The sequence below is a fragment of the Molothrus ater genome, chromosome 3 (assembly GCF_012460135.2).
Source record: "Molothrus ater isolate BHLD 08-10-18 breed brown headed cowbird chromosome 3, BPBGC_Mater_1.1, whole genome shotgun sequence".
Taxonomy (NCBI): Eukaryota; Metazoa; Chordata; class Aves; order Passeriformes; family Icteridae; genus Molothrus; species Molothrus ater.
In genome coordinates, this window is record NC_050480.2 from 57,728,255 (window position 1) to 57,800,343 (window position 72,089).

The window sequence follows — 72,089 nt, forward strand, 5'->3', positions numbered from 1 at the left end:
CAGCAACGCGCACTTGGATCCCAGAGAGCCAACTGTATCCTGGGCTGCATCCAAAGCAGTGTGGCCAGCAGGGTGAGGGAGGGGATTCTGTCCCTCTGCTCTGGTGAGAGCCCACCTGCAGTGCTGCATCCAGCTCTGGGCTCCCAGCACAGGAAGGACATGGACCTGCTGGAATGATTCCAGAGGAGGCCACCAAGATGATGAGAGGGACAGAATACAAGTCCTATGAGAAAAGGCTGAGAGAATTGGAATTGTTCATCTGGAAAAGAGAAGACCTAACTGCAACTTGCCACTACCCAAAGGTAACCTCTAAGAAAGATGGAGAGGGACTTTTTACAAGGCCATGTGGTGACAGGACAAAGAGGAGCAGCTTTAAACTAAAAGAGGGTAAATTTAGATTAGGTGTAAGGAAGAAATTCTTTACTGTGAGGATGGTGAGGCACTGGAACAGATTGCCTGGAGTTGTGGATGCCCCATCCTTGGATGTGTTCAAGGCCAGGTTGGATGGGGCTTTGGGCAACCTGGTCTAGTGGAAGGAGTCCCTGCCCCATGACAGGGGGGCTGGAACAAGATGATCTTGAAGGTCCCTTCTAACCCAAACTTTTCTCTGACACCTACACAGAGTTCCAAAAGGCCTTTATGAACATACTACTTACAACTTATGGCAAAGTTCTGTTTCTTTTTGTTCTGAGGGGATTTGGTGAAGCATCTCTCATACTACTCCTTCCTTTACATACTTTCTGCACAAAGTCATTATGGACAGCCCCAAGTTCTACATCACCCCATCAGGCAGATGAAATCCGTCATGCCAGGCATTTGCTTCCTGCAGCTGTTCTTCCACCTTTTCTTTGGAAGCTGTGATTTTTGGTACAGTAACAGCTCAGTATACTATTTTTAGCACCCCCTAGGACGGAACATTACCTGCAGCATGCAAGAGCAGTGTTACATTTCTCTTTGGTGAGATAGGGAAAAAAGACATACATACATTTATACATATTTATTGTATCTTTTTAAAAGTAGCATTTGCAGTTACTTTTAAGCATTCACCTCTCTTCTGCTTCAAATGTGCACTTACTGAGAGAAACATCTACTGGCTTCCAAGTCCAAGATTAATACTAATAATAATACATGCCAGAATCAAGCTTCACTGCTTGTTGGCAGCTCCTGTCATCAAAACAGTATACAGTAAGAAGAGTGTAGAAAAGGTCTGTGTTAATTTTTCAGCAATAGGCTGGGGCTGGATTAGAGTGGCCACAACATCTTCTCCAGTTGAAGCACAACAATTTTCCTGAAGTTCACATTTAAAATTTTTCTTTTGCATTGAGTAGGTGGACAAGGCAGTTGTTTTTTCTACAGTAGCTTCATAAGTTGATAACGTAATTAAGCTATCAGACAGCGTCCAAGGGTGGGCTGCAAGGATGGTGAAGGGTCTGGAGGGGAAGCCTTATGAGGGGCTGAGGTCACTTGGTTTGTTCAGCTTGGAGGAGAGGAGACTGAGGAGAGACCTCATTGTGGTCTTCAGCATCCTCACGAGGGGAAGCAGAAGGGCAGGTACCGATCTCTTCACTCTCGTGGCCAGTGAGAGGACTTGAGGAAACAGCGTGAAGCTGAGTCAGAGGAGCTTTAGGACAGGTATCAGGAAAAAGCTTTTCACCCAGAGGGTGGCTGGGCACTGGAGCTGGCTCCCCAGGGAAGTAGTGACAGCACCAGCCTGACAGAGTTGAAGAAGCATTTGGACACTGCTCTCAGGCACAGGGTGTGACTCTTGGGGGGTCATGCACAGGGCCAGGAGTTGGACTCGGTGATCCTGATGGCTCCCTTCCAACTCAGCATGTTCTACAATTCATCTACAGGAAAACACTTGCTGTAGACCTTTATATTTAGAAATGTCTTCTCTTCATGTAACAACAAGAAAATACTTGAAGTCTGGCATGTAGTTAAGAGAACTGGGAACAAACCAAATTTCATCCTCAGATAAACATACGTAACTACTATAGATTTCAATCTAGCCCAAGCACAAAGTTTTACACATACTACAAACAGAAACAGAAGGTATCAGCAAAAGACTATTCTTACATTGTTTCAAATTAATTTGCAACTATACAATTTTAATTGTAATATAAAAAGGGAAGGAATATAACAGAACAGGTATGAAGAGAAATATTTTCCAAACTTTTATTTGTGCACATTCATCAGGTGAAAAAGATAACTTTTACAGCTTCTTTGGTGCCCAATATTCAGCATACAAAAATGTAAAAGACTATTCACAAATAAAACACAAGCTCAAGCTAAAAAAAAAATGTCTTAAAGGTAGTGCACATCGTGACAGCTTTGCTTATGAATACACAGAAATTACTGCAAAAATAAATAGAATGTCTTTTTAAAAGCAGCAATTTCGTATCTTGTAAACTTCCGTTTTTACAATACAGCACTGTTAAGAGTAAAATCCAAAAGAACTGGAGTCTATACTGTGGCCATGAGCAAGTAAAAGAGTCTGTATTCCTCTGCTATGGTTGGTCCAGTTTTCCTTTTTGCTTTTAGTCCAATGTGCAGCAGTCTTTGAAGGTGCTCGGTTAGGGAACCTAACCATCAAGTGGTGAATTACAAAATTTATTTCCTGCTTTCAAACACGAATGGATAAATCTGTTCCACAGCACTGGCAACAGCCTTTACGTTTGGCCCTAAGACACAGTTAAAAAAAAAAAAAGGCAGTAGGAAGAGAAAATTCAGGGAATCAGAAATTAAAATAACAACAGTACCTTTAAAAAAACCTTAATATTATTACCAATCACAACTTCATACCACAGACAATAACAAGTTCTCCCCCATTTCTCCTAACTTAACAGATTTTCTCTGATTGCTTTTCATGTGAAAGTCTTTTCTTGTAAATCTGCAAGATGTTCTACATTTGTCAATGGATAGATTACAGTTAAATAATACTGTCATTTAATTTCATAACAACTTGGCTGATTTTCAATTTACTGGCTTAAACAGCCCAGAGAAGAGGCTGAGTGGCAGAGGTAAATTAGTTCTTTTACTTATGGTAATCTTCTAAGAATTTGTATTTCTTCAAGCCTAGCCACTTTTCACTCTTGCTTTAAAAACCTACCAACAAAAGCTACTGTTAAATAATGCTGGATTTAACTGAAGTACATTTCAAGCAAGATTATAGGTTTGAAAATTAGAGACTATTACTTTCTATCCCAGGTTTTGCAAATAGCTTCATCACTGATCTCACGACAAAACCTGCAAGCCAGGGAATGGTTTTATCATCTCAGGATGACGCATAAGAAGGTTATCTAACATAATCTGTGAGTATCCAGGCAAAGAAAATGAAAAATGACCTAGCAATGCTTGCTGGTAGTACCAGGCCACTTTAGCCAATGAAAAATTAAGACTGCAAATAAGTGAGCAGTAACATCCTGGAAGATATTAATTCTGAATAGAAGCTTGGTGATGCAGGTAAAGGAGAACAGCAATTTCTCATATGCTTTGATGAGTAGGAATGCAGGGTTTTTGTAACCCCACTTTAGACTTCAAAAGTTTCTTCCAAGTATAGAGAACTGTTCAAAATTACTCCCAAAAACAACTTAAGCATAAGTTACTTAAGTAATTATTGTTTTACGTGCTCAGTCAGAAAGCAATGGACAAGAATAGGATTCTTCCTTTCAAACTGGTTGAGTGAAACACCCAGATAAAACAAGCCTAGTGAAAGGTATCTGTCTTCTGGGTAGATACTGCACCCTCCTTAAACTTGGCTGCTATTAGAAAAGAGAGTTCTCAGGAAAGGAGAAGCCTTCAAATAGTGAGAATACGAGTAGGCAAATAGTTCCAGCAAAAAAAATACTACTCTCTCTAAGGCTGAAGAGATATAAAAACTGGATCATCATTCTAGGGCATATAAGAGAAGGAAAGAACATACCAAAACAACACAATCCCCCTAAACAACCCCCTCATTTTTCATTTTGGAGTCAAAGAAACAATACTTCTTTCTATTACATGCTAGTGATTTTTACTATCTTTCAAGAAAGTAACAAAATCTTTTTATACTTGTCTCAGGAAAAGAACTCACCTTCCTGGGTTTTTTGTAACGTTTCTAATTATGTATCTCAAAATTCTCTAAGGCAGAGGTATACAAGTACTAGTACTACAGAAACATGAATCTTTAAAGGAAACTTCATCTGAGCACACTTGAGAAGGAGTGCACTATGGCTGAAAAGTAATTTAAGTCATTTTTAGAATAAGAAGCATAAGACTCAGAACATTTTTTTCCTCTAGAAGAGGCAAAGCAGAAACCTAGAAAATCAACAGAGGTCTGAGTTAATTTTTCAAACTCACTGCAACAACTAAACTAGAAGTATGCAAAACTTCTATGTTTACCATATTTACCTTCCTATTTGAAAGGAAAATTTCTAAAAATATGGAAGTGATTCTGTAAGCAATGAAGTAATAAGAATATTACAGAGAAGCTGAATCTCATTAGGGGGCTGACAAGACATGCTGAGAGCTTTTTATTACTGCAGTGATACTGCTTCTTATTTATTTTAAATTTAGTTTCTAGTTTTGGCTAGACCAGTTGCACCGTTCCAAACATATACTGGAATCTTGAAGTACTTTTTAGTCCTTCATTTTTAGATTACTGAATCTGATCGAAGTTTGTCTTCTTTAGAAAACACTGCTTCCAATATCTTGTGGTTAATGTTCTGCATAGGCATAGGCATTTGAATTAAGATGTGAAAATAAAAGAAATCCTTACTCAGCTTCTGAACCAGCAGCTGAGCTCTAACAACTGCAAGACATAATTCCTGCAAACATGATACGAAATGGTTTTTTTTTTTGTTTTGGATCATTTTAATATGTATTGTCTGAAAAAATGACTTCTTGTACCTGGACACTGGTGGGGGACATCTCACAAACAAACAGAAAAGAGAATGAAAAATGAAAATGATGAAGAGAGAAGAAAAAATTGCTGGCCTCTCCAAGACACAGAACAACCATGTCTCAATTACATGGGAAAAATCACTGATGCCTGTGATTCAGTGGTTGTTCTCTTAGCTGAGCTTTAAAAGAAGAGAGCACAAGTCTGAAGAACTGTAAATTATTGGTCCACTTCATTTATGCTACACTATACAAAGTGCTATACTATCCTATGAGTTTCCATAAACCTGCAATTGGAAATATGTATTTATGGAAGGGATGTTAATGCTAAATGCAGTGTAGTTAACATCTCTACAAATGGAAGAAAAAAAGGAAGAAAATTCAAATATTTAAATAAACAATAATTACCTGCATTCTTAAGTGCTACCTTACTTTTGGTTTCATTAAAAAACAGACTGTGTACATTCAGTCTAACTAATTTTTTGAACCTACAATAATAACACTTTCTCTCCAACTCTTCTGGCACTTTCACTCAAAACCAAACAAGGTGCTAGCACAGGGAAACTAAATCCTTTCAACATATTTGTTTGACTGTTTTAAAAATCTTGTTTTCCCAAACCTACCGGCTCTAAAGTTAAATATTCCCAACAAGTTAAATATTTATTTTTTGACATTAAAATACCTGTAACTGTGATACTGCCTGTGGAAAAAATCTGTAAGGTAGCTCTGAGAGATTTTATTCTGTAACACACGGCAGGATGAAGTTCTGGTTCATAACTAGAAAACAAAATGAAAAGTAAAAAAGAGAGATCTAGAACTGAAAAATAAAACTTAAGAAGTAGTCCAGGACTAAAATTCTTTAAAATCCTACGTACCTCGCATGAGGTCTGTTATTCTTCGTAAATTCTGGCAATCTTATCTCAAAGGGCATGTTGCACACTGCTAAAACATTCACAACTTTAAAATCTGTGAAAATTACCTTTTCAAAAGAGACAGGAAAAAAAGACATTAGAATTTACACCAAGTTTTTTTGCATGGGTTGCAAAAAAAAAAAAAAGACAAGGCTACTACTTAGAATATTTTGATGGGTCAAAATTAGAATCTTGAGACTGATGCTTTTCTAATAGGCATCTAAGAGCACTTAATGGACTCAGAACATTTACATTATCCCTCTGTGGTGAAGTAACTGCTGAACTAGATACCTCACAGCTGTATCATGGTCACTACAGCAGTATGGTTATAGTACAGTTTAAGGATGAGACACAGAAACAACTCAAACTGATGTACTAAACACCTCCCCACTGAAAATAAACTAAATTTAACAGCTCATGGAACATCATAGTAAGCAGAGAAAATGCTTAAATATTGTTGCAAACTTCTTTAATGCCTTGTTGCTATATACCATTTGTATTAAAGCTAAGAATAAGAAAAAAGGTGACAACTTTTGCTTTAATGTCAGTGGCGAGTAGAGCAAACTGGTTTTCTACTCTGTAACTTTCTGAAACCCAACTCAAACTATTTGAATAACTTTCAGTTATTCTCTACCACGGACCCTTTAGATGACAACAAAATAGCCAACAGACAACTGCTATACGAAGAAACCGCACTGCTGACAGGTCAGTGTTGGCAATGTCACTGGGGACACTTTTGCTCATTTTCTGAGGTTGCCTAAACTTTAAATGGCCGCTCTTCTTCAATCTACACTTAGAAATATAGTTGGAAAGACAGAAAGAAGCAACTTAGCCTTAAATCAACTTAATCTTCAAAATACAAACTGCTCACTTTATGAGAAAACTTGGTGTATCCACCCTGGAAGTACCGTGCACCTCACTGACTTAACATTCCATTCCTACTTTAAAGGGCTGGGTTAGAAGTACACATTTGTGACAGTAGGAGTGTCACACTTTTGCTGGGGTCTGATGCAGCACTACCAGCATAGGCTGCCACCACTGCCTTGATGTACTATAATCAAAAGTAGTCTTTCCCTGGAAATGACAGCTGCTGTGTCTATTTAATTGTCTGTCCTTAAGTTGAATCTGTGTTTAAACAGCACAACAGACTATCAGGAAGTTTTAGAGCACCAAGTTGTGTAATTTTAAGTGGTTCATGTTGCTGTTTTTCAACCCTTACTATGAAATGCAAGTGGTGTTTCTGACTGGCAATGTTAACCCAAACCCAGATAAAAGAGGGTGTTTCCTGTCCTAAGCATTTTATTTGGCATATTTCCAGCTGTGCAACATGACAGTGCAGGAGCATTTTTCTCCCTTCCTCTTTAATTTAAGAAGCTCAGACTTGCCTTTATTCAGATGGCAATGTATCTTCTATTCCACTAGAAATGAGTGAAAATTATGTTCAAATTACAGTAAAGTTTCAGCATTTTCCAAATAAATCTTTTGAGACATAGTACATTCTATCTAAGACACATCTGTTCATATATTAAACAAATTTTGTAGTTCATTATCCAGTGAAGAAGCACCGCTCTGAGCTGCCAAACAAAATTCAAATCCACAAAACAAAACAGCTTCTCTTTAACCAGCATCTGGAAAATGTATTCCTACACAAAAGGGCCATTTGAGCGAAAACACGTTAACTGCTAAATCATTATGCTCCCTCTTTGTTTCTTTCTAAAAAAAACCAAACTAACAGCATTGCTTGAGTCATGCAAGTCCTTTTTCATCAGAATTACCTGAAAACCTAGTTTCTGTAGACTACGAGCTAGTCGTCTGGCACCAAATTTAGCTTCTTCTTCACTATAAAGGAGAAAGAAAAGGATCTAGCATTAGCAGAAATAGAGTATATAGTTGTGCACACACACACACCACTACTCAGACTACAAGATGAACCATTATATAATGTGGCACATCAACCATGATCTCATGGACAGCCTTCACTTCATCCTACATTTTAACTAGATAGACATTCCAATGGAGTCTTTCATGCCCTATTTGCAGAGTATCTTGGCACTTGGCTCAAGCTGAAGTGAGAGACATGTTTTAATCACACATGGTTTTAAGCACCCTTAACAGATAAATAAGATCATGGGTAGTCTGGAGTTAACAGCCGGAACAATCCTCTTTAATTTTGGAACAGAGATCATACACAGAAAGTATGCAAATTTACTCTTTTACCTTGACTTATCCTTACTTTGAAATGCAGACATATATTAAAGGAATTCAGTTCTTAAGAGTCTAGTGAGTGTCAGATGTCTCTGAACTGAGTTTGCTTTTGCTTCTTTTCAGTCCCTCAACACTGTAAAACTTGATTAAATTCAGGTGGGTTTTTTTTTAAAAATAAAGAGATATCCCCGGGAAAGGTCATCCCTTCCCAAGTCTCAACTTCTAGCTAAACACACAGAATTCTTAAAGGCTTCTCAAATCTCTTTAGGATTTTCTTAACAAGGCAGTTTTCCCTGCTGCTCTCCCAAGAAGGCTAAACTGATGCTGTTTAAGATTTCAACACTATCTGACACAAACACTTCAAATAGAAAACTTCCTCCCAAATCTAGGATCTACATGTGATCCAGTGTGAACCAATTTAAGTAGCAGCCAGTACTACCTCTTCTTCATTTATAATGCTGTATTTTAAAATACACTGGGATTTAGAGGTAGAGAAAGAATCTTCATGAACTCACCTTGTGGCTCCTGTGCAAATAACTTTTCCTGAGGACCAAATTGTGGCCGTAATCCTAGGTTTCCTAAGCTTCATTAAAACCTTCTAAAAAAGAAAAGTAGAAAAATTGGAAACTAGCAGCAATTAAATTTCATACCAGAAAAAATACCTGTTACCCAAATCAACTAAAGTTACACTAAAACTCCCTTGATAGGCTTGAACTGCTCCTTCATCTCTTTCAGTACTTAAAAAGCCTAGCTCCTGAGAAGAGCAAAATAAGCATGAAACAGCCAATGATTCAGTGTACACAGAATAGATAAAATGAAGGTATTTTTCACTGAATAAAAAGCTGAAAACTACAACCACCATGCTGATTTTTTCTTATTACAATGATTTTACATTGCTGACTCTGTATCAAGATATATTTTCTTGACATAGTGATCAAATTTTGGGAGGCAAAACAGACCCTGAGGTCTAAGAGGTCTCATCACATAGCTTGTACCCAATATTCACCTCACCAAGTGCTGTCTCCTGAGACAGCATTTCATCACTCCCATTTCTGTACAGTAATGTATTAGTAACTAAATACCTACAGCAAGCAAAATAGAGAAAGAAAATTCTGCTTTTCTTTATCCACCATACACAGGTGTTAGGCAGAAGAATGTTTAGCTGAAGGAACATTTCTAAAAACAGATAATTAAGGTTTAATGTTGAATCTCTTACCCCAACATCACGCTTGTATATCACATTTGCTCCCTCTAATGCAATCTTCCTCAAGTTTAAATGACATCTTGTTCTAAAAACACACACTACATTTGTGATTAAAATGTCCAGTGCAACATCACTGTCTGCATCCATTGGGGTGATTTACAACTCAATTTTCCCACCAGCTCACCACGAAGATCACATCCTGAGAAGGAAAAATGATAAAATTAAACATACCAATAGAAAATTGCCTGTTAATGCCATTGTATACATTTGCCCCTTAAAAAAGACAAGAAGCAGAAGACACGACATTCTGACTCATTTAACAATGTGAGGGGAGGGGGAGGTCTGCATCCTTTGTGCTCTAAAATAGGAGGCAACTTGTTCAAAGCCATGTTGCCAGACTTAACAGAAATGAAGTGCATAGACACACATATATAAGAGTATTTTAAATTGCCAGTTAAATATGTTACAATTCTTACTAAGCATATTAAGACACTGTAAAGATTACTGAAACTTCTTCCATAGCTCCAGTGGATAATCTTTCCTCAGCTCATTTGAGGATGTCATTAGACACCTCAGGAAAATACACTTCTCTGACTGCTGAAGTTGATAATTCTGAACAGTTTGACATTTGTGTTGGAATGGATAAGCCTATGAATAACTTTTAACTAACACCGGTTACACAAACTGCAGTCTGTAGACAGCCTGCTACCACAGCTTTCCCATCTTCATCCAGCACTCTTGGCCTATCTCTCCCAATAATAGCTCAAAGTAAATTACACAAAATGTCCTGGTGGCAGCAGCAGCCTGGGCTGACTGTCTGCACTGCCCACAGGAAGGCATTGTACAGGCAGAGTGAGATGGAATGCTCCTGAGGAAAAGCACAGGTAACTGTGAAGGCATGGGATAGCCACCCAGTGCATGCACTGCCAACCTAAGGCACCCAGGAAGCATCCATGCTCAAAGACAGCACTCCTCCCACACACCTCACTGGGAAAGAGAATCCTAACTCCAGCAGCTGGGCTACCACTCATCCCAGCCCAAGAACACCCAACATCTCTTCTGGAACCATACAAAGCCAAGACAGCAAGCATCTCAAATAGATCTCAGGTGAAGAAATGAGAGGGGACAAGAGCAAGATCACTGGTATACAGTGAAAAGGACTTACATAAATATTTTAGCAATATTTCATTCAAAATAAATAAAAAGGAAAGCAAAGAAAAAAAAACCTGTCACGTATGTGAAATGCTCCACATGGTCACTGCCATGGAAGAAGCAGGACACTGTGCATCAAGAACAATAACATACCTAACAGACTGTGATGTATTTATATCACTTTAAATGTTTTGGCCTTATGTTCTATATTAAAAATCTTCAAGATACAATATTAATGCTATTATCAGTATTTTCATCTGACTTTGCCTTCCTAAACATCATGACATAGTCTATAATGGAGAACTCAAGCTGCACCTTTGACTACCACTCACTGACAACAGAGAAGTAACAAACTACACGGCAGATGTGCACAACGTACTGCGTCAGCTGCTGTGGTGGCTCCTGCTTACACTCTGCAGCTTGTTCCCTGCTGAAAGAATTATTCTGTAATTGTTGGCTTGTCCAATATAAGAAAAGGCAAGATGGATGATAATACAGAAAAGAGATGAATAAACAGCAAGAAGAAAACATAAAAACCAAAGGTTATGTGTGGGGGTGGAGGGAATGCAGGCAAAGAAGAGAACAAACAGTAACTAATTAGTACTCCCAGATCCCTTTATTAATCTTTTTTATTGAACCAAAAATTACATGAATCCTCAAAGTCAGAAATTACTTATCCCATCTGGTTTTGATGGACTACTACAGATTGGGAAAGTAATTTACGGCACCAGATCCAAAGATAGCACATGTGCAGATTTTGAATGGCATGCAGGCAGGGCCAGCACGGAGCTGGAACCCGTGGCATCTTCAGAGAGGCATTTGTTTTCCACCCTGGCTCCGACTCCTGGCTCTTACTGGAACCCAGGAAAGACTGTCAACAAGATACCTCCAATTATCAGCATCTCCCAATTATCAGCAAGGATCTGCTGGCACACTCAGCTTCCATCTACATTCTGAAAGAACATCAGAGTTGTGCATAACACCACCAAAAGGTTGCTAACATCCAAGCAAACCATAGTATTGTATGATAAAGTCCCCATAAAACATGGCTTATCTTCAAAAGAACCAGGGAGAAAAGTCACATGCTCATTCAGAACAAAGGAAAAAGTGGTTGCAAAGAGAGGAAAATTACAATTTAAAAGGAAAAGATCTATTATTAAGGCAAAAAGGCAGCTGTGGAGCTGTCAGTAAGGATGTTTTCAGCAATTACAATGTATCTTGGTTAGAAGTACAATCTACTTGCATAGATATTAAGACGAGAAAAATTACACAGATTACAGTGGTGTGCCTCCATTTTAATTAGCCACGTTCTGAAAGCTCAAGACAACAGATACTAAGGGAAGGGCTGTTTAATTTCAACTTCTATATATGATGTCAATGATTTTGAACACACCCATTCCTACTAAGCATACAAATACACTGTTAAAACTCTTCCAAGGCATGGTTTGGAAAGATTGGGTAAATCAAAATGTTTCTAGGCTCGGATACTTGCAATCAAGCAGTAAGTAAGCATTAACATATCACAGTCTTTGATTTAAATATTCATTTTAATGTCTCATACCTTACTTACAAAAAAGGAAAAGAAATCTACAGAGAAGATGTCCTGTTACCTTTCTTTTGGAAGCCTTAAATAACTTTAAATTCAGAGGAACCATGAGAACAAAAGCAACTTAAACTTTCCTAAAAAATACAAATACATGGACTACATTAAAAAAAACCAACTGAAGAACGTATTTGCGAAAAAGGTCTAACAACGTCCAAGAAAGAAAGATCTTGCTCTTATTACACGTATCTCCAGCAACCATGACCAGCTGGAACATTCTGATCCTTCTCTTTCCCAGCTGTCTCTTGTATTCTCTGCTATTCATACACACCACCGTAGCACTGACTGTTATTTCCCAAAACCTGAATTTCTGCATTTCCATATCTTTTTGCAAAATGGGGAAAATAGTGTTCCTTACTTATAAGCCTATTTATATTCCATACTTATGCAGTTACACTAGCAGAACAGAGAGGTTGAGTAGAAACCAAACATCAGGTTCTTTCCAGTTCTGGATTTGCAAGTGCTTAAGTTGAGCTCAGCTTAGGTTTTGTTGATTAATTTTGCCCTTTGAAGGTCCTCTCATCTGAACTGTAGAATTTTGGCAGTCTAAATCTCATTTCTAAAATTATGCTTTGCCAGCTAACACTAATTTAATAATAGGCTAAATTTGAAAATAATTTGTCTAAATGTGCAGCATTTCTTTTAGATTATGTACTTCATTTGACTTTCCCCAACACAAGAAACTAGCTAACTTTGATTTCAAATTGTTTTGCACCAGCTTAACACAATCTATCCCGACAGAGGAAACAAGCTGAAATACCTCTCTGCAGAAGTTTGCATTATTTTGTTTTATCAGAGAAACTTTGGAGGATTGTTCTTTCTTTTCAACATAGATTTCAGGGATATATCTGAAAAATTACCATAGGAGAAAAAAAAAAAAGGAAACAAAAGTAGCTAGATTAATCATGATAACACAAAAATAAAAACAACAACAGAAGCTAATGCAAGGATATTTGACACTGTAATGTATCCTACTCTGAAACTAGAGAAACTCCACAGAATAAGAAATACTTTGGAGGGAGGAATGAACACTCAAGTTCTTAAAGCATTACCTCTACATCCACTGTTAGAATCATAGACATACTATTTTAGATACTCTATAAACACACGTGAAGACAAAACACCCTGCACGGAAATCTTACAATCTTAAAAAAGCCAGCAGTCTGTCTTCAGAAAGTTTCAAACCAACCACAGCACCATCATCAAAGAAAAAGGAAAGGCACTTGGGATAGGGTATATAAACAAAGTATTATTTTAAGCTCTTGACTAGCTTTGATCCAAGAAACTCAGAGCTATAAAGGTAGATGGGGGATATCTAACAATGGTTATGTTAATGTCAGAACAGTTTAATAAACACCTTTTTCACCATCGGCCTAAGTATAAGCAACTTTTACTGGTTATTTTTAACCTTTCTCCAAAGCAGTTCACAAACTGACCAACTCCACAAAGAATTCAACAGCCCAGCTGAAGGGATATTGGTCACTACTGCGTCAGTAGACATTTGTCAAACTAATGCCTGAAAGGCATCTTTGAAGAAGTTAACATGAACCTCTACAGGACGTTTCCATATGAGAATGGAGAATAAATAAAGCCTCCCAGGAATGGGGAGAAATGATTACACCCTTCCACTGAAGATATACTTTTAAAGATTTGTGTTCAGCCCCTAAGGAAACAGGTCCATATGGAATGCCAGAGGTGACACACCTCTGAAATCTTCTGGAATTCTTAGGCACACTAAGATCAGAGTGGCTGGTGAATGACTCCCTGAAAACAAGAGCAACATAGTTACTATTGTCTGTGCAGAACATCCTCTGCTCCAAACAACTTTCTTAGTTCCAGCCACTGAGCTAGTGGTGCATGCTTTTACTTTCTGTTACAATGGCAAGGTAAACTGTGCCTAAAGCAAAAGGCCATCTTGAAGCTACTGTTCTCACCTTTCAAGATTTGTAGAGTCGTGACTATTTATATTTTGGGGGAGAAAATTTTCAAATACATGCAAAGCCAGCATCTAAGCAAGGATTTGTTCCATTAGATCCATGCAGAGAGTGATAATACCAGCTATATCATAAGCAAGTAGGACATCAGTCCTGCTCTTGGATAAGCCCACTGCATCTCCGTAGGGTTGTCCAACACAAATCCATTTGCAAGAATAAAACCAAAGAGTATATAGAGCAAGACAAGAAAGCGTATTTTAAATAATTCATTACACACCATTTTCCTCAAATCTTTCTCTCACCAAAAGGTCCATTCATATTCAAAGCAAGATACATTTAAACTCAAGTTTGTGCCATCTTTCCCTTAAAACATCCAGGAGACTGCCAAGCATTAAGAAGAATCCTTTTGGTCTTTATAATATGTGGAAAATCATCGTAAGTACGACAAAAGTCCGAACCAACAAGTTCGGTGGCCATTCCAACATGATTAAACGACGTAAGAAAAGTAAAAATGTTTAGCTGTAACAAAATATTTTAAGGCAACGGGTAAGCCTCTCACCCCCTCCCAGTCAAACATTTTTATCATTTGCGCGTCCCAGCTGAAGAAGCACGAGTACCCTTCCTATTCCCGCTGCTGGGAATCCCACTCAAAGCCCTACATGCGCCAGCGTCAAAACGCTCTGGTCAACAACTATTCCTTCTCCCCTCTCAACCCCGGCCCGAAACTTCTGCGGCCAGCACGGCACAAACAAAGCGCAGGCAACAAGGCGGCCTGGCCACGCCGAGCTCCGCCGCTCGGCAGCGCCGGCTTGTGCGGGCATCGGCCGCCGCAGGGCACGGGGCCGCCACAAAGCCCTCGGGGCCGGGCGGGCCGGCCGGGAACGGGCCGTTCCCCCGCAGGATGCCCTGCCCCTTCCTCCCTCTCCCTGCCCCGGCGGCCCCGGCCACGCACGCCCCGCTGCCCCGGGCGCGATCGGCACCGCGGCGGGAGGCACCGGCAGGGCCGCGGCGAGGCGGGGGAGGCCCCGCGCCGCCTCCCTCACCTCGGCCGGGCAGGAGCGGCGGCGGAGAGGGACGGGACGCGGGGGCTCAACGGCGGCGGCGGCTGCGGCCGAGCCCGCGGACCCGAGACGGCGGCGAGGGGGAGGAGGAGGAGGAGGAGGAGCGCGGCCCGTCGGCGGGCGGCGGCCGTTACCGTGCGGGCGGGCGGCGGTCGGGGCGGGGCGGGGCAGGGCAGGGCGCAGCGCGGTGCCGGTCAGTGAGTGCCGGTCGCCCGGCGGCGTTCCGGGTGCTGGGCCGACTCCCCGCGACAATAAACATCCCCCAGCGCCGCGGGCATAGACGCGGCGCGGCTAGAGCGGCCGCCGGAAGTGGCGGCGGCGGGAGGGAGGGAGGGAGGAGGGGACGGAGGGGGCCGCGCTTGCAGCGCTTCCGCTGTCGTCCGCCGCCCCCGGAGTCACCGTACGCCCCGGACGGGCTCGCCGCTCCGCACGGAATCACAGAGCGGGGCATGTCTGACGGGACCACAGCGGGTCTTCCGGTCCGACCTCCCTGCTCAAGCAGGGTCGTTCAGAGCACATGGCACAGAACTGGGTCCGGACGGTTCTTGAGTATCTCCGGTGAGGGAGACTCCACAACGTCTCTGGACAAGCTATTCCAGAGCGCGATCAGCCGCACAGTAAAGAAGTTCTTCCTCATGTTCAGCTGGAACTTCCTGTGCATCAGTTTCTGCCATTGTCTCGTGTCCTAGAGCTTGTAGAACTGATAACAGGCTTCGGCTCGGCCACGTCCGAGGCAGCGCCTTTGCCAGCGGAGCCGCTGGAGAGCTGATGCACATTTCTGCTCGGGCGCTGTGAACACTCGTGGCACGCACCCGGCATTTCTGTGGGGCGCTGGCCTTGGCACCCTTCAGCTTGCTGCAGCCCCCTTGGTCTCTGGCCTGGCCGCTGCGCACACACACTCCGACTGAACCGAGCGGTCAGCCTTGCTCTGACAGGAGCCAGCAGGCAGCGGGGCTCGCTGCAATAGCACGCTGCCAGTGCTGCTGCTCCACACGTGCATGTTGCACTGCAGCAGCACTCTGGGCCCTGCATGGTGCACGCTTGGAGGGCAGACAGAATGGGACATGCGGACACAGTGTGGGTGCCTGCATGGTACTGGTTCTCTAAATCTGTCACTGTGCTGTCTGTAGGGAGTAGAGCGTGTGATGAACTACCTTTCAGCTACATTTACATTTTCTCTTGGAAAAGCTGTTGTGCTTCACATGGGAGCCCAGGAATGTGCCTGCCATGTGGCCCATTAAGAACTCACCACCCAGACTGAATGAAACAGATGTCAAGTTGACTTCAAATTTAGAAAGAATATTGGTCTTTATATGAAAATTATATTATTGTATATTCATATGGGTGTACTGCAGAGTATTCACTGAACTGAAAATTTTCTGAAACTGAGGTTCTGTAATTATGTACTTTGCTTATGTGATGTGGTAGCAAAATAGCTTTAATTAGGATAGAAGGACATTTATGTATGAAATTTAAATTTTGAATTCTTTAGAGTTGGCGTGTTTTCTTCTGCTAGATTCAGTTTAATCCTTGAAATGCATGACTAGGTTCGCTTGTCAAAAATAAGTCTTTCAAATTCTCTCTTCAAATCAGCTGCGAGGACCTGGTTTGGCTCTCGTGTTCCCAGGCTGGTTGCACTCCGGCGTGGGGCAGCGCTGCCACCCTGTGGCTTCCTACAGACACGGATCCCCCGCCTGCGGGTGAACACAGGCAAGCAAGGCATGGTTTTGGAAACCAGGGTTCTGAATTTACCATAGTTCAGTAACTCTGCGCGGTATCTCCAGCATTTTTACAGAGTGCCTTAAGGCTGGTTTTGTTCTTTATGGGCTTCAGGCTCTGAGTCATTGCAATTACACAGCCAAAGTGGGGTAGAGTGCTGTGATGTCTTCGCTCTGACAGTTCTTGCACGTTCTGGATGGCTGTATCACAACAGATGCTGATTTATTTTTTTCTGAATAGCTGATCACATCGGCAAGTCATGAAGAAAATCTTTATAAACCCTGATTTTGCTTGAATTTTGATTAAGCTTATGTTTTTTCAGCATAACCTTAAAGGTCTACAGAAATTCAATACAAAATGTCTGCAAGCACACACTACCACTGTCTGTCTCCACATGCTTGCTCTCTTCAGGGTATAACTTTTCTAGCACATATTCCTCAGAATAGTGCAGTCGTTCCTGGATGTTAGGAATATTATTTTTGCTGATGAAGAGATGAACCCTCATCATTTCATAGTTTTGACTGCTTTGTCAGCCTGAGCTTTTCCTGTTTAGACTAGGACATGTTTTGAAGATTGCATCTTTAGATATATATTTGGAAAATGTGCAAATATAAGCAAGTAGCTATGATCACATAAATGTGGAATGCAAATAAGGTGATTTGGCACCTACCTAATTTGACTTACAAGTTTTCAGTTGTGCTGCAATTTTATTCTATACCTATATAGTTTACAAAACTTGTTGTCCTCTCCTTGCCTTCTCTTCATGGTCTCCATTCCTCCACACAACTCTAACTTGGCTGCATGGCTTCTTCCACTAGTATGACTGAGATGCCAAGGATCTGGATCTTCATGAGACTCTAACTTACCAGAAGCTGTATGACATCAGACAGAGAAGGCACAGAGGCCATTTCTGATACTGTCACTTCCTTACTACATGATTTCATTCCCCTATGGCTTTATTTTGCAATCCCTTGTTTGGGAAATAAAGAGGAGATGGAGATGTGGGGAGAGTGTTTTCCTGTGCTTGGACATTCTGCAGCATGGAATTGTGGGCTGCTTGGGACTATCAGTAAGAGTGCAGTAAAAACAAGGTAACTGAACTTCAGGACACTGCACATGTTTTTTGTTCAGTAATTACAGCAGTGAGACTGAATGAAGATGCAATTTCATTATGTTGTTGTTCAGCTGTAGCTTCAGGTTTCTGTAAAAGGAAATCACTCTTCAGACTGAAGCAAATGCTTTGTTATCTGAATTTTTCTATTTTTACGGATTAACTTTCAATCAGATAAGATCCTGTGCAAAGTAGATTATGGGAAAGTGTAGGGGGGAGAGAAGAAAGCTGGATGGCTCCCTGAGGCAGCCCACAGTGAAGGTTAGCTAGAGAGTTTTATGCAGCTGTGTTGTAAATACTGTGGTGTGTGAGTGGAAGACTGCATTAAAGTATCTGTGTTTGAAGAGGAAGTAACCAGGAGCAACCAGTGTCGTGGATGTTCCATGGAAATGACTGTGTGAAATGGTCCTCAGCTACCAACATGACACTACAGGTTAATTATGAGACATCTCCCAGGCTGGCAGCCATCAGGGAATGAACAAGAAGTCAGTCAGGGAGGGAATCCTTTGCTCCAGGGCTTAGTTTATCAGGTGAAACAGTAAACTCAGCTGTAACTTCTCATACTTCTCTGATGATGTACAGTATGATAACTCATGCCAGTTCTGTTGAACAGTTACCTCCCTGCTGTAAGTGGCACTTATACCAGCTCCACAATATTCAAACATTGTTTAATTTTACAATATGTATTATTTTATATGTTTGCTTATAGAAGAGATAAATATAGTTACTATATAGTATGTAAATATTTATATCACATTTTTATATATTGCATAGTGTGTATATCTGAATATTGCATAATTGCATATTGCTAGGTATACTTTTAAATATAAAATAAGCATATTAAGAAAATGGCAGTGAAGTACCTCAACATAAAAGTCAAACTTTCAGAATGAGACTTCTCTTTAGTAAACTTTGCAATAATTTAATGCATATCTATAGTTTCAGCCTCTATGACTGAGTGGCATTTACAGATTATGCATGCTGACTTCTGTTGGCAGTAAGAGAGAAGTGTGGCCAAAGTAGAATCAGAAGACTGAGTGTGAGGGAAATGAGGAAGAAAAATTTGTGGGAAGATAGTAACATTGGTTCCTCAGCAGCTTCCCTGCAGTGCTGTGTCTTTCTGTAGCCAAACTGAGGGTGCTGGCCTCTGCTCCCCCTGTCCAGCTTGCTTCCTACCCCAGCAGAATGATGTTAAGCATGTGCAGACAGCACAGCACCTACTACTGTCTGAATTCTTCCCATGGATTTAAGTAAAAGAATATCTCGATTCCAGATCTTGGAATGAGGTTAACTTGATGCTAATTGGGAATGGTGAGAAAGAGGTACTATGAGGGCATATATTCAAATGTTGATGTCAGGCAACTCACAACTCAGGTAGAAAAGGTACTGCAGAGTTAGGTAACAAATGAACAGAGGTTTTCAATGTCATAATTTAGGGTATAATATTGTTTAAATCTCATGCTATGTTTGTTCTTGAACTTGGCCTCTTGGTCCTAGTGACCTTTAGTCTTCATATATATATTAGTTATGAGATACAAATAGCAAAGAGGGTCCCCACAAAGAATTTTTGGCCCATAAAAGAAGAAAGCAGTTTGATCTAGAAAACAAGGGAGAAGAGCATGAGACTGAGGTGAGACAAAGGCATCAAGTATCTCAATTACTGTAGTCTCTAAGGCTGCAGTGACACTGATAAATAAAACAAGGCTGAGGCTTATCTTTCTTTGTGCTTGGGTTTTAGCAAGGTCCTTGCTATACCTTTGGTCTGTTTGACTTTTTCCCAGAAAGTATCCAAGCATAGTATTAGGGTAGCATATGCCAGGGACTGTTCTTAACCTTTGGTGAGTAGAATAAAACTCAGGTCTGCGTGAATGTGTCCCCAGCCACAGCACTGACTGTTGGAGGCAGAGCATGGTCCATTGCCTGGTTTATCTATTCTAGTAAGTGATACAGATATAGATATCCAGCCTGAGAAGATCACTCCCCACACCTTACTGATTCCTGTCTTTGTACTGAGTTCAAAGAGCAAACATTCCTGCTGATTCCAGTGTGCCTAGGAGAACAGCCCACAGGTTTGTGCACCAGAAAAGCTGGTGCAAGCCTATTCCAAACTTTGGTGTGAGCCTTCAGCCAGTCATTTGTCATCTCTTTTTCTTCCCATCTCTATTAACAATAGCAGCATCCTCCTGTAGAAAAACATTTGGTCATGAGGGGACAGCCAAATGCTGCAAGATGACTCCTGTCTTCTGTGTACTTTGTGTATGGACTCTGAGATGCCAGGAGTGTAAAAGCCCCTGTGTAAGAAAAAAACCAACATGTTATCAGTGAGGAAGAACTGTTCCCATTCTGGTCACCTCGGCCATCAAAAAGCATCACAGGAAACAGGATGCTGCAGCAAGAGGCTGTGCTGACACTTCGATTGCTTGTCCCACACCATGGTCTTTGCCTCTTCCCTGACAGGGGAGGGAAGTGCTGCTGCAGCAGCCTGGGAAACCATCCAGGGACAGTTATCTGTGTGAGCACATCCCTGGGAACGCTCTCTGCCTGTGCCCACTCCTCCTCCCCTGCTGCTGCCGTGCAGCCTTTCACAGATGTTCCTCCCAGGAAAAGGCAGCTGCAGCTCTCAGCCTCCTGGTTTCCATCTCCCCGGTGGTCTGGCTCCACCCGTCTGTGATGGAGCTAGTGATAGTTCCTCCCTTCCTGAACCCATCCTGCTGCAAGGACTGAGCTGTAGAGATCAGAGGAAGAGGAATTATTCTGTGCCTTTTTCTAACTTTCTTTGTGTCTCCTGGCTGTGTAGCTATACCCTTGCTTTCTTTCCTAGTGTTTCTGATCCTTTTTTCTTAAACAATTTGTAAACAACTAAGAGAAAACTCAAGACTGTAGATAATCTATATTTACAGTTGGTTATGGTCTAATAGTTTACACAACAGTCTGAGGTCTAAATAAGGATTGGGGTTTTTTCTTTGCTCAAAGAGAAGGACCTCTTAAAATTTAAAGTGAAGGAAGGATTTGCACTGGTTTTTATTTTCTTGCTTTTGTTATGATCTTTTTTTTTCCTTGCAAGGAGGCTTTGAGGATGGTGTAACTGAGTGCACGCATGCGCGTTGGCTTAAAAACACATTTCATCTGTTTACAAGTTTCAGTTTAAGGGCAAAACCCTAAGGCAAGAAAATGCGTCATCCCTGGACTGTTGTGACCCTAGGGTATGTCCGTGCCGCACTTGGGAAATGGGATGACTTTCTTGCCTGGACCTACTCAAAGTCGGTTTTATACTCAAAGACACCAGTGTCTGAAGTGAAACCAGTCACTTGCAGAACTTTGCTGGTTTCGCAGTCTGCTGGCAACAGTCCTCCCAAAGGTAACACATGGATTTACCCCATCCTTCTTGGAGCATAACTTTTAGGTCAGACCTAAAAGTGCTCTTGGCATCTCAGAATTGTAGAAATTCCCAAGCCATAACACATCAGTAGCTCTGCAGCACTGGTGATAGAAAAGTGCCATTATTACTGGTTGTGCCACTTCCCATCCATGAGCTATGCTGGACTGAAGAGCATGAAACAATCTGTGGCTGAATAGTGAGCACAAGATGGTAGTTACCCTATGGGCCTGCATTTGGTAGCACAGCCTTAATATGGCAATAGTCAGCGCTACGTGGGCCAGCAATGAACACAAATAATTTGAATCTGACTGTTGGGAGAAATTCTATGTATGGAGGATTTTCCAGGTGTGTATATACATGGCAATTACAGAATGCTTGGTTGTTTGCTGCTACAAATTTCAATTTCATTGCAATTAAAATTTGTGTCAGTGTAATTGAAGTTTCTTTTGTAATCCTGTCCCTTTTGGGAGACTGAGTGCTAATCTGCATTCAGATATCCAGACAAAAAATATCCAGCAATTTTATCAGATGATACCCTCCACTTGTACACCAGATATGTGTAAGTTTTGTTCTCTTTTAGAAAGTTTATAACCTGCAATTAGCAAATATATTTTGAATATTTTAATTTTTTTTACTACAAGTTATAGTGAAAGTAAACAACAAGAGGGTTTTGGCAAAAATTGCCTCTGGAAAAATATATGTGATTTTTTAAAAGGAGGCAAGTTTTTTTCGGGCAAATGCAACTGAGGGGTTACAAATAATGTCAAGCAAAACTGTGCTTGTGATCTTATCATTAATGTCCAGGATTCAAATCAGCTTCCCTACAGAAGAAACGACATAGATTTTCTGTGCCTTTTATTTTCTGAGGGGGGCTGGGAATTTTGACCTCGGGGTCCCTTTAAAGAATAGGCTATCTTGCACATGTTCTCCTTATGCACCTTGACGTTTGAGGGCACGACCAGCACTGTGGCCTCGCTGCCCCGTCAGAGCCCAGAGCTGCACGGCCTTTTGCAGGTGTCTGCAAAGTGGGTTTCTTGCTATGCCGATGCTTCAGGCTGGCAGATTTCCATCCCAGTGAGAGAATAAGATAAGCCTAAAAGGTATTTTCTGTAAGACTTTACAGACTGTGAAAGCTTCCGCAAAGGAGCACAATGTCAGTACCGAACCCAGGAGCCTGAACACTGAGCCAGCACTGCAAATAAAAGATTTGCTAGTCTCTAGCTGAATTGAAAAATGGTCATGAAGTAGCTGGGTTGAAACTGGTTTCTTTACAAAGAAAGAAACAAACAAACAAATACTAGTATTAAAATCAAATGGAACTAAGCAGCTTTTATAGAGTTCTTGTCTTAAAACATGTAGGTCCATAAGCAAGTTTTCTATGAACTTGTATCCTGTGACTGAAGCAGCATTTGGAGCTTCTTCTACAGCTGATGTTCTGCTCTATATCGTCTTGTATCTAATAAAGGCTGAGCTCATGTTGAAACCCTTCCTGCAGTTGCAAAATTTATAGACTTTTTTTTACTCAGCTGCCTGCTTTCACACACATAGAGAAATATTAAAAATTATAGTAACCTAGTTATCTTTGAGACCTCTGTCAAATCTAGCTGAAATCAGGCAATGAGTTCAAACATTACTAGGAGGGAATGTATACAGACACTCACACAGCTGCATCTACATCCCTGTAGATACAAAAAGATAAACCAAGTCAACTTTTTTTCCATATGAAAAAGGGGTATATTTCGGTAAATAATAAAATGCATCACTTTGTACAGAAAAGCAAGAAAGCAAACAAAATATTTTCTTTTAAGTCATTGACATCAATATTTAAACCAGTTCCCTCTTTTCCTTAGCACATTTGTGAGTTCCTTTCAAAAGTATAAATTCGGTCAGACTAAACATACATTTTCTGTTTGCAAATATTTTGCAGTAAAATTGCACTCAGCAGCCGGGTAGAATAATTTCATTCATTGTTCTCTTGAAGTGCATAGTAGAACTCTTAATTCATCTAAGAAACTTGGGCTGTTGAAGCCAGCTGCCAGCACTGTGCCATTACCGTCGTGTCTGTGCCCTTAACACAAGAGGTCAGCAGACCAGGAGTTCCCAGCCACATAAATGCCTCTGGAAAATACGTTCATTGTCTTCAAAATAAAGATAAAGAGATAGAGATAAGGCCACTAATTATTTTACAGTCAGAGTAAAGTCATTATTTACCTTTCTGTGTACTGCTGGTTGTTTTTGTTCATTTCTTGTTGCTTTTTGTTTCCTTGTTGCTGAACTGTTGCTCAGAGGCAAGGGCTGAGGAAGGTGCATGACGCTCGAGGAATAGTTTAGTCCCCAAGACACTTGCAGTGTAGACTGCTAGATAAAGTGAACAGCAGTACGAGAAGCAGCGGTGTCTGCTGCTGGTACAGTGTACACAGTAAACATCTTCAACACTTACTGTTCCTGCGGCTTTTGGCACATGGTTGCAGCTGTCTTCCTCACTTTTCACGGGGTGCCATTATATTCCTCCCTTCCCTTTCTTCAGTGTTGTATTTCAGGTGGAGAATGAACACTGCTCATGGTTAATTAGCTGGGAAGGTGCTGAGTGCAGTTAGCAAGAATTGCAAGACAGGATGGTAAAGAAGCGTGTGTTAGAATATTCAGAATTTAACTCAATTTTATGCATATCTCAGATGCGTATCAATTTCTGCTTTTTAGAAGGAAATCAGCACCTTGCTATGAGTCTTGACGAGGCATTAGTTAGCATGGATTTAAGTTGAAATTTTTAGTGGTTAAATCCAATGGTTAGTGTCAATTCAGTAAGTAAATTTAGAGGTTAAAATGTATGTTTGCTGTATCAGTCACCTGCACTCAGTGTGAGGCCAGGGGCTCTATTCTGTCTCCCTTTAATAAACCAGCAATTCCCACTGAATTTCCCAGTGCCTGTGGCAAAGAAATCAGCAAATCAGCCTGTTCAGCTGTGGTTAGCAGAGCCACTTGTCTCTTGAGCAGAAGCTGCGGCTGTTCAGGGTCTGTGTGTGGCCACAAATTCAGTCAAGGCCCTATGTGTAAGTGCATGTATCACCTGGCTCAGTCCTGTCCACAACAGTGAGGTTGTGCACGGTTAGGCCTGGCACTAAGAGAGGTCTGCTTTTAATTGTGTAGCAAGGGGATAAAGCTGCACAAAAGTGAAATTAAACAGCTCTCCCTTCCACAACCATTAGGATGATACAGCATGTCCTGGCCCTTTTCATAATGAGGGCTGAGATGTTTGCACAGCCCTCGGTTCACAGCGAGTTGCTTTAATTAAAGCTAACCTAGCCCACGCATGAACCCGACTGGTGAATTTGGGTCGCCTGGAGGACGTGCCACCTCGTCCAGTTATCTCGGGGGAAAGTGGGGGATGAGAATTAACACAATCCAGGCTGCACGGACGCCTGAGGCAGCTCAACACTGGCCTGCGGGGGATACCCAGGGGAGGGAGCCCCCGGGAGGGTCTGTGGCCCCCTCGCTGCCTGTGACCGCGCCCGGGCCCTGTCGCCTCCGCAACTAGCGGGGACGGAGGGCTTGGTCCGGGGGACGGCCCTGCAGCCCCTGCCGCCCCTCTCCTGCTTTCGGCAAGAAAGTACCCAGGTATCAAACGGAACCGAGGGTTGGTATTGAAAGAGCAAGTGAGGCGGAAATTTAAAGCCCCTGTGCTAATAATAACAGTATAAATAACCGAAGACATCTTGTAAACAGTGCGGTCATAACCCTGAAACATTAAACAGCGCGGTGGGATCTGGCGCATCAGCTGCCGGCGGCCGCTGCCGGTGCAGGGGGAGCGCCCCGCACTCCTGTTTATCTCAGCCTCATCTCCCACGGGTGCGCTGATCGATAGAGAGGAGATGTTTAAGTTAAAAATTCCCGGCGCTGAGGACCGACTGTACTTCATCAATAGCTCCCTGTTCCTGTCCCCGCGGAGCGGAGCGGCCGGAGCGGCGGGGGCGGCTCCCGCAGCGCCCGGGCGCCGGGCTGCGGAGCCGGGCCGGGCTCCCGCGGCGAGCTGCGGACCCAGTCTCCCCCTCCCCCAGGGCTGTGCTCCAGGTCTTTAGCTCCGGGGAAGCAGACCTCCTGCGGCCCGGGGCGGAGAGGCGGGATCCCCGCAGCGCGGCCGCTTCGTGGAACGGCGGAGCCGGCGGAGGCTCAGTCCTTCCCCCGCCGAGCCCGAGTCTCAAACGAACACTTAACACGGCTCCGTGTTCAATAGAAAGGAAGGTTTATTCACAGAAATAGAGCAGAATCTGCTTGAAGAAAATATATCTATATATCTTTAGGGTGAATTACTTCATAGAGATGACTGTCAAAGTCAGTTTTTCTAGGCATCTACATATTTCACAGGTCTCAGACAAAAGATACACGCGGGGTAGGTTTTGTTTTATCTCTGTCTTTTCTCTAGTAGCTCTTGAACCAGCAAGGCTGTGGTTGCAGGACACTCGACTGTACACGAATTTAATAAAGTTAAATAGAGTCAGGATCTCTCGGGGTGGATGGAGTCTTTGCTAGGGCATATTTGGTCTCCTCTGCGCCGGGAGAGCGGCTCTCCCCGTGGCTCTGCCCGGGGCCCGGGACAGCGGCGAGGCCGCGGCGGGTCCCTGCCCGCCCCGCCGCCCGCTGCACGGCCGCGCCGGGACGGACGCTGCTGGCCCGGCCGCGGGGCTCAGGATGCCGTCGGGCCGCACAAGCGGTTTGTGTTCACCACTTCTTTCAGGTCACTCTCGGGTTTGCCGGCTACCATAAAAGGCCAAGTCTGTAGCCAGGAAAAGACACGAGTGGGAAGGGGGTTACACATGGAGAAATGCACATTGCAACGCTCATATGGCCAGCGGGTCCGGCTCGGGAGCGTCCGGGGGGACCGAGCCCGGCATTCCCCGCCTGAGTCCACTTCGGGCAGCGCTCAGCGGGGCTCAGGCCGGGGCAGTTGCCGCTGGCTTCGGCAAGGACCCTTTTGCCTCTCCCCGGCGGCTGATGCCGCTGTGCCTCACAGCCACGGCGGTCCCCACCGGGCGTCCTCGGGGCGGCGAAGCCCGTCTGATACACGGCAGAAGGGAGGGAGAAAGGACCCGCCCGGCTCCGGCACATTCGCGTGACCCGGCAAAATCGCCCTGGGCACCCTCGCGTTTGGTCGAGACCGGCGTGGGTGCTCCGGCCCGCGGGAGCCTCCTCACGCCTCGCCACGCTACCCCGGGCGCAGAAGCTGCTTGGGGCCCCGACTGCTCTCCCTGGCCTCCCACGTCTTGGGGAGAATGTTTTGGTGAGCCTCTGAGGGGGTGCGGAAGAGGAGGGAGGTTATATCTATAGTGGGTGCTGGTTTTGTTTTATTTTTTTTTTCCTATGTTGTTGCATTGAGGATTTTGTTTTTAATCAAAAATTATCTCCCAGGCCCTTAGCAGCTGACACAGTGGGTAACATACTTTCCCCCAGAGTCCAGAGCTCAAAAGGCAGAGCCTGACCTCAGTGAAACGTCCCCCTCTGTGATCCATTTATGAGTCAGGGTCTGCACGTGTGGGCAGTGTAAAGGCTGTATGTCTAAAAAGAGCCCAGGCAGATCTTGCTTACCCCTGGTTTACATAATTTGTATATATTTTTAGAGCTGGAAACTGGATATTTCTGGCGGCCGGGTATGGTCGGGAGATCCAGGGCTGCTCAGGAAAACTTTATGTGGTGGGAGCAGCAGGATGGACACCACACAGCCCAGGGAGAGGCATTGTGGAGTGTGCCTGGGGCAGACACCTCCTCTGTGGAGTCTGCCTTGGTATTTATTTCTCCTGTGCCAGTTTACAGGTATAGGAGAAATTTCCTGGACTCAACAAACCTGAGCGGTTGAGCACAGAACCCCAAGAATCCTGTCTTTAAAAAGTTAGGGCTTGGGGACAGTATTGTGTCAGGAAACACTGGGGTAGAGACACAGGATAAGAATGAGTCCTGGGTCCTTCCTCAAGCACACCCTTTTCTACCCAAATTCCTATACCTGCCCACTTGCAGGTAGAAAGCCTCTGTGGTTTCTCAATTGTTTCTGGGGCAGTAAAGTGTAAAGCCTGCCCCTGCTTAGTTGTGGCCAGCATGGCTGCCTGTCTCCGGGAAGGGATTGCTAGGAGCAGCAGAGGGGGCCTAGGAGGCTTGGTGCTCAGGGCACAGGGCAGCAGGGCCGCTGGGAGCCTGTCCCCTTGTACAGTACTGCTTTCCACCCCAGTGGCACTAGGCTCTCTGTGAGAAGCACAGCAAAGTTTTGTCCCTGCACACGCCCCATGCCAGCTGCTTGCCCACCTCTCCCCATGCACACGCACGGAGTGCCTGTCCTCGGCGGACTCTGACTTACCAAGTTGACTGGGTGGATGTAGCCGTTCTCATACTTGTCATTGGCCAGGATCTGCCTCAGGTGAGCAATGTAGCTGGAGGCCAGCCTCAAGGTGTCCAGTTTGGAAAGTTTGGTGTCTGGAGGCACCCAGGGTAGGGTGGTCTTAAGCCTGGAGAAGGCTTTGCTAAGGACCCTCATCCTCGCCCTCTCCCTGGCGTTGGCGGCATTTCTCTGTACCTGCTTTCCTCCTGGCTCACTCCATTTAAAGGGCTCTTCTTGGGGGGAGCTTTTTTCCTCTTGCCCGAGGCCCCTCTCCCCTTCTGAGGGGAGCCATTCTCGCCATTGGATCCCTCCTCGTTGCTCTCGGTGGACGCCCCAAACTCTTTGTTAGTATCCATTTTCAGGCCATCGCACTCCAGCATCTCCACCTCCTGCAGATCTTCCACATCACTGAGGGACCCAGTGGACATGGTCTGGAAGATGCCAAACGACCAGCAGGAAAGGGGGGAGGGGGGGAAGAAGGGCAGCTCCTCAAACCTATTTCAAGGCGGCGTAGGAGAGAAGGGGCTCCAGTATTTTCCTCCCCTTCCCTCCCCGCCCAGGACTAAGGCACAATACCAGTCCAGGGAGGATCCCCGCCCTCCCGCCCCCCAGCCCTGCTTTGCCTGTGTTTGAGGGAGGGAGTGAGTTTGTGTGAGAGAGGAGAGAGAGAGGGAGAGAGAAAGCCGAGGAATTTAGTGAGGACACTAGTAATTTATCTGGGGGATAAGAGAGGCGGATCCAGCCCAGGGGAGGGGCCCTGCCCACTGAGCACACCACATCCCCAATCACAGACCTTTGCACAGGACAGGGAATGAAGTATCCCAGCAAGCCTTTGCCGAGAGCTCAGAACTGGGATTCAAATCTTCACAACTGGACTAAAACAACTTACTCTCTCTCCCTGTGCTCTGTCTTTCTATCCTCCCCCTTCCTCCTCCTCCTTCTTCTTCTCCTCCTTCTCTTTTCCTTCCCCACTTCCCTTTACAGCCCAGGGTTGCTCTCCCCCTCTCTGCCTCCTAGATGACCCAGGCAGCTGGTGTCATGATTCTTGATGAAAGCCAAAATGGGTCATGAGCAGAGAGAGCAGCAGATCTACCAGCCAAGCCTTCCAGGGAGCTTTGTAATGCGTGCCGTCGAAACGCTGTCCTGTAACCTAATCTGGGGGAGATTTGTGGATGATTATATTTGCGAACGCATCCTGTCCAGCTAGTTGCATATTCCAGGAAGGGAGTGCTCCGCTGCCTGGCCAGCAGCGTGGACCTTGCCGTCACAGCTCAGGGGCTGGAGGCAGGAGGATCTGACTTCTTCCAGCCTTCCGGGGTGACGTCCGACAAGTCCCGGTCCCTGTCGGTCTTTGAGTCCTCCCAGCTGTGAATGTTGCAGAGGCTTCCTGGTCCACAGGTGTGCCAAGTGGCCAAGATCCCAGCACTGTGTGAGCCCCACTGAGCTGAGGGAGAGTGTTATTCTGCTGGGGAGGGTCTTTGTGGCTGTGGATAGGGTGCAAGGGTGTGCATGAAATGAAGGAAACGGGGCAAGGCGGGGGGGGGGGTTATTGGATGGTAGAGTTCCCACAAAACAGAAACCTTTACTTGGCGTGCAGAGCAATGTCAGCGGTTCATTCCTCCATACCCGTGGACTGTTTTGTCTGCTGATTCATGCATGCTCAAAAGTCAGGGGTGTGTCCTGAATGAAGAAGCAAGATAAGGGATAAGGCCCCTCCTGTGGGACTGAGGGCATTAGGCCAGGCTCTGCAACCCCTGAAGCCAAACATTCCCAGTGATTTTGCCACACGTGTGAGTGAGTGGGTTGCTGTGTAGTTTGAATGAACAGACTTATGCTGCTGTTAGAAACTTAGGGATTGTGTATTCAGCCTCAGCAGAGCAGGCTTTCGAAAGCAGTTAACTTTGTGCTATCACTTCTTCCCCTCCATGTAAAATAGTCTCCTAAATCCACATTTGGAGCCCAAAGAGGCCAGTGAATCAGGAACTTGCTCCCATAGCTTCTTCCCTGCTCACATTCTTCCTGAAACCCCACAGGTTGCCCTGCAGTCTAGGCTTTGAACACAAGGGGCTAAAGAACTGCACACAGGGACTGCTCTTATTGCAGGAGCAATTCCACATATTCAGCTGCTTATCTGAGGATTCACATAGCTCAAGAAAAAAATGTGCAGCCTCAGATGTCACCAGTGGCTTCATAGTTAATGCAAAGTCACTGGAGCCACAGGAAAAGTTTCTTGCTGATCTGTGTAACCATCACACAGAGTTTTCTGAATGCCCTAAAAAGCCCAACAAAAACTGTGGAGGGCTGAGCTGGTATGTCTGCCGAGTGCTGTGTACTGTCTGCAGATTACATTTTCAGTAGGAGGCAGAGTGTCATTTTTGATAGCCAGCAAGGAAGTCTTGCCTATCTCTTGATCCATCTTTCTTCCTTGGCTCATGTAAGCCAGAAGAAAAAACACCTTTTTATCATTTGTCTGGAAGATAACACCTTCCCCCTCAAAATAGGATAAGTACATTAAGATATCATATCTCCAAGCCCCGGGCTCTTGGGAATTCAGTAATTTCTAAATTCATGTTGTGTTAACTGTGCCTTGTTTGTGTTTTCTCTGTATATAAACTAAACTAAATAGATTGTCAGCATATCAGTCCTAATTAATGGATTATTTTTTTTTTTAAATAACATTGCTGTTGCAAATCCAAAATATCAATAATCACCAGTGTGGAGATTTATGAGTCTCCTTATTTTCTAGGCCTGATTGTTGTTTGTGCAGGTGGAGATTTAAATGGCCATATCCATTGCAGAGATTTATAGTCCAAGTGATTGATGTCACAATTGAGCTAAGACTCTTACTGGAGCAAGGATGACAGAAAACCAAGTTGAAGTTGCTTGTGTCTTTAAGCATGAGTGACCAGAGAGGGAAAATTTCCAGCATCAGAAATTCCTAGAAGACAAAACAACTAAAACAATATATACTTATAGCCTTTCCATTTTTATTTTAGTACTTTCTAAACTTTTTTTGTAAAAAGCAGAAGGAATGAACTGGCTCTTTAAAAATGCCTTTAGTATGCTGCTACATATGCATTCTGAATATCAAGATATGCACACATGTGTGCCATGAGCCTTTAGAATTTCCACATATCTGTAGTTTTTTACTTCTTTACATTTTTAAATACTCAGGGCCATTAAAATTGACCTAATAAAGACCACACACATTTGAAGAGACACAGGGTACATTTTTTTTGTATTAATTTTGTGGAGATTGCTGTATGTATGTGATGTATACTCACTTACATGTTATACATATATGTGTATGTTATACATATAGTATAATATACTTTGAGTTCTTTATGCATACAAACTATTATAGACTCTTAACACATTTATCCATTATTCCCTCTCCAAGGGGGCAGCATGGGCAGACTTAAAAAAACAACATATCTTCTAATCTGCTTCCTTATTTGTTTGTTACATGACTTGAACCTCTGCTTTTCCAGCCTTCCTGCTTCTTATGTCTCACCTGGCAAGCCTGGAGCTTGTACCCCTAATCTGACTCCTTTTCAATCATTTTCCCTCACCTTTAGCCCAGTCCTCCTGACTTTCTGAATAGCACCTGATTTGGAATAGGGACTGGCAGGGTGGAAACCAGCCCAGCCCTGTGGGAAGGGTAAAACTGGAGTGGCTGCAGTCACCCAGATAATGGTGGAAGCCTTTGCTTCTCCAGTTAGATGACTGGGACTACAGACTGGCCATTGGGTTAATAACTAGCTGGGAAAGACAGATGGAGCTAAAGTCCTTTTGGCCTTTCCAGTGCATTCGTGTCTTCATTCATGTTTTAAAAAGGAAGTTGAAAGGCTGGCATGAGGAACATCAGTGCAAATCTGTGGATTTACCCTGTAAATTACTTTCTCCTCTGCAGTGCTCTGGTTATGCAGGACCATGCATCTCTCTTACTCCTAAGTAGTAGACCCACTCAGACAGGCCATTTAGGACATACTGGGGGTGCTGGGTACAGAGATACAGGATGCCTGGTCTGATGGGTGTCAGATGAGGGACACATCTCACATACACTTATGCTGGTCTATGGCAGGTTACAAATTTCCCTCTAGAAAGGAAGTCCCACTTTTTATGCCTCCAGTCTTCCCTTTCTTGTGCAGGAGTAACATGGTAATTTAAGAACAGCTTTGGGACTTGAGGCCAAGCTTTCTGCAAGTATTTAATGGTTTTGCATGACACAGCTTGGTTTATTTTCTGATTCTCTGTGTCATTTATCAAGGTGCCATCTTTTCACTACATATTAAGCAGTCACCAGTCACCCAAACTCGGTTCACCCAGAGCTGAGGAAAACATAATCAGTTGCTGGTTTTGAAATTATTTGCCCAAGTACAATACAGATGTATTCTTTGTAGAATAACCAAGGAAGTCACCCACAGGCAGCCAGCTGATCGTGAATTGTGTTCAGTCAGGTTTGAGAATAATCAGTAAGAAAAGTAGAACTTAATTAGTGTTTTCAAGTTGCCACTTTAAAAAGAAAACCTGGTTGCACTGAGATTTCTCCTGGTTACTCTTGGTCTCACCCAGAAACCAAGTGAAATAGTAAAAGGACTTCAGAAGCATACTTTAACATACCTTAAGTGAAATAATGCCATAATATAATATATGCAAATAACTGACACTAATAGTATTAATAATATAAGATATTGTAGAGTATGGAGTGTGGGAAATTGGTCAAAATTGTTTGTAACAGTGGAATAGCTTGTGGGAAGGGTTTGAAATCCTTGCACATCTCATTTCTAGTGCTATGTATATGTTTCTGGTCACAGTTTTAGTTTGAAAGGTAAAAGACATTGTGAAAAATAACATAAAGCAATAAACAAGGAAAAAAAAGTAATGTTGTTGCCAAGAGAATGGGTATGTCCGGAAGAACTGGCCCTAGGTGATGTCACATATTTGTATGGGACATCAGCATCACTGTCCCTCCCAAATAAATCCAAGTATCTTCCTTCAGAGCCCTGAAAAACAAGAGCTTCTTGAGAAAATCTTTTCTGGAATAGTTTATTGTGAGGAAAAAAAAAATCAACCCAACAATATTTCCTTCTATGTTCATTTTAAACTGAAGGTTTTATGGATACCTAGAATGGAAATATTTCAATCTTATTGATTAGAAAATTTAAAAGGGAATAAGTAGTTCCAAGAAAATTTATGTAGAAAATGATGCTGGAGCCATAGTTCCATTTCATGTGATTTTTTTAAACCTTGAAATATCACAAACCCATTAAAACTCTGGGAAGTGGAGTTAAAGAAAAATTTCTTCAGTGGATACTGAAAAAACACTTAGCGAAACTCAAAATACCTAATTCCAGATGTAATATTTTAATTTTTTTTGTCACATTGATGACAAAATCTGTGACAAATGTAAGCAGTACTTTTGTTTACTACAGGGAGTACCTGTATATGTAATAACTGCATGACTTTTATCTCCCAGCCTTATGCCACCCAGTACCTTTCCCTTGAGTGGCTCCACAAAAATCAGCAGGACTGCTCACAGGGTAAACCAGTGTGTATGAACAAGAATAGCAAAAACTGCCTCTAAGAGGCAAAGCCAGCCATGATTAAATATCCTAATGCCTAAGAGACTTACCTACAACAAGGTCAGCGTCTTAATCAGGAGTTAAGACAAGTCTTGATCATCAATTCATCAAATCCTGGTGTGACTCACATGCCCCTCCTATTCCAGATCTGTGGTGAGAGCTTTGGGTCTGCTGCTGTGTGAAGCAATATGTCTTGCTGTGATTTAGAACCTGTGTACACCACAAATATATAAGATATAGAAGATAAAGAATTACTGAAGCAGAAACAAGACAGCTAATCCTTGACATGAGAGCTCAGCCCAGGCTTTCAATGAACTATTCACAGATGTGCTAGTGAATCTCCTTTGGCAGGATGCTTGTTTGAAGTAAACCTAGGAGAAATTAGCTCAGCTGGTCAGAGGATGGGACTAATAATGCCAAGGTCATGGGTTTGATCCCTGTATGGGCCATTCACTGAAGAGTTGGACTTGATGCCCCTTGGAGGTTCCTTCCAACTCAGAATATTCTGTGAAACCTAAGTGGCTGTGTTGTGTTTGTTTTATTATTTATTCCTCTACAAATTTATTCCTATATTATTTGTTCTTCACAGACAGTGAGGAGAGGTATCCTCTTCCATCTCTACTGCAGAGACCATTACTAGATATTACTTCCAGAATGAATCTCTGAAATAGTTTTACATTGTAAACTGCAAACTCTTTTATGAAGTGGTCAAAAGAGAAATATGCAAAAAAGCCAATATATCTTATGTAAAATAGTCATGGAAGGATTAAAATGCAGGCATAACTGTTTTGTTTTGAGTATCTCTGTCTGTGATGTTTCTTTATTGCCTAATCCTTTGCATTTTTGTGACTTTAGAACATGAAATTTGTTGATAAGAAGTAAGTTCTCTTTGCCTTCCAGTTATTAGCACATTGGATCAAGTTTTGGAAAACAAAAGACCTTTTTCAGAGGGAAGTTTGGAAAAGAAGAACACTTTGTAGGGGAGTGGCAGGAAGAATGTCAGCTATTCTGGTAAGATTTTATTACTCGCATGGTTTATGGCATGATGTGTGTGTGCGCAGACACAGATTTTCTGAAATTCCTATTCACTTAAAGTTCTCGCAATTTCTGAAAGTCAGATTCCCACAGCATCCATCATTAAACACAGTAGGCTGGGCTATGTTCTCTGTTCCCATCCAAGTGAAACATCACATTCTGGAACCCACTCTTTGTGGGCTGCTTTACTCTATTAGAGATTGAGTTGGCCACAATTTGTGCTGCTGGACTCCCTTGAGCTCCATTTGTCACAGGGGCTTTGCATTTTACCATAGGTGGCTGCATTAAGCCTTTAAAAACACATGCTGGACTGCAGTGACATAGCTGCAAAACTATTTTGGCTAAAAATACCGATATAACAAACCAGCAGACTAGGAGATACTCAGCTATCCACGTGTGGGATCATACACAGGGGTTCAACCAACTCAGCAGTCAGCTGAAGAGTGTATGCATTGTGGATGAGTCTGAAACGGGAGTGTTTGCTGGAAAGACAAAGGAGAAAGCAGATTACACATCCTACTCAAGTGACACAGAAAGACCACAGTCACTGTGCATTTCTTTTGACTCTGACAGGCCTTATACATGCCTCACAAACTGTGACTCTCAGAGCTCCTGGAACATCCCCAAAGTGGGGTCATGGCACTTTGCCACAGTGCAGTCCTCTGATTTTATGGTGCGTATCGTAGTTCATAATACATATAGAAAATAGTGTTGTTTTAGAAAGCGGTATTGCAAAAACACATCATAAAAGTCTATTTAAGTAACTTGGAGGGAAAAAAATAGTTTTGACAATGAACCAGGGATAGCATACGAAGAAGACCATAAACACGTGTTGTAGTGGAGTCCCAGAAGACTGAGAAAGGACCAAAGAACTGAAAGTATAGAAGTGAGGGAGGAAAAAGCCTCAAGTACAGACTGTGAAGGTAGGCTGGCTCTCTTCCTCCTCCCTGCTTTTCTTTTTTTCTTTTGTGTGTACAAGATCTAGGGTGATGCTTAGACTCCCTAGTACGAAGTTCTTAACTGGGGTGTGACAAACCCAGAAGGAAAGCTGGTTGAAGGAGGAAAACAGAGAGATGAGTCATCAGACCTTCTGTTAGCCAGGTCCAGTACACTTGCAGTTCAGTAAGGGGAAATACAAAACAACGTCTGTGAGCTTCTCTGAGTCTATCCAAAGCAGAAAATGCAAATTTTTTAAAACTGCCAGGAAGTTATGGCATCTGCTCCAAGGGATTAAAGTGGCCCTGTTTTTTTTTTTGTTTTTAGAAAGAACAGAACAGGACTCAGATATGTATTTGCTAATTTTTAAAAATCAGATGGGATGATCGCTGAGGCTAGTGTGGAGAGGTATGTCAGCCAGAATCTCCTGATTTTAATCAGTAAGGAAGGATTTTGATACCTTATTTCAATGTCTGTATCATTTCAGTTAGGTCTATTTCAACAATAGCCCTCTGCCAAATTTTGCACCAAAATAATAAAGGCAGGTCTCTCATTCTCATTCAGGCTTTTTGGATTACATAGCAAATTTACCAGATATCACATATAATCCCATTTAACATACCAAAATTTGTGGGCAAGTATCTTGATATATATTCTGTAAGGCCTGAACAAAGATATACATCACTAGGAGCTGGATTGACAGAAATTTCCACAGTAACATTGCACCCACAAGTTTTCTCTTAATACTGTGAATGAATTCCTCTGAAGGGTTTTCCATGTATGCAAAACCCTCACTGGGGAGCTGCTCAGCCAGTCTGAGCACAGGGCCTTTAAGGTGAGTCAGTGCAGACTTCCATGGGGTGCCAGTGCACACTGGATGTCTGGGGCCAGCTTGGGCTCTCCAGGGTGAGAGCTGTGTTTTGTCCTGAAGAACTGGCAGTTCCAGGGAAAGCTCCTGTGAAGTGCTTGGTGCTGCACCCACAGCAATACAACACATCATATTTCTCTTTCTCTTCCTCCCATGCCGTAACTCACTGCAGTCTTTCATCTCTCTTTGGCAGCGTGTAGCCAGAGCCCTTAAGGTGCAAGCCCTGGATTGTTTCCTGCATTTCTAGGTGTTGGTGGAATTTGTCTTATAGCTAATGGCTCAGGGACATGTCTAACACAACCTTGCTTCTACAATTTATGGTGCAAATTAGCCAAGTGCAAACTCAGGCTAATTTAAAAGAGACAAACTCTTCTTTGATTAAAACTCTGGCCAGAGAGCTGGCATATGTGCATTGATTTTCTCCTATGTTACAGACTTTCTAAGTGTCCACAAAAGTGGGATCCTTTCTGCTCCAATCTCTCAGTGGTAAAACAGGAATGAGAACACTTCCCTGCCCTACAGAAACATTACAAGGGGCTTAGGCACTATGGTAATGGATACAGAGGGTAGCTAAGATAAATAACCTGATAGATGCAAGAAAATGATTGATGTTAGAATACTACAAATATGTTGAAAGCCTAAAATATCTTTGTGATGTCTTCTCATTTCTTGAAATGCCAATTAACATTTTTCACTCAGATACCTGGTGTTTACATTGGCACGTTTTTATGCTCACATGTCTTACAAAATGGATACTTGCCTGACTTTGATTTTAGATGAAAGCACTCATCTCTCAACCTCATAGTAATTCTGAAAGATAGAAAAGTTGCTTTCATAGGAAGAAAAACAATGAGTTTTGATCCTGCTAGTGATGAGTGACAAGCCAGAAGTTTAATAAACAGACCAGGAGTACCATCATTGGTAACACTATAGCACAAGTAGCAAATCACCATTGACTAAATTACTCCACAGTCCCCAAGCTCTCTGTGAAGAAAAATAAAGTGTTACTTTGGTTTCCTGTAATCCTTCCCCAGTAAAAACACAGGATTCCCTTAGGAGAGTTAAAATCCATTACTAGGCTTCTTTATGCCTTTTTGTAACTAATTGTCTCTTCCATGAAGGGTCTTACTTCCTTGAACCATGAGGGAATGCAGACTCTTGGGGTGCAGCGAGGCTGTAGAGAACTCAGCTTTTATGCCCATCTTCCTCCTGAGTGATTTTTTTAGTTTCCCCACTCCACCTCACAGCTTGCTAAGACTTTCCTGGTACTTACCTGTGCAGCGGCCATGTCGTGTGCAGGATGATGTGCTCTGAAGCATCTCTTTGCAGGGCTGTGGGAAGCAGTCAGGCAGGCATGGCACCCAAAGCAGAGCACGTTGTGCCACAAGCAGAATGAAGCTGGCTTTGTTACAAGGAGGAGTAGAGTTTCCTTTTCTTCCCTGACAGCTGAGCATACACTCAGCTCATCAGAGCAAGCCTAGATGTTTCTTCTGACCCAAGGTACTGCTTTTTCCTACAATAATATATCATGACTACTTTTGTTTCTCATCATTGTATGCCACCCTTCCCCTTTTCAGACTGCTTGTGTCAGAGCAATTTTATAAATTTTGCAGCTTGTTCTGTCCAGGTTTGTTTCTCAGCAACTTAAATCACTCATCTAACTAAGGCTGCTAAAGAAACTTCTCAAATAATATTCTCCAATTTCCCCATTTGGATGATCAAAGCACACATTTGTAACCCCATAAGCTACATCTGAGCTAAGTTTGAGCTCCTCAAGTATACAAAAATAAATGCAAATTTTTATGAATAGGTAAATGTGTTTATGAGCACAGTTGTAGAGGCTAGGCCCTGTAATATATCATGAGGCCCTTTGATACTAAACTTACTTGTACATATGGCATGCAGTGATACAAGTGACAGGATGTGCAAGCAATTCTAATATCAAGTAATTTCTTCAATTGATCTGTCCCTTTCAATTCTGAACTATTGTTATTATAGGAAAGTTGTAAAATACATATCTTTCTACTTTAATTTTTTGTTTTGTTTTGAAGAAATGGATGAGGAAAGCTAAACAGCTCCAGAATATACAACTTTATACAAGGTGTTGGAGAGGGGGGAGGGTGACTCAGTGATGAATGACCAGTCGTTCAATTGTTTTCTTTCTTGCAGAAATCAGAGACAGAGTACAGTTTATCTTACCCTGACTTTTAGCAAGACAGATTGCCAGGCAAAACCTCTGGGTTGAAGTCACCCAACCACCAAGTAGAGTAAAGAGACCATTGCTGTTACCTTTACAAGACTGACCCCCACCCTCAGTGCCTTTTAAAAATGGTGTTTCTTTCTGAGGTTCTAATATGAACTTTAGCTACTTTGACACCATTTTTTATGCTGAACAGAATGGTTATGGAATGGTTTCTTTGGGGCCCAGATACTCCACTGTTTTATACAGGCTAAGACTAACTCATCTGCGTATATTCCTTGCAAATGACAGTCCCTGGTGCAGAATATCCCATCACACTGTGTTTAATTCCCCCCCATACTTTATTTCAGCTGCCACTGAACTTGTTTAGCTCAAGTTTGGATGTTTCAGGCCTGTGCTACTGCACTGATATCAGTCAAACCTCTCTTTCAACTCATGGGTGTGAATGGGGAGGAGACCTGTTTCCTGGGAGGTGAAAATCCCTAAGTAATGGCAAGCTAGCTCCAAGACAGGCTGTCATTGTCACAGATTTTTCCTATATTTCCCTTTAGTCATGCTTTTCTTACCAACTACATTCTAGTAATTTGGAACAATAATTCTGGATGTGGCATCCTGAATTTATTTTGCCCACATCTAAGAGGGAACACAGATCTTAAGTGGCCCTAGTCAGGTGCATAATTCCCTGTGACAACTATAAATGAATCAGTAGCTTAAGTGAGCCAAAAAGAAACTGGGCCAATAGGCACTTTATCAAACAGTTTAATGAAATTCAGAGGAGCACAAAAGGCAGGACAGACAGAAAGAGTTAAAAGGGAAAGATGGTTGCACTTGCAGTATCTGTTTCTTGCAAGAGACCATAATGTGTTTATACAGCTCTCAGCCAGGCTAGCAGATAATTAAAGGAAAGGACTGACACTAGACACTACTCCACCTTATACACTATGGTGTGGGGAAAGTCACACAAGTGGGACCATAAGAAAACAGCAGCAAATTCCCTTCTTTTTGACAAGCTCAATCTCTTCTTTTTGCCATTAGAAGGATACCTGGCTTAGTCCACCCTGGTGGGAGGGTTTTAAAATATAGTGGCAAAGTTAGGGTCCAAGTTGATCTTTCAGCATTACAATCAAGTATTTTATAAATTCTGACCGCAGCAGGACAAACACCCTTCCTATGGTCCAGTTCAGCAGGATGTACCCTCAACAGCATAAATCCATCCCATTATTTGCCTATTCCTACAGCTACAGACCATACTTTCATCTCAGACATGTCTTTCAGTGAGTTCAAGTATAGAGCTGAGTCCTTGTCTAAGCTCAGATCACCAGATTCTGGGTGGGGAGAGAAGTCTTGGTAACGACGTGATTTTGGTGCATGCTTGTGATTGGGGGAGTAATTACCTGTTCTCTGGCCATGTGAGGGGTCAAAGAGGACCAGTCTCCTTCTGGACTGCCCAGACCACTTGGCCAATTTGTCAAGAATCCCACAGGATAAATATCTGTCTCCAGAGACCTTTATAGTGACAAATCCAAATAAATCAGAGTCACTTTTACTGAGCACTTCAGCAGACAGCTCAGATTTAATGAATCAGCCTTCAGACCCCCAAGGAAGATTTTCTTTCCCAAGCACAAGCAGAACAAATATTTGACAAAATTTTCCTGCAGGATAAAATTCTATCAGTCCATTTAGTAACATTTTGTGATTGCAGTTAGCCAATACCACTAACAGTGTTTTGAAAAGCATTGGGAATGCAGGAAAGAGCTCTCTGAATCAGTTTTATGATCAGTGTGTCCTCTGCAGAGAAAAGGAGGCTGTGATGGATCAGATGATTTTCCTTATCACTGATTGAGGGTGGACTTTGCATTCTTTTACTGGTTCCCTTCTGCAGTCTTAGATGGAGTTCCTCACCAACAAGAAAAAAAATTAGGGGAAAAAAAAAAGGAAAAAAGAAATCAACCATAACCCCCCATATCACCAAAAGTCAAAATGCTGATAAAACCTTGCAGGTTAGTTGTTGTGGGTCATTCAAACAGTTTGAAGGCTTAACATCTTGATCCCCTCTAAAAACTTCCATCTTCATTTCCTTCCCCCCTTTGGGATCCATCCAGATGCCTGCTCAAATACCTGCTGGCGCCAGAGGAAATTCTCCTGTAACGGATACCCTGCGATGTAAAACCAATATTTTGTTTCCAGGGTCATCCCTTTCACACTCTCACAGATCCTCTTGCTTCACCAACCTACCTCTTGGTCAAGCCAAAACATGAGAAATTGTGAATCCAAAGGGTGGGATTTCGAAGCAGTTTAATAGGCTTGGTGATTGCTAACCCACACATTTCCTTGGTTTCCTCCTCCTGTTGTGGTAGCCTTGTCTGATAATTTATGTCAGGTTAACAGTCTGCTGGGCAGATACCTCTGCTCACAGTTCAGCAAAGAGAGACAAAGAGAGCAATTTAACCTTACCCAAAGTGCTCATGATGATCAGAATGGTAACACCTATTCAGATAGGCTTGTTAATTATAAAGAGGCCTAATAAGAGTCATCCTTCAGTGTTTGGATTTGAGTGGGTGCATCAGGATCCAGTGTCAGGTAAAACAGTTAAACAAAAAAACATTTTCCAGTGTCATTTGTATGCAAACAAAAAAGCAGAAATGTTTCATTTGTAATGGTTCCCCATCTCCTGTTTAAGGAATCAGGCCAGCAATAAGAAGTGGATCAGTGAAATTTGGAATTTGGTTAGGAACTTCTTGGTTTGACACTATCCCATTCTACTTGTGGTTTTTATTTGTGCTCTCTGGATTTTTACAGATTTACATGATAATCATTAAATTGCTTTATACTAATGTATATCAATATAATGAGCTTTGTTAATAGTCATATGGGATATGTGAGAAGGAGTTCTTCAGAAAGGACCAGAAACAAGCACTTTTAAAGTGACATTTCTGGTGCTCATTTCCTCATTTAGTCTTATAATAAATAATATGGATTTATTACCTCCGGGATTATAATTGAAGAAAACATTTAAAGTTACTTAGTTATAAAAAATAGATAATCCTACTTTTTATGTAGCTTTAATGAAGCAAAAGTACAAGGACACAATAACAAAGATTCATTTCAGGCCGTATAATTGGATTGCAAATGAATTTTATTTAAAAAACTTTGTTTTTTAATTTTTTCTCATGAAGGAAACAAGCATAATACATTACTTTTTTTCTAATTTCCAACTTTTAAATGAAAAATAAAATAGAGAGAATGTCAGGAAACATTCTTAAATATTCTTTTGCCCATGCATGAAAAACCAGAATCCATAAAATAAACTTTTGCAAAATGGCTGCGTGTAAGAATTTGCCATGGAGTGGGCAATTTATTACACTAGAAATTTGTCATCCAGAATCGTGTGGAATATACCAGAATGCTTGTTCATTCCTTAAAAGAAGTCTCTTCCATTCTGATATAATATATTGCATAAAGTGCAGAAGAACAAGAGTAAAAGTGTGTTTTTTTAATGATTAAGGACTGATCCTGTTCCAATTTGAGTCAGTGGCAAAACTCCATGGAATTGAGCTGGATATATGGGTGTAGATAAGATGTTGTTTACTGCGCTTTTGCTTTTTCTGAGAGCAAAATGTAAATGAAATATATTCCTTGCACAAATTAGATTATCCTTAGTCATCTGCTGACTCTTACTTAAAACAGAGTGCAGGGATCTCTCCGCGTTCTCCAGGAGCTGCAAACCCGACTATCTGTGCAGCCTTAAAGACACTCCTGCCACTGTGTGAATTGGCTGCTGCATCAAAAATGGAGTGAACACAGTCATGGAACAAGAGTTCATGAGATTTTGCTCATATATATAAAAGAATGTAACGTTAATAAATTCTCCCAGCCCTCTTTCAGCTGCAGTTACAATTTTTTTAAAAGCATCACACATCTTTGTGCAGAGTCTTGCCTGGTTTTCGTACAGCCATGAACAGGGAGAGAATAAGCTGTTTCTCCATGTGTCACATTTGAACAGAGTAGAGGGAGCACAAACTGCATGACTGGTGCTGCAGCAACTGCATGGGCAGTGGCCAAAAAAAAAGAGGGAGAAGTAAAAACAACCTTAAGTTGTATTCTGCCAACATCGGCCAGGTGACATATGGTAGAAATGAAGGGAGATTATGCCAGTGGTGGAAATTATTCCTTACAAGAAAAGAAACAGGAACAGAGAAATCACTCTGCTAGTCTCAATTTTCCTGAAACACTTATTTGGGATGTAAAACTGCCAGTTTGCATGTCTCTAAGTTGAGACTCAACCAGTCCCATGTAAGATGAAAAATAACTAGTTGCCAAGAAAAATAACTATTTGCCATTTTTGTTAACAAAATCTTTGGAAGACAAACAGTCTGACAAACTCTACCTAATTTCTTCAGTGGCGCAAATCACTGGTCAGCTTGTGTAATGCCTTATCAGCAGAGATGGAGCTGCATGAAAAAACCAATTCCCTCTGAAACAGGAGGTAGAGAAGAGTGCTGGAAATGTTACAGAGTAATGTTATTAGGAAGTGTGAAGGAGGAGTAGGGAGTTGTTTACAATAAACTGACCTAATGATTCCTAAGTCATTGGCTGTAAAATTCATCTGTCCTCAGGTAAATGCTACACGGCAAAATGGATCAATACGGTTACCCCCTTCCTTCTCTGGCCCATCCTGGTGGGTGATAGAGCATAACAGTGTTAGTTTTGACATTATTAGGTTATCCTGGAAATAAATCACTTTTGAAAAGGTGAATAATTGGACAGACCTTAGTGCTGACAAGCTAAAGGTTGGAGGCTGGGAGGAACGCAGTGGTGAGGGGGAGAGGGAAGGGGGGATGTGGTGTCGCATATGCAAACCCAGTACAGAGACCACCAGCATGTGAGGAGCTGCAAACCTCATCCCGGTTTGCACTTTGGCAAATAAGTGCTGTTTTTCATCTGATAAATATCATATTGTATTTACAGCTTCTGAAACTATTTTTGATCCAGCAGAGAAATGAGACATACCTTTTCATGTAACAGAAACTCTGAGAGGTATGCCCCTGCCCAGTAAAATTAAAAAGTAGGAAATTTTGTCCCTATAAAAAAAAAATCCCAATTTTCCCAACATTTAGCTAATCTGTGGAGCTCCCACTGCCATAAGTGGTCATCAAGATAATATATTGTGGCTGGACTTTAAAAGAACTAGATAAATTTATCGCCATCAGCAACATCTGTAACTATGCAAGTGAAGATCATGATAATGGCAGTCCTAACTCGTATTTTTCACAATAAAATAAACCCCCTTGGGGACACAGGAAAGACTGGATAATTGACTGTTTATCCAATAGGCTGTTTTAATCCTTATTCTGACACCTAAGAGACAGAGCACCATTAGGCACAGGGTACCAGATTATTTGCTTGTGTCTACTCCTACCAAAGATTGTGGCAATATTTCAAGCGTTTGCTGTGAACTCAAACTTCATGTAGAGGTGTCTGAAAGTTTGGTGCCAATAGTGGGCTGTAGTTCTTCATTGAGATGAAAATTTAATTAGGTCATTCTACCATTCCTGGAAAGTTTTCTGAGTGTAAGTGCTGTGGTTCTGGAACAATGTTGGCATTTAAGGAATATAGGTTTACATCCTAATGCCCAAACATTTGCAATATGATTACGAGTATATCAGGTATAGCTGCACTACACATTAGCTTTCCCACTCCAAATGAGTGATTTTCTTTCACTCAGTGTCTTTCTGTCTCATCTGTTCTATCTTAGGTTGTCTAGATGAGGACTCTTACATCAATTTTATGCAGTATCTGACACAAAGATACAGTTTGCATCCTGAATGGGGTTTACTGAGGCAAAACCGTCTGTTGCAAACAATGGATTTAATTTTGATCTTTACAAAACTTTCAGAGGTACACTCAGGCTGTTTGTGGCACCAATCTATTAAACGTTGCCATTGCTTGAGGAATAGACTCTCTTTTGGGATTGAAATGATGAAAAGGATCCTGAAAATGGAGTTCCAAGTAGTATAAAATTGCATCTCTTTCTGCCTTCTTCTTACTTCCTAGTAGGTACTTCAGGACTTTGAGAAATCTGACTTCCAAGAACTTCCCTTCCCAAACATCCCTGTAAATGTTACAGATCCTTGCTGGTGATATGGAGATATGAACACAGGGAGCAGAATAACAGGAGTTGTCAGGGAGCTGGGTGAAATTTTGCATGTCTTCCCCCAGACTTTTTATTATTTTTGAGAAACTCCTTTTCATTCAGAAAAGGCATATTGAGAAATTTATGATAGGAAAACAACAACACATGAAGTAGGCCACAGGTAATCAGCTTTTAGGGGTCCATGAAAGTCCAAAATGAGCCCTACTCTGAGGGAACCCTTATAAAGCAGTGCATTTTGCAGTCCTAGACATGGTTTTTCTACAGGCCAAACCCTGTGGTCGCAGACCCACTTGAAGAGATTCTCACCACCCTCCTTGCCCTTGGTGCTGCTTCCTGTCCTCTTCCCGGTGGTGCTGGAGTTCTGATCTGTTCTGCTGTGATGAGTCAACTGTTTGGCTGGCTATGCTCCCAAGCAGATTTGTCATAGTGCCTGCTTTTGAAACAGATATCTATTTTCTTCCTTTTTCTTTTAAAACCAGACCATTCCCCAGGTCTGGTTTGGAGTTCAGCCACTGAATTGTCACATCCAAGAGGAGGTAACTCCTATCAAGCAAGGAAGGAATCTCTTAACACTTCTCTGCTTTTAAAGAATTTGTGCTCTGGAAAAACACCCTGGTGTTAGATAAGAGGCAACGCAGAAAAGTCCCCATCCATGAAAAGGGGAGGGATATTTCAGGCCACACTGGTCTTCTAATAGAGCTATTCAAATTCATTATCACTACATGATACGATCAGCCCTATATAGTTATCAGGTTCTGGGGCTGTTTTCTTTTTCTGCCACTGACAAATAGGCCAAAGTAAAGCAGGTCACTGATAAGACAGACCCCTGGGAAGATGCTCTGCCATGCTTGATGCATGGATAGGGATTTTTGTTCATCACTCACATGACTTTGTCTTGCAGCATCTGTTTATTTTCCTTCTCCTTTCATTGCCCAAATTTGAAAGCAGCCTGAAATAGAATAGGATTTATGCTACAATCTGCAAACCCTGAACTTTTTATTTAGGAGATTCAAAGACTATAAAGCCGAGAGAGGCCTTTGGTATCCTCTTGTCTGACCTCTGCTACAACTGAGGCCATTAGCTTTCTTTGACTGAATTCTTGTTTGGTCTATCTACTGAAAAAACATCCAGTCCTGATTTAGGAATTGCAAGTGGTGGAGAGAATTCATCACAACTCTCCACAAACTGTTCTTATGGTCAATTACCCCATCTGTTAAAAAATTTCCATCTTACTGCAGTTCAGATTTGCTGAGCTTCAATTCCCAGACAGTGGCTCTTGTCCTTGCTGTGCCTCTGTAACCCTAGTTTTCCATCCAGAGTCAGCTCAGAGAAAGGGATGGTAATTAGGCACATATATATATATATATGTCACTTAGAGATATGTTCAGTCATTATTGCCTCCTGAGCAGAAATGGAGTCTGAACTCAGTCAGGAGGTTTTCTGAGAAACAGATTAAAATTTGTTATCATTCTAAATATTTATATTTGTGGCATATGATTTTCCAGTACCTGTGGAAATGTAACTCCAGTACCTGTGGATGTTTCCACTAGATGCTTTATATAGAGAAATGGCCTCTTACCCAGAATTGCAGAGGATCCACTTTTGTCATTGTTGTCAGCTGAATCAAATCAATGCATTCTATTTGCAAAGCAAATTCAGCACATATAAGAGGTCAAAGTGAATTCAGATATAGTTTTGATGCTACACACTTATGAATTAGAACTGATAAATGGACTTGAGATCTGTTTCTGAAAGGTGCTGTCATATTAGATGTTTCTAAGATGTTGCAAGATGTTTCTATTATGTGATGACCCCTTCCCTTCCCTGAGGATGCTCTGACAAATGCTGTCCAGACCAAGGTGGCAGAACTAGACTGGAATGATAAGACACAGCCAAGGCCTTACAATTTGCCTTTTTATTTGTTCTTTCTGACAGTATTATGTTACTCCACCCTTTTTAGGGCAACAGCCACTGACCCACATTTATTTCAGATGATGCCTCCTGATCTGGTTACATGTAGCATTTTCATGAGAGCTGTCAGGGATCAGTTGCCTCGCCCCGGGAGCGGGACTCTGGCGGACTTGGGGCGCAGGGCAGAGTGGATGTTTCCTAATAAGTGCAGGAGTAGGCATTTGGACCTCTTTAATTCTGTGCATCATTGTCCTCAGGCAGGAACAGCTGCCTTTGCTGCGTCTTTGCTCTCTCGTTAGTTCTACAAGCTCATAAGGCCAGGACAGATTGTGAATTGGATCAGGGATGTTTTCCCCAGTGAATTATGCCACCAGCCAGTGAGGAACTGGCAAAGGCATGAGGAAATGCCCTGTGCCATGTGTCAACACCCACACAGAGGAAGGAGAGTAGCTGGTCTAGGAGAAAGCTGTGGTGAGTTGATGCCAGCTGGGAGTTTTCCTTTGCAGATGAGGATTCTTGGTAACTGTTTAAGATTAGCCCACACAGGGGGCAATAAAGGGGGAACCTGGCCCACAGGTAGATCATGCTGATGCTTCCATGAGGCTGAACTGGCTGCACCAGAGCCAATTCACCAGCACAGATCAGCAGACAGGCTGGTGAAAATAACTAAATCCACATCTAAGAGAGGACAGCAATAAAAGTCTGTTGTCACTTTTGCTACTTGAGTGTGGTCCCCCCACTCTAACTGCTATCATGGTTTTTTTCTTTCAATGCCATTTGACAACAGTCTGGTACTGGGAAGGAGAACATTTTAATAACAAGAAAATTGAGATGTAGTTAATTTGCAGTGAAACTCTCTAGTTGTTTCAATAAATGATGCTAGATTGTTCATTAAGAGAAGGTCTCGATGACATACATGTTATGAGTATGCAGGAACAGCTTACCTCTTGAAGCAGCAATTGGTTGGTTTGTGGGGCTTTTTGTCAGTAGTAGGAATTAATACTGCATGTGAATGAACAAGAATAATAATTATGCTCTGCAGTTAGAAGTTCCAGTGTTTTTTGTTTGTTTAATAATTTTCTGGAATAACTCACAGACGGTGCCTATTGTCCAAATACTTCATTTAGATTCCACTTTATAGCTGTCCTGAAATGTAACTGGTCATCTGGCCGAAACCAGAAGGCAGCCAATTAAATTCACAGGAAAACATTAATCTGAGCTGAAGAATTCATAGCACATGTGTGCAATCATTCCTCCTTTTACGTATGCCTTCTGTTCTTCCTCTGCTCCTGCTCCCCCAGCTGCCACCCCCCCGCTTCTTATTTCACCGGTGGAAGCAGAGCGTGCCAACTCTAACAGCACTGTCCGAGGGAAAGGGAAATTAACACCAGTTTTGCTTTTATGTGCTCAGGACTCAGGCCAAGAAGACCAATAGAGCAAATGCTGGGTTTTCCCCCTGCTTTTACCAAGCCTGGGATCTGGCCCAAGCTTTGTGTTGCCAGCACGTATCAGTGCACAGGGTGTGAGGACAGAGGAGGCAGCAGCCGTGGGTGGCAATGAATGAGCCGCGGGCTGGAAGGCAAGAATGAGATGGAGAGTGAGGGCTTGCAGGAGCTGAGGAGGAGCAAGGGGAAAGTTGGGCGTGCTGGGAGAAGGGGCAGAGGTCTGGGATCATGAGGACATGCTCTCCCTGGGCCTGGGAGCTGAGCCTGGTCTCCTTACTTCTCTCCTGTCAGTGAACATCTGTGAACAAATGCTGGATATGTGTGTTTATTGTCTCCTTCTCCTTTCTGTGTCATTTTGCAGGAAGTGACCCAGCTCTGCTGTGAATTTCAGCAGGGGAGAGGTGTGCTGTGGCTGCAGGAAGGTCACGCTCTTTCAGCCAGCTAGGCTGGAGTCACCTTGATTCCACCACCATCTCAGGACAAAAAGGAAGGTGGTGTTTTTCCAAGGAAAGGATTGCATCAGAAAACAAACAGTTAAGCATTTACCATCTGGGAAATAAGGGCGAGGCTAGTATTTGTACTCTCTCACTGAAGGACAGTTTTATAGCACAAGAGGGAAATAATCTTCCTTAGGTGTAGTGAAAGGTGGTAAATGGGTGGTAAAGTGGAAGAAGATTGGGGTTTAGGTGCCTAGTTAATGTTCATGGCTAAAATTATTCTACCCATTGTCTATGCCACAATGCTCCTTAACAATGCTGAGTCCTGGGTTTCCAAAATTGAGAATCTAACAGTTAAATAGATAATTATGTATTCTACCATTAGCTGGGGTGCCTCACAGTGTTCCTTGGCTGGACTTTCACAAGTGCACAGGTGTTATCAATAGACATGATTTGAGCTTAAGAGGCATTGCAAAAATGCTCCACACATTGGAGAATCAGATCCTGACTGTTGTGGGGCCTTCTGTTTTCTGAGCATTCAGATTCTGCTGTTTAGCTGTGAAGAGTTACACTGCTTACAAGTAGTGAGTCTCACAGTATGGCATCACAGTGTCTCTCAGGTGAGAATTGTTCTGTACATGCATGGAAAGCTATTTGAGTGTAGGAAAGTGCACAGATATCTAGATACATATATATATACATATATATATATACACACACATATATACATATATATATATACACATATATATATATATGCCTCATATATTATTCATGAACACTGGATGAGAGATAGTGGAAAAGCTATACTATTCTATACCATCCATAAGGGTCTATGTGAATAAGGAACTCTGCCATAATAAAACCATGATTACATTTAGTGCTTTTTAAGACCCTCATTGATGGACATAAAGAAATAGGGTTGAATGGGGAAATACATTATCTTCTCAACACCAGAGGGAGCCCACCTGGAATATAATCCACTTATTGGCATAGGGAGTGTGTTCTTTTCTGAATGTATTTCTCAAAATATTTCTCCAAATATTTTTTTATCCCTGTCTTGCATTGGAGTACACACACAAGAACACCACGGTTGTATCCATTCACAACAGATCCATGCCACTTTCATGCATGTGTATATGTGTGTGTATAACCAAGATACATGATGTAGTGTGCTGCATGCTTTTTGTTTTGATTTGGTTATTTAATTCATAATTCAGTTGAGATCTGAGATACAAATGCTAAGTAGTTTTTTGGCTTGATGTCATACAAAGTTTTAACACAATGCTTTTGCTCATGGCCTCTGGCCAATGTGTATGCCTTGCACGTCATTTGTGGATGCTCTCAGGAAAGAATGTGCAGAATTGCATTTATTTTTTGGCATTATGAGTTGCATGAAAGCTACTTTAATGCTTATTCTAGTCCAGCTATTCAAAAAAATGTAATACTACTTGAATTCTATAAACAAGAGTTTAAACAGGGCTGGTTTATGTTATTGTTACTTACATTTTACAATGAAGAGGCAAACATGCCAATTATCAGAAGTCAAACCCTTTGTTTGCTTCCTAACAAATGTATATATTACAGGTATGTTGAAAACTTTTCTTACTGTTGTGCCCAGTTGTTTCTGACAGAACACACACAAACTGCAAACAGATTTCAACTCTCAGTTAGTTAGAAGCTTTGGTGCTGGTTTCAAAGGAAGCAGGAGGAAATGCAAATGTGAAGGCTGGTCAAAGGGCAAAATCTACATAGATTGTAAGAAAGCATTCTGCAGGCATGGACTTCATTTTCACTCTATAGATGTGAAATGCCTGTCAGTAAAAACCTTCTGACTGGTACTCTCTTCAATATTCTATGAAAAAAAATGGGCTTAGCCATTGTTCCTTCTACAAAAAGAAGTTCTAAAATTCGATGTTACAGCAGTTCCAAAGGGAGATGGCTGGAGAGGTAAATGCCTTGGCTGCCTGCTTTGTAAAACAAATTTGATCCATGGTCAGCCCCTGAAAACCAGTGTTTAGAAGGTGAGATGTGGACCTCAGTCTGGACACACCTTCTTCATTTCAGCAGCTTTCCCAAACTGCATGTCAGCTGCTGACCTGTTCCTGCAGTTCTAGGTCCTGTCACAACTGGTGGCATCATGATTGCAATAATTTCTGGAAAATGTCACAGCAGATGCTAGAAACAGAGGGAATTACCAGGTGAAATGGGTATATTCATTGATTTGTTCCTCACAGCTTTGTCCTGGCAATCTCTTGTATGGAATGAAGGGAAAAAATCATTGCTGAGGATCTTTGGGTTTAAGGCCTGCGATGCACCTCTACTCACAGTCCAAAGTGAGCAGCACTTTTGGCTTGCTCAGAGGAATATTTCTGTAAAATGTAACAGAGGCTGCTCTAATTTACAGCTGTCTGCACACTTCTTAGCAACCACCAGGCAGGACTGCTAGTTTTCCCATATGTTTTTCTTCCTCCTTGCAGTCCAGGCCTTGGCAGAAACAAAGGCTTAAAAGAAAGAAAGGCAATGGCTTGGGGCGATCCTATTCAGAGTCCGTTTGCTTCCCCTCACGCCAGCCTAGAAAGCTCAAAGCAGAAAGGAAGGCTAATAACAGTAACAACTTGGTCTGGTGACATTGGTGTGATAAATACCTGCAAAATTGCAGTAAATACTGAGAGCCAAGAAATATAGTGCTGATGTTGTACAAAATGAAGAATCCTTTGGACATAGGGAGTGATGGAAGCACAGAAGACCCTGGACCATTTTGTTTGGAGAGGAACAAATCATGTACTAAAGTATCTACTAGACATAAGCTAGCTACAGTTTAAAAATGCCAGCTATTCAAGGATTTTGTAGTGACTTTCAAGGGTGAGTATAATTAGTTCTGTAAGAAGAGAAAATTATGTAAAGAAACATTATGCTGAAGTACAGCCTCCAGTGACTGAGGCTGGATACCTCTGCTAACTCAAGGTTATTAGTTTAGAAACAAATACATATTTAGATTTTCCTCTGAACAGGTGAAAAAAACCAGCTAGAAATTATTTGAATATATTTTGTGCAGTGTGAAAAGGACAAAGAACTTATTTTTTCACTTTAAAACATCCCTGATTTCAGGAACTTTTGTCTTGATTACTTCAGGTGAAGTTTATTTTATGATAGTTGAATGTGAAGATTGCTGAAAGAAATCTTATGGGAATGCTTATTATTGTCTAACCATCTAAGTACTTTTAGTCCAAGCAGTCTGAAGTCAAATGAACAGCTAAAAATTTATGTGCTTCCTCTGGCTTTTCAAGTTGAGTATGCCTGATATTTTGTGGAATAATATTATATTGATTTTCTTTTTAATATTTAATGGTTTTCCAGTTTTCCAGCTTCCTGTACTTCAGACTTCTTTTCTAAGCAACTATTGCTGCTGTCTACTTCAACACAAAATTCTAGGAGTAAACAAATTAAAATCTCTCTATCAAATGCAAAGCTAAATACTGCAATATATTTCAAGAAAAGGAGAGAATTCCATCAGGGGATCCTCATCAGTGATGGTTTTTAAGGACCTTGTTGAACAAACAAGTGTAGAATGAAAAAGATGTAAATTAACCTGTACTTAGGGAGTGTTGCAGATGATCTCTGGAGAACCCTTTTGTTCTTAAATAATTTTTATCATTCTAGAATATAAATGGAGAATTAAATTGTAGGTTTTTTTTAAAGTATCATAAATTCTAGGGTTTGGTAGCATAGCTAAAAATCTGTTTGGAGACACATCATGGTGGTATATTGGATGCAGTTTTTGATTTTTTGGAATAGCTGCTGAAAAGAACTTTTCACTTGATGTTTTATATAATGATCCTGTTGCCACCTTCATGAAGTCCTCTGGCACTTCTCCAAAGGATTAACTGATGGTAATCAAACACAAAACAGCAGAAGTCTTGCTGTCACTCAGGCTTTGCTGCTCCTCACCAGGTGCTTGCAAGATGAACAGTGTTGCAACACAGTCTGAGAAAGTCTGAAGGCCTCTCAATTTTGGATACAGAAGCTGTGCTAAAACACAGCTTTAGAGAATTTTATATGCCATAATAGCCAGTGAACAGCCCTCAGCATTTTTTGTGTGAGAGTTCAAGTCATATAAAATCAGAGGAGCCATTGAGAGAGGATGCACTGGCTATTAGCAAAAGGGAGTTAACAAGTGATGAAGTCAGGAATGTGCTGATGTCTTTAAGCTGAATGAGGGGGATAAAGTGTGGGAAGTCACAGCTTTCTAGAGACAAAGCCACTGTTGGGTTAATTAATTGGGGTGGGATGTCGGCACATTGCAGGGAGGAAAGGAGCTTCATTTGGTACATGTTCTAAGTTTTGAGCAGCAGTTAAAAAGGACTGTGGAGCTAGAGGAAGGAGAGAAGTGTTTGGTCCAGCTCAAACTGGCAGGAAGCCAAAAAAACTTGTCAGATATTTGTGAAAATAGGTTGCAGCTGCTAGGGCTAGAAGTGCTTCCCGGTGTAAGCAGCACTCTGGGACTTAGTGAGAGGCCACACTGACTGTCCCCACGATTTCTGACAATGCTCTGTCTGCCACACATCAGATTTCACAAGTGGGGACTGGGTTTGATAAAATGAAATGCCACACAGCAGGCTTCCCACAGTGTCGCATCTCCTTCTGGCCTGACAGTGCCAGGTGAAGGACTCAGATTTCTTTTGTAGACAAAGTGTATGTGCCTGTTCCTCTGTGCTTGAAGAATATGAATCTTCTCCCTGATATTTGACTCTACAGCAACATCCAAGCAAGCAATTTCCTATTCATGGCAAATCAAAAGAGTTAATGTCACTGCAAGCAATTTGCCCTAATACCAAGAAGTAGTGGCCATTCAACTTACACTCAAGAAATTTTAAAGGCTTGGTGCTTGTTTTTCTTTCAGTACCATACTCCTTCTCATTCCTCCTCTTCCCTTGTTCCTTTGTAAACTTTACACTGATAAACTTTATCTCAGAGCTTAATTTTCCTGCTAACTTTGGGGGAGGAAAAGATAGTTATTTCCAAAACTAATTTCTTTGACTGCCTAAATACAGATTTAAAAACTTACCTGTCCGCAGGATTGATCAGATTACCCATCCTAAATATATTATGCACTCTCCACATCCAGAAAGAATACTCTTGTGTTTTGGGGAAAAGGATAATTTTGGGAGACAAGACAAAAAGTCACCAAGATTTTGAGGGGAGTGTGTGTGTGTGTGTGTGTTCAGTTTGCATACTATCTGTTAAGCAAAAGACTTACTAATGGCATGACTTTGAATTTTAACAATTTTATATAATTATACTTATAACTTTCAATGTGCTCTTCTTTGGATATTTTTAGGTGCTTTAAGATGAAAATATTGTTTTGTGGAAGTTTCAGTGTGTTGTCCTGGCCTCAGGTAAGCACCACTATAGCACAGGTTTTAGCCTTTCTGCTCTCAAAAATGACTGTTTAAGAGGAAGAAGGAAAAGAAAGGAAGAGTGATGGTTTGCTTCTGTTGTTTTACACTCATCTTAGTCTACAACATTAAAGTAAAGCAGTATCATGCTTATAGAAATGTTGGTATCTGTATGCAACTTTCATAGGTTTTGCAATACTGGAGACAGTGTTTATTATAATGGCTGTGCCCATCCTAAGGCTTTCCATCATCCTGTGAAATTGGAACAAAGTGTGTGGAAGGTAAAGGAAAGGATCCTCTTTTCCTGCTTTAAAATAGAGAACAAGCACAAAATGAACCAAAGGGACAGTTGCACTTCACTGTTTTTCAGTGCTTACATACTGGAACTATTTATTAACATTTTATAATATCCTAAATATAAGTCAGGAACTTACAGGCTGTGGAGATGAATCCTCATACTGCTGCCTCAGCTGGGATGTATCACAGTACCTGATTTACACCCGCTTAAGATCCCTACTTTTGGATGAGGTTCAGATGTTTCACCTCAACCCTGTGTTTGGCCCTGAGAGCTACTTTGTACATTTATAAACTTACCTAAATGTGACTAATGACATTTCCACATGCCCATCAATGCGTGTTTTCCCTCTCTTTCAAACCTGCTTAAAGTGAGAGACAAAAATCCAGGAGAAGGACTGCCTGCCTTTTTATCTAGCCTGCCAAGGGGCACAGACAGGAGAATGTAGATGCAGCTCCTCCTCCCACTGTCAGGACAGAAAATTAAGGCAGAGCTAGATGGAGAAGTAGAAGAAGGTGAAAAACTTTTTTCCTTCCCTCCTTTCCTTATTCCCCTTCCCTTTTTTAAACATCTAGTCTCCTTGAACTGAAGGACTGATGTTTTTATCTCCATTTTTCCCTCCACTCCATCATGCAAAGAGTTATTCCAAAATCACTTGGCAGCTGTAAGACAAGCTATTTCCTAACCCTCAAAATAACTTTTGTTTTGAATAGTTCCCAACTCCTTAAAAATGCATCCACATGCATGCGTGTTTTGCATGGGAAAGAAAACTTATAGAAGTAAATATTCATAGTTAATGACTGTTAAAATTCATTATTAAATTTGGGCTCATTCTGTGTGGAAAGTTATAGGTATTAATCAGTATGAATTTGTGATGTACACTGTGCAAACACCAAGGAAAGAGGCAGTCCTAATCCCAAATTTCTACCATCTGGACAGAAAGGGTGAGTCTGTTAGACCCCCAAGTTCAAAACGGGGAAGGAAATTTTTTCCTTGCTACAGTCTGAAAAGGCCTTTTAAATAATTTTTGGCTACCAGCCACATAAACAGAAACACTAAGACTGGCATACACAATACAAAATAAAACCATGGGGGTGCAGTTTGCCCAGTTTTGTTTGACAGCCTCACTTCACTAACTAGCTGAGGGTCAGTGAATGTTGTTGAACACTTCTGTTACCTTTCATCACAGGCTGCTTGAGTGCAGACTTGCCAGGAGTTTTCTTCCTAGCAGTGGTCCATAGCAAGCTCAGTAACTTCCTTTACACTGTGGTTGTAACCACTCCTTGCTACTTTCATAAAAACAGAGAAAACTTTGGTATTCCTCTCTGAAAATTTGCTAGAGGCATTACAGCAGGAGAAATGATACCAGTAAAATAGACTTTGGACAAGAAAAGACATCTATACTTGGAGAAAATCAGGAAGTGGCAAATAAGGCTGGCCTTTTTTTGCATCTAGACATAGCATTTCTTGTCTTTTCCAAAGCACAAAAAAGTATGGATAACTCTACCAACATTTCCACAGTAAAAAGTGTCTTTCTCCTTCAGGGCATTAAGTGGAGAGATTTCTTGTGAGAGAATGAATGATGCAATGATAAAAAAACATTTGGAAATTGCTTATTTCTCAACAGTTATCATATTTTTTCTTCTTAGACTAACTCTTCCTGCCTAAAGAGACCCTGGGGATTCCCAGCCTTCCTTCCCCTTCAAAATGGAGCTGTGAAGAGCTGTTGTTTCTCTCCTTCCCCTGGGTTTGTTAATGTCTGAGGCCTATCACCCTCTTCCACTTTGTGAAAGCTGAAGAATTTGAAAAACTCCACACTATGCAAGGAAAGAGAGAAGCTTCCACATGTATCAGAGTCCTCTTCACAAGCATATTTTTAAATTGCCTTTATTGCTGATTTCAGCAGATCTCCAGCCTACAGATCATTTGTTTCTAATTAGCTCTTCCCAATTCACTAATAAATAAAAAATACTCCTGTTATGCATATGCTAATGACTTGATAAGGCCAGTTCAAAGTAAAAAGCAATAGAAGGTAGAGTTCACTAAGAAAATACAAGGCCAGAAAAAAGGGTAAAGAGATGAGCAAGTATTTGACTGTGATGCATCATTAGACTGGAAAAGTTGAGCCACTTAACCTCTGGAGGACTTTTCCAACATGAGTTTATCCCATGATCCTAAAAATATTGGACTTTCTCATCCTGCAACATTGCGTCCAAAATAAAATGCCCATTTAATGTCTTTTTTTTCCTGTAGTTCTCAGAAGTCAGCACCTCTGCTTGCTCTTTTCTTGTCTTTCCAGCACTGGAATTACAGCAGTAAAACCATTCCCCTCTCTGCACATAACTTGGGCAAGGATTGGATACTTAAGGAAGATAACAGATTTGATGAAGAAATTCAGAAACGCAAAACTGACAAATGAAATAAACAAGTTTATCGTATTTCCTGTGTGAAAGCATAAAGGGGAAAGTTTCAAAGGAAACAACTTTCAAGTGACAGAACATGTAAGAACATGTGATTTAAATGAGTTTACGAAGTAAGATTTAAATACAGGCTTTTAAGTTGGCTAGATGAGCTCTACTCAGTCCTTTAAAGATTCTGAACTGTTTTGTTCAATGACTGAAACAATTTAACTTATTAATAACTTTATTATGTTAGTCAAACAAACTGAAACATAAGGAAATAGATAAAAAGAACAAGAAGAAAACCTCAACAACTTAAATCCATCAACACCCAGCAAAGAAGCCCCAGACTATGACTCGGTCTGGGTCATTAAAACTAACACAAAAATAAATTAGGAATTAAGCAATACAGCTATCAAATTAAGACCAGGCCTATTATCAGTCTCCCTTCTTTGAACTCCCTTTTGGTTATGATGATTTTGCCTCCTGGAACTGCATCAAGCAGTGGGATCACACAAGAGACACCAGGAGAGCACCCTTGACAAGCCAATTGTGGTAACTTGCCTTTTGCAGAAGCTGTCTTTTCAGAGCTCCATGGACTACTAACACAAACCATAAAACTTGTCCTATTTCGGCACTGCTTAATTTGTTACGTGTATCTTACCAAAGAGAAAGCACCACAAAGCCCGAGAGATGAGGCATGAGAAGGCAGCAGCACATTGTGAGGGACAGGCTGAGACCTCTCACTCTCTAGTGAATGTTTAGGATTATTTCAAACAGGGGGATGTTTTGGCTGTGGTCATAGGTCATTTCCAGTTAAGGCAGGTGGGATCTGACCTTGCTGTTCCCCAGCTGCTGTTACCACTCTTCTGCTAGTAGGTAGGCTTCTTTCAGGTGTTCTGGTGGCTCATCGTGGTGAGCACTTGCTATGAAATGGGCTAAATAAGCAATCACACAGATGTGAAGCTACCCATTTTATTTTGGCTGTCTGAAGTAGTCCTGGGTGAGGAGAGGGCCCTGGACTGTTTGCCATTCCTTGTGTAGGACTGAGCACAGGTAGCAATGGGATGATGGCCAGGATTTGGGACTAGGCTGGAACAGTCATCTGTGTAGGGAACATCTGAAGCTGTTCTGAAGCTGGAGTGTCTGCAGTATTATCTGTTGTGATGGGGAATTTAACTGACCCCCACACAGACCTGTAGCAATTCCAAAACAAAAATGTAAGTATTTCAAAAGACTGGGAGATTTCCCAGCTAGAGATAAATCAACAGCCAAAAAGAAATCCAGAAGACAAAACAAAAAAGAAGGAAAAATATGCAGTTCATGAACTCCAGCTTTCACAGCCATTGAAATTCTCTTAGAATACATCTTGGAATTCTATTCAAAAAAAGAGCTAGTGCTGGCAAATTATTTCTGCTAGTGGACCCACCACAAGCTAAGAAAGCTTTGGTAGATGTAGGCACAGTCTCTTTAGTGACATCTTGAACTTCTTTTCCTCAGGAGGCTCATATCCAGTTCACATATCCTTGGTCTCTCCTTAATCTCTTGCAAAGAGCTCTCAGTGTGCTTGTTCATATCTGCCTCCAGGCCTATAAACAACGTGCAAGCTTTGCAACTTTCTCTAGTTGGCTTCAAATGTGGTTCCCTTGGTTATTGCCTATTTTGGGCAAATTTCTACTCAACCAAAACTTTGGAAGATATCCTGTTTTCTGCATTAGAGCATATATGTCTGGGATCTTCTCCTCCAAACAGCAGAAATGTCGACACAGAACACCCGCATTCCTGTAGAAGCCAAGATGGCTTTATCTGAGTGACGAGGTCCAGGGATGATTGTATGTTGCCAGGTTATGTAAGGTCCAGTTCAGATATCCAATTAAAAGGAGGGCTTTTGTCAACAACTGACCACTTAGTGTTCATTTATCAGTGAAGATAAAAATTAACGAACCAGAGAGCTGACAATCATCTTTCCATTTGGAAGGCACGTTGCACTGGACAGCCGTTCTTCCGGAATCTGTCTCAGTACAGAAATGCTACTTTAAAATTTCTGAGATGAAATGCAGTTAAGCAGTAAATTTATCTCACCCTAGTGTATCATTGCTCTCACCATGTGTAATGTTCATTTCCTCTCCTGGAACCCTGATGTGCAGCAGCAGGTTACACAGCCCTGGCTTCTGTGAACCCATTGGCTTCACTTAGGATACATGTCTTCATTTTCAACAATGTTGTCATGTTTCTTCCTAATCCAGGCCACTGTGTCTGCTTATTAACTAATAGGAGGTATTTCCTCAGGACAGTTCTTGTCTTCATTAGTATGTTTGCTGGTTTATCTCAGACCTGCCAAAATAAAGAATGCATAATAAATTTCAGAATAAAAGTCCTGGCCTTTTTAAAACTTCATTGCTACAATGAAGAAGTAATATCCAAGTTTTTGACCTCTTCTGTTCCCTTTTGGAGGCAGAGTTTGAACATGCCAAGAACTGGAACCAAAACAGCCATTAACTAATTAAGATTTATTAACTACTGTCTATGAATGAACTCAGAAGAGACACCTCCTGTGTCTGTCTTCCCCTCCAGGTGCCACACTTCTGTTGTGAACCCAAAAACTGAATGGCTCAGGCAAAATTTAGCCCTCAGCAGTCTCAATAAAGGGGCAAGTCCCAAGACCCATGTGAGTAGCATGACAGCCAGCATTCAGTCTTTCAAATGCTAAAGCTGTTACAGTCACATCATGTCATAAAAAAGCTCTGCTAAAACAAGCTAAAAACCCTCAATGGGAAAGCACAGGAACTGGGACATAGAGGGTTTTAAGGAGAAATTTTTAAAATGAGCTGTGGCAGCTCAATCTTGTAGTCCTTTTCTAAAAGCCACTCATCTCATAGCCAAGGGAAATGTCACCTGAGGGAGGACTGCCCACTCCAGTCTGACTTCAGCAGCGTCCTTGATATTTATAGTCCTGTAAATTATGGACATGCAGCCATTTATCTTTCCTGGAGTAGATTCAAACCTGGTGTGAGCTCACTGGGATTACAGCTGGGCAGACTTGGCCCTTTTTCTCTTATACAGATCTTACTCCAGAAAAGCACTTAACTCGTAGGGCAAGAAAAATATGATTATTTGTGCTGGAATCTTCATGTTTGAATTTAGGCAAGTATTAGACTTAAAGGGACCTCAACAAGGATGTGATTTTTCAGCTTACTCTCACTGATGAATAAAAATATATTTTTTCCTATTTCCATCTGAAACTTTCAGCTTTGTATGCAACCATTTTCTTTCTGCTTTATACTGATACTAGCATGTAAGGGCAGCTAGATGTCTCACTAGAACAAATTTTTCCTTTCCCAACCAAGATCGACTAGAGTCTCTTTGTTATTAACTATATTCTCCCCTCAATTTACATCTTCAAGCTTCAGAACATATTAAAAAAAGTCACTGAGAGCTTCTTGAATAGCATCACAAATAAGTGACATTGCTCCTCCCCTGTGTAGCTTGTTCTGAAAAAATATACAGAGGGAAAACCCACCTATTATCATTTGCATTGTTTGATTGTTTCAGTCTATTTTGTAAAGCATTTACCACAAGAAAATGAAAATCTCTTGGAACAGAGAGCAGTCACTATTTTATGTGAAGTTCCACAAACTCATGATTTTTGTCAGAATACGTTCACTGAAAAAGGACTGGCATTTTCCATCTTTCTATTGACTATAATCAGTATTGCATCAGGTTTTAGTAGTGGGTGCAATTATGTTACCTCTTTACAAGCCAGCCAGCATGATCTTATTGACCTTTAAGAAATATATATGTGAGCATTAAACAGCCTAACAACCCTGAGAAGTGGTTTCACCCCCAGAGAGTCACGCTCTAGGATGGATAATGAATAAAGAGCTTATCAGAATCTTTGTAACATATTAGAAACATTCTCCAGATTACCCATAAAATTCATTAGAGACTAGTGACCCGTGCTGAAGTCTGATAAGACAGAAGCTCAGGAAAGAGTTGAGAAAAACATGATCCATCAGAGTCATGGAAATCAAGGGTTTGGAGGAGAAGTATATAAGTCTAAGTATATAGATAGGGAACATTGCTATTTGGAAAAGATAATGAAAGGGCAAAAAAAGGAACAGGAAAAAAGTCTTAGTTCTTAATGCTGCAAATATCCAAGGTGAGAGCTTCAGCACTGAACTGTATAGTTTGTTGGCCATATCTTTGTTGATAAGTAAAAGAGGGTCAGGAATCCAAGCATTATGTACAGACTTGTGTCTGCCCTGCTCGGGGCTCGCTTGCTGTGGGGTGATGGGCACACAGCATAAATGTTCTGTGAATCCCCTAAGCCCTAAAATATAAATGTCCCTTTATAAATGCTTTTTCATTTTGGGTGTCCAAAATATTGTCATGGACACCTAACTGGTGCTTTAGAGTGTGAAAGGGAGGGCAGGCATGATAGAACCTGAGATGTTTGAGGGTGAAGTGAAGAGATGGCAAAATGTACCAGTGCACAGCCCAGGAGAAAGACCTCTGGGGCAGTTTAAAACCAAAATGAGGGAATGAGAAGGCAATTAGTCAGCATGCATGATCAAGGGCCTGTCTTGGCCTTGTGTCCAGCTGTTGCTAGTTCATAAACTGGTCATTCAGAGACCTCTCATATCTGAGTGGCCTGCAATAAGCTGTAAGTTTAGACCTCTAACTAAGAAAGAAACCAAGAAGTGTTTTGTTTCTATAGAGTAATTCTGCCACCACAGAAGGGGGAACATTTGCATTCATCAGCCAGTGTGCACATTGAGTGGGACTGCCCTGGGATCAATGAGAATACAGTGTTTTTGCATGGAATATTAGGTATGGTTTATCTAGTTTTATCTGCCTAAATGTTAGGCAGATGGCCAAGGCAGAGGGCAAGACTGCCCTCTTGAAATAAAGAGAGAGGGCGTTCATAGGTCTTGGGCAGGAGCTCTTAAAAAAAGTTCAGTATCTCTCTGTGATGTCAATGGAAGATGAAAAATTTATTAGCACTAGTTATAGAAGTGGATAATGGATAATGAATAAAGAGCATCTGGAAACAGATGTAAATGCCAAGAAAGAAAGCTTGTAACTGTAAAATGCATGAAAATGTAGGAGCTGCAAAGAGATCATTAAAAGCACAAAATGATACTGCTTATATATAACTGTAAAATGAACATAAAAGTGCCTAATTATCGGATTTAAAATTATCAACTGCAAAAGGAAGTGTAATTTTCCTGCTTTGCATTTAAGTTAGGAAGAAAATCCATCTTGGAATCATTAGTGGTGGTTAGAATTGCTGTATTTCATAGGGAATTATCAGCTGTGATAACTAGATGGCATTGCCTTATATGCTTTGACGCCTCTGAGCCTCAAAAATACATTTGACTTACAAATTAATCTTTGTCACTGTAAGAATCATTTTGGTTAGCATTAATGAAAGCTGTCCTTATTACAAGCTACCTCTAGAACTGGGATTTTGATAATAATGCCAAACTTCACAATACAGGTCATGAAAACAGATGCTTGGCACCATTAAGAAGCAACAAAATTACACAGAACTGAGATCCAGATGCAATTTCAAAACCAATTGTCGTCATACTTGTGGAAAACTGAAACTAAAAGAACCCCTCATCTAATCAAAGTTTTAATTACAGACAGTTCCTCCTGCTTTTTTTTTTGTTTCTACCAGTGGTACTGACTAGACACAGGAGTGCAGTGACTTTCCTCTGAAATTCATGTCCTTCAGCAGCATTGCTAGTATCAGCCTAAATGACAAAATTTTATTTCTGTTTCCCACTTTCCATCCAGAGAGTGAGTGAGCCTTTAAGGTATTAATGAATATCTTAATCTCTAGAGTTAATTTCTTTTCTGCTCCAAGTAGAACTTCTTCCATAGCAAGTATCATTTTTGAGAAGCAGACATAGAATCATAGAATAATTTGGGTTGAAAAGCACCTAAAAGATCATCTAGTTCCAACCTTCTTGCCATGGACACTTTTCACTAGACCAGGTTGCTCAAAGCCCCATCCAAGCTGGCCTTGAACACTTCCTGGAATGGAGTACCCACAGCTTCTCTAGGCAACCTATGCCAGTGTCTCACTAGCCTCACAATAAAGGATTTCTTCCTAATATCTAATCTAAACCTCTAAACTCTCCTAAAGTTCTAAGTCATTCCCTCTTGTACTGTCACCATATGTCTTTGTAAAAGTCTTTCATCATCTTTCTTGTAGGCTCCCTTCAGGTATGGAAAGCCTGCAATTAGGTCACCCCAAAACCCTCTCCTCTCCTCTCCTCTCCTCTCCTCTCCTCTCCTCTCCTCTCCTCTCCTCTCCTCTCCTCTCCTCTCCTCTCCTCTCCTCTCCTCTCCTCTCCTCGCCTCGCCTCGCCTCGCCTCGCCTCGCCTCGCCTCGCCTCGCCTCGCCTCGCCTCGCCTCCCCTCCCCTCCCCTCCCCTCCCCTCCCCTCCCCTCCCCTCCCCTCCCCTCCCCTCCCCGCAGGCACTGTGACATCAGGAGATTTCAGGTTGGTATAACAGAGTTTCTAACTGCATGTGCACCAAACCAAAATAAGCCAGAACTATCACAGAAACCATCAGTCCTGAATTGTCCTGTCCCTGCTGCTTGATTAAATTTTTTTTTTTAATTAGTTTTCCATTACATCTTTGGAACAAAAGGTGGAGATGTTCTTGGGGCATGAAAGAGTAGAACAGGACTTCCTGTTTTATTTTCAGCTGTGACCTCAGCTAATGTCGGCTCAAAATGTTTAAGTGAATATAAAATAAGGGCTGTGTTTTTAGCCTGCTCTGTTAGAAACTAAATCCATATCTGCCTGAGTATATGGAAGTTTAAAACATTCACTTGAGGCAGCTTGACCCTGTTTTTTTCCTTCTTCCTTATCACAAATACATTCACTAAATGAAAGGGCACATTTTTGCTGCCAGTTTTCACAGTTATGATTCAATTTTCACGCAGCTTCCAGTGGAAATTCAGGACCCATCTCCCTGGACATGAAGTAAACAATGTTTGCCTCAGTGTGTTGCAAAGCTAAGTGGTTAATGCATTTAAGCAATGACTTTGGGGTTTGAATTAATTCTCACCTTCTCCACAAACAGATATCTGTAATACAGTACAGGCACTACCATTAAGTGCAGGGAAGCCTTTGATGAGTTCTGTGATGTTGTAGCAATTTTTAAGGGGAAAAAAAAATAGGAATTATTGTCAAGCAACATGACAACTATTTCAGTGCTATTTCATTTATTTTATAGAATCATAGAATGTTAAGGGTTGTAAGGGACCTTAAAGATCATCTAGTCCCACTCCCCCTATCATGGGCAGGGACACCTTCTACTAAACCAATTTGCTCAAGGCTTTATCCAACCTGGCTTTGAACACTACCAGGGTTGGGGCATCCACAACCTCCACAGACAACCTGTTCCAGTGTCTCATCACCCTTAAATAAAGAATTTCTTCCTAATGCCTAACCTAAACTTTCCCTCTTTCAATTTGTACCTGTTCCTCCTTGTCCTATCGCTCCAGTTCCTGACAAAGAGTGCCTCTCTGGCTTTCCTGTAGGACCCTTCAGATACTGCAAGACTGCTATCAGGTCTTCAGGCAGCCTTTTCTCCTTCAGGCTGAACTTTCAGCCCCAACTTTCTCAGCCTGTCTTTGTAGAAGAGGTTCTCCAGTCCTTTTACCAACTTTATGTCCCTTCTCTGGGCTTGCTCCAAGAGTTCCATGACCTTCTTATGCTGGGGACATCAGAACTGTATACAGTACTCCAGGTATATCAGCTTGAGGTTTATCAGAGAGAAATTTATCAGCTTGTGAGAGAAACCAGGGATATTGATCAGCTTAAGAAACATTTGGCTAAATTCATATCTCTAAGCTAAATTCAGGCTGTGATGTAAGGAAAGATATTGGCTCATTGATTTTATATTTCTTACATTGCTCAGGTTTTGGTTTACAAAATATGGTTTTCTGATGTTGAAAGAAACAAAGTACATAATTTTCAGTTCATAATTGTCTGATTCTTGTTTTGGCATAAACACTAGTAAGAAAACAATTATATAACACAATATAATATAAATATACTGGCCAAGCCATGTGTTGCTTTCTTAAATTGAAGCTCCTTATGTGAATCCCTATCCACTAACAGAAATGGGAGGAATCTTTTGACTAGAAGAGAGAAAGAACTTATTCCTGATGTTCTTAAATTATTATTCCTATGAGCAGATGAAATGTGACCTTTAAAGTGTTTTAATTATCAGGATATTAATACTGCAGTTTTTGAGTCTGCTTTATGTCCAGATTTCTGAGTCTGAATCCTGCTAAAATTTCATGGCATTCAGATAGCAAACAGCCAGGACCCAGCCCCTTGGTTTAATCTGTATAGCAGGTTATCCCACACACAGCTGCACTGACACAGCAGTAAGAGTTCCAAAACCTAATCCAAATGAGATTTCTGGATATTTTATGGGCACTAACTAATTTGATCCTCCCATTTCTTTAATTGTTTCCAAATTTAAATTATTATATTTGTGCTCATTTCACTCTTAAAATCTGTGTTCTGGGAATTGTGTTTTTGAACTCTTGCAGAGTTTTTTTAAGTCTTTCAAAAAACTGCCAGAATCCTAAGCCCAGGTTCCCCCATGCCACAGCTGCGTGCCGTGACTTCATGGCAATCCAGCCTGTTTCCAGGCTGGGAGTGTAACGCTGACAGACATTTTGCTAGAAGTTAACCTCTCTTTCCCCACTACCTCTGGCATTCGTTCCAGATGGCAGACAGATGCAAAATGACTTTAAACTTGTTTTATTCTCAGTCTTTGGAGGACAATTCTCGGGATTTGCACAGATGATCTGTCCTGGGCTGAGAACATCTGAGGTCCAAAGCCACTTCAATAGCCAAGGACAGGCTTTTGGCCATTGCTGAAGACTACTGAGTACTCTTCAGAGCACCTTTTTACACCAGGTGCTGTAGACCCTCCATCTGGCTACAAAAGAACTGTTACATTACCCAGAGCAGTTCAGGTGCTGTACAGTAACTACAGCAGGTGAGGTCCATGAAGAGTGTGTTCAACTCCAATGGCACGATCTGTTTAGAGCCTTAAAAGATGCAGCTGTACAGTTTGCAGTTCTGGAATTAGTACAAGTAAACTCTGGTTTAGTACAAGGCATCTCTGTATTGACTGCATGAGGAGCAGAGATCCTTAACTTTTTTCTTTTATTAAGTATAAAACAAATTATAAACAGTAAGGGATATTGAGGTACTTTCATAAGTGAGAAACTCAATAGTCTCATATAGATATAGTCCTGATACAAATGTACATCACTGTCTGCAGCCCCTGCAGCACAGCTGCTTAATCCAGGCCACCACAAACATGTGCTTAACACTGAGAAACAGCGGAGTTTGTATATTGGTTTTGTGCCTGTTACAGGAGTTGCAAGACAATGATTTAATACAATAACTGATATTAATTTGTGGCCTCTAAAAGGCCATTTCTTGAAGGGCACAACCACATCTGAGCCTAACGTCGTGCATGCCCTGTCATGTGAGAGCATACTGGTGAACTCAGTTCAAAATTCAGATAATAAGTGTCATTCTTTTTGAAAAATTTACGTCTATTTTGGTCTGGAGATTTTCTAGTAACCTGTTTTTTTGGGGGGCAATAGAAAGCATGAGATTGGTAGCAGAGATTTGACTGAGGTCCCAACCACTTGTAAAGTTTTCTGGCAGTTCTCTCCAATATGCCATGAACTATTCTTTTTTTCTGTCACATATACTCAGCCACATTTACATTTGGGTACAGCACAGCCAGTATACTAACACAACTAACTTCAAATTAAGTCTCTTAGTCTTTTCTGGCTCTATAGTATAAGTTCCAATGCAAAATGTACAGAACACCCACGTAACCCATGGCTTTTAGATCTCAAAGTAAATGTTTTCACATAATCATGGATTGCATCCAAGCAAATGTCTGTAAGATGACATTTCTGGAAGCTTTTGCATCTTTACATTATATTTAGTTTACACAATATACTGTACAACTGGAAAAAGTGGCCATATGAGCCAGACCAACATTTGACCTCTTGTAGAGTGCCTTTGAGAACAGGCTATTTCTCTACCCTCCTCTATGCTAACACCTTTTACATCAGACAATTTCCAAATCAGGAATTTCTTTGAAGTTTCTGGTCTTTCTTCCATAGTTTACTTTTCAAAACATCACAAGGCTAGTGGAATTCATGTATTCATATGCTGGGGGCCCCCATGCAACCCAGCCTGGATCTGAGTTACCCTCTCTTCTTTATATCCACCTTCTTTTCCTCTCTCTGTGAAGCAGTCCTGTTCCAGTCTGATTCACTAGAAGTCCTCAGAGTTTGTGGGTGGAGCTGAAATTTGGATCTCCTGGCCCTACCATCATGCAGCCTTTGTCCTTCAGGCACCATCCACTGTTTTTCAGCAGAGCTCAGCACAGCCATTGTTAAGGGAGAGGGGATGCTTGTCCCTGTAAAGGCCCACAAATCTACAAAAAATTTGATCTGAAAACATTTAGGGGAAGGGAACCAACACACTTCTACTGGAAATGTATCAAAGGACAAAATTCAGCGTTTTCTATCATCTGGCTTTCTAATATTATACATGCTGTTTCCAGGGCTTCTGTGAAAATGGTCAGTGAGCTGTGCTCTCTGTGGGAATGGCTGCAAGGAGGGCATAACAGGGGAAAATAATTTCCTTTGGAGTACTTTCGAGTATCCCATGGAGCCTGATGGCAGGCCTGCCCCAGAGCTGGCATTGGCAGGCCTGCCAGAGAGACTGTAATACTCTTTGCATCAGGCTTCAGCCTATTCACACATCAGCAAAAATTTTTTTCATGTTGCTACAGCAGTTACAGAAACTGCTCTGGTGCCATCTGGGAACAAGCAGAAGGAATGTTTTCATTTCCTGAGCATAGGTACAGGGACTTTTTTTGAATGTTTATTTTAAGGTGCAGTGAAATCCAAAGATGCAAGAAGAACCACTTTTCTCTCTGCACAGATAACTGAAACCACAGCTTACGATTTAAACTTTTATCTTTTGTTTTTAATTTTTCCCATATTTCTCAAATATATCATTTACTGAGAAGAATCAAAGAGATGGGGCAGAGATCTCTGTCATTTTCAGTTTTTTGGTTTTTTTTCAGTGCAGTACTCCCTGGCTTGCAGAAAACAAAATGTCTGTCTGATGGGAACTGTGACTTCTTTAGATTAAAGGAAGGAAAAACATAAAAGATGGATGAGACAGCAAATTGCAGATATGAGAAGGTGAGTGACAAGCAAAGAAGTTAGCTTTCTAAGGAATAAACTGACTGTAGTGCTTCTCAGAGGATTATGAGGGCAGCATGCAAAATATTTTTTCTTGGTTTCTATATCAGATATAGATGCATGTAAAATTTGTTTATGCCTGCATGTAACATTTGTTTATGCCTGCAAGCTGATTCTTCTTAAAACAAAAATTTACCTTCCAGTGTCAGTCTTTATTTTGTCCCGTGTCTTTTCAGTTATTCCCTACAGAATGCCTTGTGGGACAAGGTCCCAGGCAGCAAGGTGTCAGTTGTCCCAGGAATAGCTCACAGCAGAAAGAGTTGAGCTATGAAGCAGGTTCTTTGATGTCCCATAAAGATACAGCATCAGCCTCCACCTCAGAAACTGCATAATACAATTTATTTTCTCAAGCCAATCAACTATTTCCATGAAAGATGAATTTATGTGTGTGTGAGGCTGCTGCTTGTTCTGTATTTGTTACAGTTGATCAAGGGGTTCAGCAGCTAAGGGCGTGGGCAGACACACTCATGTGCATCCCCAGAGGTGTTAAGGCCAGGCTGGACAGAGCTTTGAGCAACCTAGGCTGGTAGAAGGAGTCCTTGTCCATGGCAGGAGGGTTGGAACTGGATAATCTTTAAGGTCCCTTACAACCCAAACCGTTCTGTGATACTATAATTCACAGAAAAGCAATATGTGGTGTGATGCTGTAAACATTTTTATTAGAAAAACTGGCAAAAAAATGGACTTTGTTGCCCACAGCTAGAGATTTAGTACAGCTTACATCAAATAACTTCACTCTAGCAAGAAGGGTAGATTCAGACAAAAATTATGCTGTGTTTCTCTTCAGTAAACATGCAAATTTAAAAATTGTACAAAAATTTTAGGTACACAAACCAGAAAATATTTCAAAGAGAATGCCACTAAACAACGTCTTAGCCAGGACAGGGCTTTTAAGGAGATGGAGTATTTATAAACTGTACCATGTACTGATAAGGCTGTATGATATCATGCACAATAACTGCTCTATGCTATATCACAATTACCAGAGTGTGGGATGTGGAGCTTCTCATCAAATCATTTTGTGCAAGTAAGTGTACATTTAACAGGAAAATAAGATAGTTAACAACCTTTAAAAGAGGCTTAAGTATGTTAAAGTAATGCGTGTCTTTAAAACCTTCAGGAGTGGGTTCTTTATGGGAAACTCGGAATTAAAAAAAATGTTTGGAGTAAAGTCAAAATATTATGAGCAGTGCTCTGCACTAATGACACATATCAGCAGTATTTGTAACCAGAAGAACAATGTGATAAATTTTAATCGCTAGGGACCAGGCTTTGTGGGAAGTGCCTAATACACAGGCATCCTTTATAGGTTTCCAGTTATGACCTATGTCTGAAAGACATTTTAATGATAACTACGGAAAGTAGATGGATTGTCTTCCCGGAGTGTTGAAGGTCCTGTTTGCTGTCATCCGCAGCTTCTATAAAGACCAGAGATTTTCAAAGGTACTCTTCTGTCCTGCTATCAGCACGCAATACCACAAGGATGGGACTATCTAAGATAAAACATGCCAGAGACATGTAGTCCTCAGGATTTCCTGTGGGAGTCTGACCAAACGAAGGCAATATTAATAAATATAAATTCTGGAACATTATTATCACCAGAGCTGTGTCATGCAGTTTACCCTTGAATTCCTATAACCCCTCTAGTTTTCTCAGGCAGTTCAAGTATTTAACTGCAACTGGTCAGAGTGTTAGACCTCCCCACTGGGACAATTGTTTTCAATTACATTAAAGGCTCAAAGCCTTTGATAGACATGCCAAAGCAAGGAGTTTAGCTTGCTGAACATTTTCACTCTTTGAACTAATGTGGGATCTGGGAGTCCCCATACTCTTGGACCTTGAAAATATATACTTAAAAAATAGATGTGATCTGGAAGAAGATTAGTGCCAAAAATCTGTAATAGTCCTCCCTTTGAGGATGCTGTTGCCTCTTTTTATTTTCATTTTCCTGGAAATGGTAGTTAGAGGGAGTATAACAAACAAATAGTTTTTCTTGAGGAGGATGAATTACACCAGTGAAGTCCCAGTCAACCAAAACCTTCTCTAAATATCTGATGTGATTTCACCTATTTTTTTAAAATCTTCAGAACTATGGTTTGTTTCTGTGCTTCTCACCAGGGCATTTCTTAGCAGACAAGTAAGGATACCAGTGCTTGGTGGTTAGCCTCCTGCTCCTAGAAGAAAAAAAAAACCAAAAAAACAAACAAAGGAGAAGGCAAAAAAGGCTTAAAATAAACTGACTTTGTGGGATTTTTTTTTTTTTTTTTTTGCCAAATACTGGTACACAATTCAGCATAGGGTATAATCCCATTTTGCTTACATAAACCTCTGGAACACCTTCTTTTCAAGTTTTACTTTTCATAAATTCTTCTCATTCAGATTATACAACCCTTTGGCCATCTCTGCCTCTATAGATTAACACTCAGCTTTTTCTAAAGAGACAGTTGTTTCAGAAACTCAGGCAAACATTAGCTCTGTTACAGTCCTGCCTTATATATTGAGTTCTTATTAACATATGGGCAGTGGCAGTACTGTGACCTCGAATGATTCAGGATGGTTTCCACTGACTCCCACTATCTCCACTTCCCTTCTAATGCAGAGCAAATCAGGAAAGGCAAGAAACAAAAGGCTAGCCCACATCAAGTCATGCTACCTCAGTGGAAACAGTAGCTTCTGAACAGAAAACATGGCTTAAAAGACAGCTGTGAGTGGGTGGATCACACTTTAATATTGTGTCTCAGCTTTGATGAGAGTATCTTTCTTCATAACTTACTAGAAAAGAGCTGATTAAATCTCTGCACAAGTATATTTGCAACAGACTTTGTCCTACTCATTACAAATGGGAAGCTGGATCCTTCCTTTCAGACAGTATGATATTTTTGCTGTTCAAATCAGAATATGCTATTCTTTTTGATGAAAAGAGCAGTGGAAAGCAACTAAAAGCATAGCTCTAAAATAAATACAATACACATCAATGCTTTCAGAAATGAGCTTTCATGGTTTTTGCTTTGACAAAGATCCTATGAACTCTACAAAACATAAACAATACCTCATCATGAAACACTGTTATTTCAAAGTTGACATCACATCTGACTCAAAGTGTGATTTTTTGATTGGGATTAAATTCAGTTTATTTAAAAGTTTTAGAATAACTCCATAGTTTTATAGAACACAAGATAAACATAACAGAACTAACATTTATCTTATAAATAAAAATGCTGATAAATATAAATTAGACAGTTAAGAAATTTCTTTCTTTCTTTCATGCTTTCTTGCTTTCTTGCTTTCTTTCTGTATGGGAGAGTTCTTGGCATGGAATTTTCACTATGATGCATGTTAGGATGATCAAACTTCACCTGTTTACATGAGGTTTTTACATTTCAGAGAGGGAAAAATAATGTGTAAGGATATAATCACACCCACATGCCTAAAAAATCAAGTGATGAGCTATACATGAGAAACATTTGGCATTGACTACCTTTCAGAATAGCTCAGGAAGGTTCATTTTAGATTGCTTAGAGCAGTGCTGGAGTCTCATGAAAATACCACCTGTCTTTAGGTACCCTGATGGTTAAAAATGTGCAAATCACCAAACAGCAATCATTGGTTAGAGCTCAGTCCAAGCAGTAGTTCTGGCTATCTTATTAAAGTCCTGCTTATATTCATACATGGATTTACCCTGCAAATTAGGAGGAGTGTTGTGGTGGGCAAAAAGAACTCCTCATAACCCACACATTAAGCATATGTGTGAGTCTTTATACAATGAAGAGCAAAAGCTACCACATCTGGGTAGCTGGATTTGTTCAAAGTTTCTTAATCTGTGCTATGGAATTCTAGCACTATCAAAAATCAACATACAATCTGAGATAATAAAACTCAGAAAATTTGCTCCTTGAATTGGGATAACATAAACACTGCACCCAAAGATTAATCACTTTCAGGTATGGTGTGACATGATGGTAAAGATTTCCAAATTACATGACTAGCATACCCCAGGAATCCTCACATCTCACCTCATCCAATTAGTTAAATGCTACGTTAATCAACTACCAGTGTGTGTTTGCTGTAGTCTCTGAGTTACTAATAAAATCTTAGAATAAAGCAAGAATGATGTGAGAAGAGGTCAATGCTTTATAGCCATACATGAAATGTTTACTTCACTGTAGTTTGGGCAACTAAAAGTTGTTAAATCCCAGGTTGCCTCAAAGAACCTATTCAAATGGTTCCTCCCAGGAAAGAGTCTAAATGGACCTAAATTGCCTAGTGAATCCTCAAAAGAGATCTATATTCTAAGTGTATTCTAATGACTGATTATTTTCTGCTTGGTAAATCTGTAACTAAGAGAAAGAAGGGAAGAAATTTTAAAGCATGTAAGCAGCATATTTAGACTAAGAAATTGAATTAAAGATAATCTCAAGCAGCCAAATCTGTGGTTAAGTTCTCCTGGTTTTGAGAGCATCACCAGTCTGTGAGTAAACACTGGCTAATTTAGCACCCAGTTCTCATGCTCTTGATTCAGATTGAAGTTGGTTTTTTTTAATCCCAAAATATACTGGTT

General features: G+C 41.4%; 2 protein-coding genes across 4 annotated transcripts; both read right to left on the minus strand.

Moving 5' to 3' along the window:
- Window positions 1-982: 982 nt before the first annotated feature.
- TBPL1 (TATA-box binding protein like 1) lies at window positions 983-15,235 on the minus strand. 3 transcript variants are annotated; one of them, XM_036380416.2, is made up of 7 exons: window positions 15,083-15,235; window positions 9,211-9,397; window positions 8,510-8,592; window positions 7,565-7,628; window positions 5,754-5,857; window positions 5,561-5,655; window positions 983-2,681 (listed from the first exon to the last, which is right to left on the minus strand). In XM_036380416.2, exons 2-7 carry the CDS (start codon window positions 9,343-9,345, stop codon window positions 2,611-2,613), a joined length of 552 nt encoding a protein of 183 aa, XP_036236309.1. In that variant the 5' UTR covers window positions 9,346-9,397; window positions 15,083-15,235; the 3' UTR covers window positions 983-2,610. The 3 variants fall into 3 exon arrangements, with proteins under 3 accessions (XP_036236309.1, XP_036236310.1, XP_036236311.1); XM_036380417.2 differs by lacking the exon at window positions 15,083-15,235 and adding an exon at window positions 14,931-15,034; XM_036380418.2 differs by lacking the exon at window positions 15,083-15,235 and adding an exon at window positions 10,730-12,776.
- Window positions 15,236-25,838: 10,603 nt separating this feature from the next.
- Window positions 25,839-27,946, minus strand: TCF21 (transcription factor 21). The gene is given in 3 exon segments (XM_036380745.2): window positions 25,839-25,928; window positions 27,498-27,724; window positions 27,727-27,946. Coding segments are annotated over 3 exon segments (537 nt in total).
- Window positions 27,947-72,089: the final 44,143 nt, after the last annotated feature.

Coding starts and splice junctions, on each gene's coding strand:
- TBPL1 (XM_036380416.2), bottom strand. CDS start 9,345: ATGGATGCAGACAGTGATGTTGCACTGGACATTTTAATCACAAATGTA. Junction 7,629..8,509: donor ATTTGCACAGGAGCCACAAG/GTGAGTTCATGA, acceptor TCTCCTTTATAG/TGAAGAAGAAGCTAAATTTG. Junction 5,858..7,564: donor TACAGAAACTAGGTTTTCAG/GTAATTCTGATG, acceptor TCTTTTGAAAAG/GTAATTTTCACAGATTTTAA.